The following is a 72,089-nucleotide window of genomic DNA, read 5'->3' as shown; positions in this document are numbered from 1 at the left end:
GGGCCTCCATCTTTCTACCAACGTGCTAATGAGTGTAGGATTGAGTTTGCAGCCCCCGAGCATACGAGACACATGCAAGAATCCCGCATCTTGTAAGGAATAATGAATTTTGGTGATTGGGCCTTTTGAAAAATTGTGTATAAACCCCTCCAAAACATGATCATCTGCCTATTTATATCAACAAAAAAATTCATTTAAAATATTTTAAAAAAATAAAAAACTTTAAATTTAAATTAATTAAAAATAATGAAATTTAAAATTTCGTCTTACCATTATCGCTTAAGCGGTGGAAATGTGCTTGTCGTCGAAACGAAATAAAGAGCTTGCCGTTCGTGAAAATTTAATCGAAACGAATAAAATATGAAATAATTAAAAATAAATAAAATTTTTAAATGAGTGTATCAAAAAATTTAGAACAAAACTTTAGAAAATTGAGAGAATTAAGAGAGTTGGGAGATTAGAAAGAATTTAAAGAGTTGAATTTGAGTGAAAAGAGATTAAAATTGCATGGTATTTATTGAAAAAAGAAATGACCATTTGGGGGCATTTAAATCTTTTTTATCGTTGCCATCCAACTTTCAAAAAGTCGTTGGAATTGACTGTTGGCGGAAAGTGTGTCAGTTGGGCGAGCTTTCCCTTTCTCTCTCAAGAAACGACCTATACTAATGTTACAATGTTACAATGTTACACCTATGAATTTAATAAAAGAATTTTAATGGTGGTAACACTAAACCTGGAATTTTAGTTCCAAAAAATTGAGAAGCTAAAATCCTAAAAATAAAATTAGGGAGACTAAATTCTAAATGTACAAATTTTATAGGGACTTAAAACATATTTTAACTTTAAAACTTTTACTCTATAATTCAATATAAAAAAACTAACGCGAAGTGTGGGTCAAAAACTATACTAGTATATTTTAGTTATACCATGAAATCAGAGTTTTAAAGGATAAAAGAAAAGGAACATATAACTAGATTCAATCATTTTTAATATAAAACAAAAATGGTGTGAAAAAGATAATTAAAATACAAAAAGAACAACAACAAAACATGACTATATAAATTATATAACTGTTAATACAATATTTCAACAAGGAGAACTATAAAGGGAAGAAGGTGATGAGGTGCGTGGAATGGTTCACCTGTGTAGGGTGGAGAGCCATCAGTGGTTGAGATGAAGGGTAGCAATAATGGAGAGTACCTAGGATGGAAAAATGAGCCAAGAGATGCATATGGTGGATGAATAGTAAAAGAGAGGAAGAATCCTAAACCCCATTTTGCCCTAATCTAAAAAAAAGTTCCTTGGTGGGACCCATGTGATCAAGATATTTATGCATAACAATTGTCCCTTAATCAAAAGGAAGGTTATAAAGTGACCTTCCTTGAGATGAAAAGTAGTGGTAAGGTTTTAGGAAAATCTACTTGTATTTCTTCTTACAAAAATTATGATAATTTGCAAGTATTTGGAGTTAGCTAGCATCGCAAGAATTGTAATTGTTCATAAATATTTAAAATTATGCTAAGCCGAAGGTAAAACATTAATTCAAAATTAAGCTTGCCTTAGAGGCGAAGCAACCATTTAGGATTATGTTGATGTAATAAGGTGAGCATGTTAGAACTATAAATAATATCTAATATAAAATTAGAACTGTAACCATGATCTATCATGTCAAATCATCAAGAACAAATCAAGAACAAAACTATATGCAGAAGAGTACCTGGATTCATCGATTTCTTAAAATCTACGGATCTTGGGGTTTTGATCTTCAAAATTAGCACACAAGTCATCTAGAGAAGGTGGCTTCTCTTTTATAAATATGGGATATTAGAAAAGTTACCTAGTGTGTAATTTGGGGACCATCACCCTAATATATATAACTTTGGCACATTAGTCCTAATTTCTAATAAGCCTATCATCAATTAGAAATTAGTTACTAAAGTATCTATGCATATGTAAATGGAAAAATATATAGGATTTTTCCTATGTAATTAATCACCTTTTTACTTTCATTGTTAAAATCAAGTAATTATTTAATAAGTTAATGAAATATATGAAAATACGAAATTTGGACATAAAAATTATTAAAATGTGATTTTATGCTTTATTATATAGTTTTCATGCAGAAAATGGCTTCTTTTATATTAATTTGAGCATATTATATTTTCAAGCTATAAAGTGGGCCATGCACGATTAAATTAAATAATAAAATATAAAGTTGAATTTAATAATTTATTTTAATATATTTCATTAATAAATTGGGTTTTAATTAATTAAGTAAATTGATTAATTAAAATGGTTAAATTATATTCTTTGGTCCTCTAAATTATTTACTATTGTTGGACGGGTCTAAGAGCTTTATGTTGATTACAAAACCATCCAAATGGAGGACCAAGTCAACCCAAAATTTAACTGTATCTGAATGTTCATAAATCAAATTTTGATTTAATTATACAAGGTCCTTGAAGAGTTGAAGGAATCGGAGATTTACTCGGAGATTTGCAATTGACCGAGTCCAAATCCTGATGATGTTGTGGCACTTAAATCAAGCAAAAATCAGCCATACCCCCAAAAATCATGGCCGACCACTCTTGGATGAAGTTTCAAATGATGGACACTCCTATTTTTAGCAAACTAGCTCCCTTGCCTCACCTATAAATAAGACCCCATTTCTCACTTATCCATCATCCCTCACTCATTCATCATTCTCTCCTCTCTTAACTCTCTTAGCTTTCCTTCCCCCCTCATGCCTATCATTATCTTTGCATAAGGATTTTAGCAAATTAGCCTCTTAAAGAGCCCTTGGTTGGCCACCTCGGAGAACTATCGGCAAAGGAGCAAAGTGAAGGAACGAAGGAGCCCTCATCAGTCAGAGTCTTGGGTGACAGCAAATTTAATTTGGGTTTAATCTTTCTTTTATTTAACTTAATTTAAGAATGTTTTCTATTTTTTTACTGTTCTTGTTTACAAAAATGATAGGTTAATTTTATTTAAGTTAGGATGATTGCTTTGATTAAATAATAATAATTTGATTCATGCTTATAATGTTTGTGCCTCAATCGATCATGTTTTCAATTAAAATCAAGTCTGTATTTCGTTCATACTTTATTGAAATGCACCTGAATTAGCTGAGTGATCCTAACTAGACAACAGCTAATGGACACATAATTGAAATGTGCATGCTCAATTTAGATCCTAACCCGATTAAATTGTAGGTTACATAACAACCCTAACTAGGCTATGTTATCTGCATAGTTTTTAGATTTGTGTGATTTAACTGTTTCAAACCTAACGTCCCTGTTACCTCGCACGAATACTAAGAAGCCCTTAGTAAATAAGGATTAGTAAAATGCGTATTTACTAAGTAAAGGATTTCGAAAAGACTAAGTTGGTTTCTAAACTCATGAAAGATTGAGTTGCCATGGAATGTTTTTCCGAATATTGATAAGCATGTTGATAATAATTTGAGTTTAATTAAAGTAATTTTCCTAGCTTATTTATGTTATAATTGTTGCTTATTGTGTTAATTTTGCTAAAATCTATTTCATTCATATAGTTGTATGTTAGGATAAATCACATTAGGGATCATTGCACCTAGATTAATTTTACATAATTTTAATCAATACTTCCAAATCAAATTGTGTTTCTATTTACCAAGTTGTTAATAATATTTTTATAATTGAGTGACTTAGCACGAATACAATTCCTGTGGAGACGATAACTCGATACTTACTTATTACTTGATAACAGCTATGTACACTTGCACAAACTCGAGCGTTATAACATATTTGACCCATACTTTATTTAATAATTAAAGCCCAATAAACCATAACCAAATTAGATCACTTTTAATTTGGGCTAACCTATTATGATATTAAATAATAACATGTAATTAACCTTATTATATATGTGATGTCCATATTTTTCAACAATCTCCCACTTGGACCACATATATATACTAATTACTCTATAATTACATGTAATTATATAACCTTATGAGCTCAAAATTTTACTATCATATCCAAAAGGTATTCTGAACAATCTCGTCTATTAACTATGTTAACTTAGTACTAATGCGACTTTTGTTACATATATCGTAACTAAATCCATCCCTGATCACGTATGTTAACACAACCAAATGACATAGATCAAGTATGGATGTGTAGCATGGAAATTATATGAAATATGATCTAAACATGTCTATTTCGAACTGGTCCTCCTTAAACCTTAGTGAGATCAAACCTTTCCAAAACCAGAGTGTGAATAAACCAAATAAACTTTATTTCTGTAGAAATTAAACTTAATATTCGTAAACTGAAATAACTGAAAATCTGCCTATAACATAACAGAATTTAAAAGTAAAAACTCCCACTAAAACCAAATATCCTTAAATGATATTACACCCAATAAGCAATGTGCTCATGAAAAACCTTGGGTGTAGTCCCCTAGTAAGCGGATCTACAATTATGGAGTTTTGTCCCAATATGCTTTATAGACACCTAACACTCTAAATTTTTACTTTAACAACCAAGAACTTTAAGTTTATGCGCTTTGACTTTGATGTGCTCCTGTTTTTATTGGAATAAATTACTACCAATTATTGTCACAATTTGCACCCCAGTGACAAAATTTTGCATCAATATTCTATCAAAATTGGAGTCTGTATACTTGATGATCTCTAACTTATTAGACCTCAGATATGTAAGCATGTAATCTTTTGTTCTTTGAAGATACCTTATAACCCTCTTGCCTGCTAACCAATTATTCATACCAGGGTTACTTAAATATCTGCCTAACATCCCTACAATGTACATAATGTATGGACGAATACATATTTGAGCATACATTAGACTCCCACTCTTGAGGCGTAGGGAATCTTATGCATTTCCTTAATCTCAAAATCATTCTTGGGGTATTGGTCGAGACTTAACTTATTATTGACAAGCAATATGTCATTAACATATAAAACCAAATATAGAACCTTACTCCCACTAAACTTGTGGTATATACAATTATCGACCAAATTCATCTCTAAACTAAATAAGAAAAACATTTGGTAAAATCTGTAATACTATTAACGAGTAGTCTGCTTAAGCTCATAGATGAAGTTTTTTAATTTGCAAATAATTAACTTTGTATCATTAGACACAAAGTTTTCTAGTTACACCATATAAATGTATGTTCAATGTTGCCATCGAGAAACCATTAACTTAATATTCATCTAATGCAACGTAAGGTCAAAATATTCCACAAAAGCTATTATAATCCTTTCTCTAGTGGACCTTTTTTAATGATATTCGTTTTTTAGGTTGTTGAGTTTGTTTTTCTAGAATAATTACTTCATCTTGAATAAGGAGTTGTTCAACATTGTCTTATTGAGGTTTTAGATTCACTTCTTGATCAATGATAGGTATGAGAACCTGAACATCATCAAAAGCAATAGCAGGAATTGAGTTAGAATTCAATTCCTCCTGAAAAGCAATGTCTGTAACTTTATTTCTCCTTCCAAACTCAACATCCTCAAAAAATTTTGTAGTTCTTGTCTCAAAAAAATTTCTTATTGTGAGATCATAAAACTCATAGCCCCTAGATTGCTCAAAATAACCAATAAAGTAGTTGTTCACTATTTTAGAGTCCAATTTCTTTTCATGTGACCTATAAGGCCTTACCTCAAATGGACATCCCTAAATTTGAAAGTGCTTTATACTAAGTTTTTGACATTTCCAAATCTCATAAGGTGTTTTTGCAACTGCTTTAATGGGTATTCTGTTCAGAATGTAAGTTGTTGTCTTTAGAGGCACTGGACAAATGAGCACTTTCACACTTATCATGTTTCAACCTTTCTTCCTTTTACACACAATAAGAAATAATCTCATTTAAAGTCCATTTCTCCCATTGGTAGATGCAACCAATTTTAAATTGGTTAAACTATACGGGAAGTGATGCCGAAACCATAAGAACAAGCAATTCCTCAGAAAGCTCGATCTTAAGTTAAGTCTTGAGGCAATATGAAATATCTCCATAATGTACTCCCCCATGTTTCCTTAACCCTTATACTTTATAGACATCAAAGAATTCAGAAATGATATCATCTAAACCTTATCGTTTTTAGCAAAACGTTTCTCAATTTTGTCAAGGAAACCATTAGCCTAAGTAATCTCTACAAATTGTGTGCCCCTAAAGGCTTCTGGAATGCTGTGTTTCATGATCATTAGACTCATACGATATGAACAAGCCCACCTCTCAAAATCTCTCTTAACATTAGGGGTGCTTTCCGTAGTGAGAGGTGCAGGTTGTTCTTCCTTTAATGCAAGGTCTATGTCCATACAACCAAGCATTATAAGGAAGTTTCTTTTCCATTCCTTAAAATTAGTCCCACTAAGCATGAGTATAAAATTTATATTAGCAGATATTGTAGCAACAGAAGATGAACTGCCTGAATATAAAACAAATAAAAACAAGCTCACATCAATATTAATAAGTAAACAATAAATTCAAGATAATGGCTAATCTCATCTTAAGATACCAAACACAACATTAATATCAAGTCTTTGGACAGTAATATTGATAATCGTCAAATCGTGATAAGTTTTAAATTTATAATTGACCGTACTTGAAAACTAACATTATCACGATGAAGGCAAGCGCACTTAGCGAACAGTAGTATAGTTTATAGCAAGACCGGGATGTCGAACCCACAGGAACTAAAAGTACTAGTATTAACTTTCTTTTTATTATCTAGCCTAAAATTAAGGGGATTTGTTTTAACTAAACTAATTAACTAAACCAAGAATGCACAGAAAGTAAATTGGAGAAATACTTTTAGGAAAAACTGATTGATTTGGACAATACCCAAGGGAAAATCCACCTAGACTTCACTTGTTATTTGACTCTGAATCAGAGGATTTATTCACTTGACTTGATCCGTAAAAATCCTTAAGTTATATTATTATCTCTCTCGAGACTAACAATGTCTAACCCTAGGTTGATTAATTGAAATCTCTTTCTAATTAAAACCCTTAGTGTTGCATTAACTCGATCTATGGATTCCCTTATTAGGTTTCACCCTAATCCGGCAACATTATGTCACCCTATGTCTAAGGGTGCAATCAAGTCCGCTTAATTATGCTAGATCTACTCTTAGACAGGGATTTTTGCTCCTCTGAATAAGCACATCAATACTTGAATCAATATCCTGGAATATTAAAGCAAGAATTAAGAACTCATAATTAAGAACAAGTCAAATATTTATCATATAATTCAGAAAATAATAACAAGATCCGTCTTAGGTTTCATTCCTCTTAGGTATTTAGGGGTTTTAGTTAATAAGTGTAAAAGAAAATATCTCAGAAGAATAATAATAACAAAACATAAAGAAACCCAAAAATCCCGAAGGAAATCGAAGGGAAATCTTCAGCCTTGAAGGAGAATCCAGCTTCTGAGATGGATCAATCGGCTTTCTTTGAGTAATTCCTTGCCTCCTACTTCGTGTGTGTCTTCTAGGTACCTCCTGAGGTGTTTATATAGGCTTTAGAATGCTTCAAAGCCCTCAAGAGTGGCCTTTTTCAAATATGACTAGACTTGGGCTCGATAGGGACACGCCCGTGTGACACGCCCGTGTGCAAGTGCTTTAACCCGTGTTCGAGTCTGTTGAATAAACATGGGCGTGTGGTCTACCCGTGTAAGGAAGTCCATGCCATGTCAATTTCTCACGTTGACCCATTTTCTTCGTTTTTGGCTCGTTTCTCGCTCTTTTTACTTTCCTATGCTCACCTAAGTATAAAACATGAAATTAAAGGATTACGAGCACCGAATTCACCAAATCTAAGGATAATTCATCCAAAAATATGCTAAGCATAGAATAAAAATATGTATAAATTACAGTTTATCAAATATTAACAGTAAGCAATACTCTTGTTGTAGCAATCAAACATTGACAATAAATTATGTCAAACAATTAATTAATCTTTGGACTAACTTATTGCTCACATAAAATACATTATAATTGTCACACATTTATCACCATAGATGTCGTTGAAATTCTACCAAATATTAACTTACCTTTGGATCAACGCATGAAATATAAAAACATATAATCATCTTGATATTTCAAATAAACTAATCTACACAAAAGAGGTCACTTTGGCGGCATTTTGTTTCAACTAATCTATTTAAAATATTAGACATCCTTAATTAAAACCTAAAGCCAAAATTTGAATTTATTTGTTTCAAAATATTTCACTTAATTTCATCTTTCAATCAAATTAAAAGATAATAGTATATATATATGTATATATATTTATCCCAAAACAACTTATAATGGTGTTGGTAAATATAATAAAAGTTGAATAAATTATAAACCATAAACAACTTCACATAAGATTTCAAATTTAAACCAAAATAATTTGAATAAAGGTAAACTTCATCTCAAGATATCAGAGACTGCATTAATATTTCATCTTTGGACAAAATATTAACTTGTAGGTGATATATTGGTGTAATAATCAAACATTAACAATATGAACATGTCAAACCATAAATCTTCCTTTGGGCCAATTTATTGCTCATATGTAAAACCGAATACTTGTCATATGTTTATTACTATAGTTGCACATGTAATATTATTAATTTTCATTTAGTCTGATCAATATTAACATAACTTAAGTTACATGTATACAACCTTTTATATTTTAAAACAAAATAATTTGTACAAAAAAGTCACTTTGGTGACTTATTGCTTCAATTAATTTATTTTAATATATATATATATAAACATACCAATATTCAAATTTAAAATTTACCTAATATAAACATACCAATATATAAACATACCAATATTCAAATAAAACCTTAAACATGCTATTAACAAAACTTTTACAATAAAATTAAATACTCCATTTATCCTAAAGCCGCAATAACCAAAAAAGGTCAAAGATTAAGGGTGAAAGAGCAAACGAAATATATATTCCTTAATAGCATAAAAATTAATAGCTGAATCAGCCTTTATGCGCGTTCTGTAGTCTTTTTTTTTAACAATAATAACCTTTACGACATTAATGAAAGAAGAAAAAAAAACACTAGCCAAATACATCCATAAATCAAGAGCCAAATAAATTATAGTATTTAATCTTTCATTGAATCGCATATTCAAATATTAATCAAACTTATATTTATAACATAAACTTAAAGGGTTTCTATCAATATTTTCAACACGCAAAATTGATGGAATATTTAACGAATATAAAGAACTAAAATATTTATTAATCAATACATCAAATCAATATTTAAATCCTTAAAATTTTTAAAAAAAATTGAAAACCTAAAAAATTTGACATAAATCCAAAAGAATAAACCTAAAAGTAATAGAGAATCAATTTGTTCTCAATAATTCAACATAACAAGGCTATAATACCACTTGCTAGAACTATTAATAATATCTAATATAAAATTAGAACTGTAAACCGAGATCTGTCATGTCAAATTATCAAGAACAAATCAAGAACAAAACTAGATGCGGAAGCGTACCTGAATTCATCGATTTCTTGAAAGTTATGGATCTTAGGGTTTTGATCTTCCAAACTAGAGAAGGTGACTCCCTCTATTCTAAAGATGGGATATTAGAAAATTTACCTTGTGTGTAATTTGGGGACCATAACCCTAATATATATAACTTTGACACATTAGCCCTAATTTCTAATCAGCCCATAATCAATTAGAAATTAGTTACTAGAGTATCTACACATATTTGACCCATACTTTATTTAATAATTAAAGCCCAATAAACCATAACCAAATTAGATCACTTTTAATTTAGGCTAACCTATTATGATAGTAAATAATAAGATGTGATGTCCATATTTTCCAACACAGCCACCATTGAATGAGGTCGTTTAGGATTATGCTAAGTATGCGAGGACTAATTAACATTAACAATGAATTAAAAAAAGGGTAATGAGAATATTACCTTTAGGGGTTGTTTTTTGAAGAGGGTGTGAGAGCGAGGCCTTTAGGAGCTGTACCCTTAGGAGGCTGAACCCTTATCTGAAGGGACCTTTAAGAGAATGAACCCTTAAGAGGGTGTGGAAGTTGTACCATCTGGAGTCGTACCCTTAATGAAAGGGTACCTTTAGGAGCCATATCCTTAGTGGAATGAACCCTTAATGGAAGAGTACTTTTTGGAGCCATAATCTTAAAAAGGGTGTGAATGTTTTAAAGTTGAATGATAAGTAACAAGGTATCATCTGATAACAGGTGAAATCATTGACGAGTAAACTACCAGGTATTACATAATTGAATAATGTAGCATAAGTGCAATCATTGAACTGTTAGGCTCAGGATTACACAATTTACCAATGTAGCGAGGTGCAACCCTTGACCTTATGACTCGAGTTTATGCAATATGAGATGCTCACGGAGGGTGTAACTATTGACCTTATCACCCAGGTATGTGGATGTTTGTAGAAGGTGCAACCATTGACCTTACAACCCAGGTTTGCACAATATGAGATGCTTGTGGAAGATGCAATCATTGGCCTGGCCCAAATTTATGCAATATGAGATGTTTGTGGAGGGTGCAACCATTGACCTTACGGTTAGGGTTTACGCAATATGAGATGCTGACGGAAAGTGCAACCATTGACCCTAAGGCCTGAGTTTACACAATATTATATGCATACAGAAGGTGCAACCGTTGACCTTACTACTTGGGTTTACGCAATATGAAATACTAATGGAAGCTGCAATTGTTGACTTTATAGCTTAGATTCAATTTTGTGGAGGGTGCAACTGATGACCTGAACGGCCTTCGTGAGGTTCCTCATTTCTCTTTTTATACACATATGCGAAACAAAAATGAGTTGTCAGATATGAGCTATGTATTAAGCTCTCATACAACTTGCAAAACTTGTTAAATTAAAAATTAATACAATGATTCGCATGTACATAAAAACTAACTTACCACTTGGAAAACATGTAAAATATGTGTAAACCCCTTGTGAGACCTTACCTCATGTGGGTTCAAACATGCCCTTCGTAGGTCCTCATTTCATTTTTTAGTAAAAATATAATATATGCATGGGGTGTTTAACACCCTCATGGGGTTCATACCTCACCTACACCCCTCATGGGTGTTTCATTTCAATTAATCTTTTTTTTAAATACATATAGGCATAAAGGGTTACACCTCATATAGAGAACCACTTATTGCTTTTTCTTCTTAAACCTCTTGTAGATAGGGGTGAGTGTTCACTAGAATCGAGTGAAAAAATTTCAAGTCAATTGAATTAACGAGTCCTATTTTATCATTCTAACTCGAATTAAAATTTTTTCAAATTAAGTCGAGTCAAATCGAGCGAAATTGTTCGAGTTAAATTAAAAAATTAAACATGTCAAATTAAAATCTTATTAAAATATAACTAATTCCATGTTAGAGCATATAAATTTGAAACCATATACATTTCAAAACTTTTTCAAAGCAAAAAAAAAAGAAAAAAAAGAGAGATACTTTAGTATGATAAACTTGAATCATTAATTAACTTATTTAGGTCCCAAATTTATTATTTTAGAAAATTTTTAAAATTTTAAAATTCTTTATATATTTTTTAGTTTTTTATATTTTTTTTAAAATATAAAATTTGGAATTTTTATAAATATTTAGAATTTTAAAAATTATTTTGTAATTTTTTTAGAGAGACCAATTAGCTCATTTTCAAAACTGACAAAGACGAAAAGGTTATTTATACCAATCTGTTATTCGAAATATTTGAGTTATTTGAATTGTAAAATTCAACTCTACTTGAACTCGAAACTTGAATTACTTATTTGAGTTGACTCGAATAACTCAATTAGATTAACTCAAAATTTGAATTTTTTTCAATCTTTTCAAATCAAAACGAGTCTTTCTCACTCCTACTCGTAAATACTTTTTTCATTATTTATAATATAATGCATAAATGTATGCATATAAAGTAAGTGGTGAGGGTCCTCTGCGGGGTTCCCAAAACTTGAGGGGTTCACAACCCTCGTTCTTCGTTCAAGCATTTTTTTAAAAATATATTGTTGTGGGCTGCTTTATAATTCTATTAATGCTGTTAATAAAATGTTGCATTTTAGTGTTTAAGTTTTAGTTATAAGGTGAGTTTTAGGGAGAGCTTTATACAATGCTTTTGATGGTAGTAATACGATGTGTTTTGTTGCTTAGGGAGGGATAGTAATCGTTAAGTAAAACGGGGCATTTCACGGGAACAACTATCAAGATAACAACTAACTAATTTTCAATTTGGTTGTAATGATTCCCTTAGCCCTTTAACAATGAAAGCAGTGAGGGAATCAATTATGCTTTTGATATGGAATGAAATTTTCATTGCTTCTCTTTTTGAATCTGTAACATCATTTACCTGATTCGGTCATCGAACTTGAGTAATAGGATGCTATAAAAAAATACTAAACAAATATTTTAGCAACATACCAGTTTGGCACCCAATGCCTTATCGGATAAATTCGAAGCAAATAATTGCGCCCAGTGCTATCAATAAGTTTGACACCCAGTGTCTCATCGGTATAACTGAAACACATTGGCAACCAGTGCCTCATCGACTCGTAGTCGAAGTATCCCTGAACTCTTCATATCCTATGGCATGCTAACTATATTCGACTTTACCCGAACAGTTAATAGGGTATTCATTTCATATTCCATTATCAACCAATATTTCAATTCAAATTTGTTTTCATTATGAATGTGTTTATCCAACATATATAGCAGCAATAATCATCCCAATATATATGCTCAATTTTCACATTTATATAAATACACACATTTTTCAAATATACTCAATTTAGTCTTCATAATCATCAATCAATTCAAATCAGTTCCAAAACATCTCATCATATCAGAATGCCTCACCTTAAGTTCTTACCATGCAAAAATAGTTCAATATGTAACAATTTACAAGTAGTTCGGATTATAAAAACACAAACCGTAAACTTCGAGCTATTTGTAGATAACTTTGTCTCTTCCTTTATTTTTTGAAGAATCCGGGTCGGGGTTAGCTACGGACTAAAACAACATATAGAATTATCAATATAAAACCATTTTCACATTTAATTGCTATTTTATACAACTTTTTCATTTTATTCTATTTAGCCCCTAAACCTAATATTACAATAACTTTCACATTTAACCCCAAATCTTATGCCAAATTCACTAGAGTCCTTATAAGGCTTCCTATTTATCAATTACACAATAAATTTCATAATTTATGCATTTTAGTCCCTATTGCACAAAATCATCAATTGGCTTTACAATTTAGTCCATTTTCAACTCTAAACTTAAAATCTATCAAGATATCACCAAAAGCTTCAACTATCTAACAATGACAACTTCATAATTCTTTAACAATATCGACAAATATGACATGGGTCAGCTAGCTTGAGCTACCGAGATTCTGAAAACATAAAAATTACAAGAAAATGACTAAATTAAACTAACCAATTAAGGCTTGAAGCTTTGGAAAACCTTATCATTTCGTATTCTCTCCTTCTCTTTTGCTTCGAAATTTTAAGGATGAAAAGAGAATGAATGTTTTCTCTTTCAATCCACTAAGTTTATCATCTTTTATTTTAGTTAATTAAAAATTTATTTTATTATAATTTTATAACATTTTTTTTACTATATAACACCTTATTACCGTCCACTTTAATTAGAACCATGATTTAATTGCCTTATGAATCCTTTAACTACTTTTTAATTAATGATTCGCTAACAATTTAACTTTTGACTCTTTTATGATTTAGTCCCTATACCTTAATTTATCACTAATTCAGAAAAATTACCTAACCGAAATTCAAGTCACTTCTAACATAACTTCATAAATATTTAAGAAAAATATTTACAGGTCTAGTTTATAGAAATGGGGTCCCAAAACCACAATTTTCGACACCACTAACTTCCGGGTCGTTAAAATTTTTTCATCCTCGAAATTTACTTGAAAAAAAGGTAGGAATATTGCAACTCATCGTCTCTTCCAATTCTTAAGTAGCTTCCTTGACACTGTGGCTACGCTATAAAACTTTCACGAGTGGAACACGTTTATTTCGTAATTCTTTCACCTGGTGTAACACCCCTTACCCGGCCCAGACGTTATGGCCGGATCCGACATGCCACATCGAAGCATTCAAAACATTTCCGATCTAGAAAGAAAACTTACTGAGTGTTTTAAAAGATGATTTCATTATAGGTTAAAGTGAATGGAAGCTGTGCACCAAGTAGGAAACCGGAAAAGAGGAGGTGAGTCCATCGGACTGCTTAAATACCAAACTCCCTTCGGATCCAATCCTAGACATGCAAACCGCCATTGCCATACCTTAACATCATGTATATTTCTAGGAAACCGATTTGATTAAGTCCTTTTTAGGAAAAGTGATTAATTTTGGAAAATATCTTCATTGCGGAAGCTTTGCCTGTTTTCGTGTTATTTTGAAATCAATTACTGTTTTTGAAAACGCGCCTTAAAGCTATCCAATTTCAACAGTTAAATATAAATATTGTCTATCTTAATAAAACATATAAAAACCATCAAAAATAAATAAGCGGCCTTATTACATTTAAAAGCCCAAAACCTCAAACGTAATTAAAAGGATGTCCAGTTCACCAGAAGAAAATCAAATTTTCAGAACGGGTGGCCACTCCGAATTCCCTCACAGCTCCAAGCCCACTATGGTTGGGGATTACCTGCGTGGATGAAAATAAAAGGGGTGAGTTTGGGGAAACTCAGTGTGTAAAATAACCCAACCATAGTCTAAATCAGCAGAAACAGAATAAGTTGGCTTTAGCCTACAACAGAAATTCAAAATAAAGCCCATAGGCCCATAACAGAACAGAACAGATATTACATGTTTATGCAGAAACCCAACTCAAATTCATCCATAACACCCCCGTACCAGCCTTACACCATGTGGGGAGACTACTCGACCCACCCAACCGCTACACACCACAGAAATCGCAGCGAGGCTGCCAGATATTGTGACGAAGTCACCAGATACAGATATTGTGGCAGAGCCACCAGAACATATATATGTGGTAAAGCCACCAGATCAGATAATCGTGGCATAGCCACCAGAACAGATATATGTGGTAGAGCCACCAGATCAGATAATTGTGGCATAGCCACCAGGACGCTTCCTCCATAATATAACCCATGTCCCCATGCAACAGATATATAATCATGGCATACATCATACAGAGTCAGGTCATCATGCTTTTCAGTCAAAATTAACCCTAGGGGTATAACGGTAATTTTGCACCTAGGGGTATAATAGTAATTTTCCATACATAGGGGTATTATAGTAATTTAACTGCTTTTAGGGTTTTCATGCATATCCTAACTATTTACGTACTATCAGAACACTTACCGCGCATACTTACCGAATTGGGCCCGTTGGCCCATGAACCCAATCTTTGGCCCATTAAGCCCAAATTATCAAAATGTACGAAATCGTGCGTACTGCAGTTTATTACTTTAGATTACCAAATATACAAACCCAACTATCTTACGAGCATTCGCACACTCGCAAATTCCCAAAATACCGACTTTTTGGCATTTCGGCTTTTCGAATTTTCGGCTTTTGCCAATCTAGTCTATGAGAGGGTGTTAGTTACACACCTGTTTGCGACGATATGCTGACGAGATCCACACACGAACTGCCTACAATTGGATTACTAACACCTTAATCTAACTATTCAAATACGAACTACGTATTAACCCCTTACAATATTCGGCCAACCACACCTACAGATCATAGTAGGCTTATAAGAAATCAATAAGCAACTCATTAACAAATTTTTGTCAATGTTTACCACATAATCATAATTTCACTGCAAGCTGTCTTCCTAAGCAACAGTCACTAAATCATTTATAACTGGAGCTACGAAACTCCAAATCAAGTGCCGCTAATTTTCCCTGAAAATAGACTCATATATCTTCTATCCATAAAATTTTCAGAATTTTTGGTTTGACCAATCAGTACCAGATTTTTCTTAAAGTTTCCCATGTTTCACTGTTTGACTAATCTGACCACTCTTCATTACGAATCAAATTTCTCATTGTGCAGAATTCAAAATATGTTCTAGTTTATTTCATTTGAAACTAGACTCATTAAGCTTTAATTACATAATTTATTCACCTTCTAACTCATCTCTCACAATTTATGGTGATTTTCCAAAGTCACATTACTGCTGCTGTCCCAAGCAGATTTATTACCAAATCACTCTTTCACACATAACTTGCATGCATGTTATTTAAACATGTATATCACCAGTCAATCATCACATATCTATGATTTTACTTAAGTATAATCTCCATTTCATCATTTTAAAGCACAACATGTTAGCCGATTTTTCCCTTTAACATCTAAGGCACATGCATGCTCATTTGTTTGGCTCAACTTCACCTATCTTCCGCTTTTCATCAAAAGAACATGAAACAACAACTATTTCCTTCATTTTAATTCATGACTAAATGCTCACAACACAACTAAAAACCAAAATATGCTTCAAGAGTTAAGGTAGAATCAAGAAGAACTCATGAACCTCAAAATAAAAGCAAACTACCATGAACTTACCTTCAATTTTCTTCCCCAAGTGACCGAACATTCAAGAGCTTTCTCCTCTCCTTTCTCTTCTCTAACTTTAGGCTATGATGAACAAAGATGGACAAAACTTTGTTCTTTTCACCCCTTTTTTTTAATAAAATTTTATATTTAATCCATTTAATTCTTTAATACAAAAGACATGAAATTCCCATCATGGAACATTTACCTAACCCATTATCATGGAACATTTACCTAACCCATTATCATGAAACATTTACCTAACCCATTATCATGAAACATTTTCCTAACCCATTATCATGGAACATTTACCTAACCCATTATCAATTTGTATCAATTTGTACCATAAATTATGGATATCAAGTGCACATTTTGTCTACAACAACATGATGGCTGGCCACTTCATGTAAAATGGGAGGTTTGTCATGCAAATCCTCCTATTTTGCACTCCTATTTATTTGGCCACTTCAATTTAGCCTATAGCATTTTCAAACATTTTCACATAGGTCATATTTCATAATTTCACCCCCTTTTTCTTATGGAACAAAAAAAATTAACTAAAATTGTCGGGTTCTATCTTAAGCTTGGGTCTTCTAGAGGCCCACTAACATAATTAAACCTATGCCAACATGGAGACGTGAAAAACATCGTGAATCCTATCTAACTCTGGAGGCGATTCCAACTGATAAGCCACTGGCCTACTCGCTTCAAAACCCGATAAGGCCCAATGAACCGCGAACTCAACTTGCCCTTCTTACCAAACCTTAATATCATCTTCCAAGGAGAAACCTTTAAGAAGACCATATCACCTACTGAGTACTCAATCTCCTTACGCTTCAAATCTGCATACGACTTTTGCCTATCAGATGCTTCTTTTAACCGGCCCCTAATTATTCTGACCTTATCCTCAGTATCAGCTACCAACTCTGGTACAACTAGGTGTACGACACCTTCGTCCATATAGTGCTTCATACGGTGCCATTTGAATACTCGCCTGGTAACTGTTATAGTACGCAAATTCTGCCAACGGCAAGTAATCCTCCCAACTACCTCGAAAGTCAATCACGCATCCCCTCAACAAGTCCTCCAGAATCTGAATAACCCTCTCTGACTGACCATCAGTATGGGGATGGAAAGCCGTGCTAAAATTCAATCACGTCCCCAACGCCTCATGCAACCTTTGCCAAAACCAAGATGTAAATCTGGGATCCCGATCAGAAATAATTGAAACTGGGACTCCATGAAGTCGTACAATCTTCGCCACATATAGCTTTGCTAACTTTTGAAGGGAAAAGTCAGTACGTACAGGTATGGAATGGGCTGATTTGGTCAACCTATCCACAATCACCCACACCGAGTCTTCCTTTGATGGTGTCAAAGGCAACCCACTCACAAAGTCCATGGTTACCCTCTCCCACTTCCAAAGTGGTATCTTCACCGGCTGTAACAGTCCAGAAGGTAATTGATGCTCAGCTTTCACTTGTTGGCATGTCAGACATTTTCCTACAAACTCCGTTACTTCTTGCTTAAGTCCAGGCCACCAGTACAATTCTCGCAAGTCGTGATACAACTTATTCCCTCCAAGATGCATGGCACAAGTCCCTCATGAGCTTCCTTCAATATTGTCTGCCTTAAATCAGAGTCCCTCGGAACACAAATTCTTCCTTAGAAACACAGAACTCCATCACCATTTAAACCAAACTCAGAAGTTTCCTCTTCCTTAACTTGTTGAAAACGAGCAACCAAAGACTCATCTTCCAACTGCTTTTCCTTAATCTGGTCCACCCAGGTTGGCCTTACTTGCAATTTCGCCAACAAATTGCCATCATCATACAGACTCAAACGACCAAACATTGCTCTCAAATTAGATACGGTTCTATGACTTAAAGCATCGGCTACCACATTAGCCTTGCCTGGGTGATACTCGATCGAACAGTCATAATCCTTAAGCAACTCAATCCATCTCTTTTGCCTAAGGTTCAGCTCCTTCTGAGTCAACAAATACTTAAGACTCTTGTGGTCTGTGTATATAATACACCTCTCCCCGTACAAGTAATGTCTCCAAATCTTAAGTGCAAATATCACTGCCGCCAACTCCAAATCATGAGTAGGATAGTTCCCTTCGTGAGGTTTAAGCTGTCGTGATGCATATGCAACCACCTTACCCTCCTGCATTAACACGCAGCCCAAACCCACGTGTGATGCGTCACTGTACACAGTAAAATCCTTCCCAGACTCTGGCTAAATCAACACATGTGCTTCAGTCAGAACTTTCTTCAACTTCTTAAAAGCTTCCTGCTGCTTCTCAGTCCATACAAACAGTACTCCTTTCCTTATGAGTTTTGTCAGAGGTGCTGCCATCACAGAAAAACCTTCCACAAACCTTCTGTAGTATCCTGCCAACCCTAGGAAACTTCGAATTTTCGACACCGTCCTAGGTGGCTTCCACTCCAAAATTGCTTTAATCTTTCGAGGGTCCACCTTAATCCCTTCGGCAGAGACCACATGTCCTAAGAAGGTTACCTCCCTCAACCAAAATTCACACTTGCTGAACTTCGCAAAGAGTTCCTTCTCCCTTAACACTCTAGCACTATACGGAGATGCTCATCATGTTTCGCTTCAGTTTCAGAATATACCAAGATATCATCAATGAAGATGATTATGAATCGATCCAAGAATGGTTGGAACACTCGATTCATCAGATCCATAAATGCTGCAGGAGCGTTCGTCAGTCCAAATGGCATAACCAAAAACTCGTAATGACCATACCGAGTCCTGAATGCCGTCTTATGGATATCCGCCTCCTTGACCCTTAATTGATGATATCCAAATCGAAGGTCGATCTTAGAAAATACAGAAGCTCCTCTAAGTTGGTCAAATAAATCATCAATCCTTGGCAGAGGGTATTTGTTCTTTATCGTCAGTTTGTTCAACTGGCGGTAATCGATGCATATGCGCATTGCCCCGTCCTTTTTCTTCACAAATAGCACCGGTGTTCCCCATGGAGACACACTTGGCCTAATGAAGCCCCTATCCAACAACTCTTGAATTTGAGCCTTTAACTCCATTAACTCCTTCGGTGCCATCCTATACAGTGCGATGGACACAGGCGCCGTTCCAGGCAACAAATCTATTCCAAACTCAACTTCTCGGTTCGGAGGCAATCCTGGAAGCTCCTCCGGAAAAACATCTTAGAACTCCTTTACGGTCCTAACCTTATCCACTGTCAATCCCTCCTCTTCTGACTGACTTACAAATGCCAAATAGGCCTCACAACCTTTCCGAATCCACTTTTCGGCTCTTAATGCCAACACCACATTGGACAAATAATCCCTTCGCTCACCTATCACCATAACCTCCTCATCCTTTGTGGTCCTTAACACCATTCGTTTAGCAGCACAATCCAAGGTCGCCTTATGCTTAACAAGCCAGTCCATTCCCAAAATGAGATCAAACTCTCCGAACGATAACGACATCAGATCTCTAGGGAAAATCCTACCTTGAGTTTCTAAGGGTACATCCCTATACAGTTTGTCTACCCTAACCGAGTGACCCAAAGGACTTAGCACAGATACCCCACTCACAATCTCCTCAGAGCAGTCTAAGTTGTCCATAATCCGTTCTGTGGCCTTCAACCAATATTCCGCCACATTTGGGGCTATACCAGACACGCCCCTAAAGATCTCCGCTCCGTTAGCCTGAAGTCATTCAGATATAGATCCCCGAACTCCATTGCCATACTTGCCCCGGCAACCCTTTCCAGAGCACGAAGCATTGCCTGTGACAGGGCATCATCCCCGGCACCGCGGTCATGAGACTCTACCTCTGTTGTTAGTGGTACCGGTGCATCCACCGCCGGCATATGTCTCGAAGACGAAGATCTCGCTCGAGCACTTCCTCGTCTCCGTCCACGGCCTCTTGTACTCATATCGTAGTATCTTAATTACGAATTTTTATGCATCAATTAATATTCCAGTGTTTATTACAAATGTTTTATGAATCAGACAGTAGTTTAGAGTTTGTTTTCGCAGAATCGAAGTCTAGCTACAGTTTCAGTCTTTTATCAGATTTTCCTATGGTTTCAGTATCATCCTATCTAGAGTATCCTAGCAGGATTTCAATACAGACAGATAAGTCAAAAAAATATTAAGAAGAGTTCAGAGTAATACTTACAGGCTTGGGCCGGAGATTCAGAATGCCACCTTCTAAAGATCTAAATCTTGAAAATCGCATTTTTCGCAATCTTTATAAAAATTTTTTGTTTTTAAAAATCTTTTTTTTTTGTAAACCCATTCCATAGCCAAGTTGTTGCAACCTAGGGTCTAATACCACTAAATGTAACACCCCTTACTCGGCTCAGACGTTATGGCCAGATCCGGCATGCCACATCAAAGCATTCAAAACATTTTCGATCCAGAAAGAAAACTTACTGAGTGTTTTAAAAGATGATTTCATTATAGGTTAAAGTGAATGGAAGCTGTGCACCAGGTAGGAAACCGGAAAAGAGGAGGTGAGTCCATCGGACTGCTTAAGTACCAAACTCCCTTCGGATCTAACCCTAGACATGCAAACCGCCATTGCCATACCTTAACGTCATGTATATTTCTAGGAAACCGATTTGATTAAGTCCTTTTTAGGAAAAGTGATTAATTTTGGAAAATATCTTCATTGCGGAAGCTTTGCCTGTTTTCGTGTTATTTTGAAATCAATTACTGTTTTTGAAAACGCGCCCTAAAGCTATCCAATTCCAACAGTTAAATATAAATATTACCTATCTTAATAAAACATATAAAACCATCAAAAATAAATAACCGGCCTTATTACATTTAAAAGCCCAAAACCTCAAACGTAATTAAAAGGATGTCCAGTTCACCAGAAGAAAATCAAACTTTCAGAACGAGTGGCCACTCCGAATTCCCTCACAGCTCCAAGCCCACTATGGTTGGGGATTACCTGCGTGGATGAAAATAAAAGGGGTGAGTTTGGGGAAACTCAGAGTGTAAAATAACCCAACCATAGTCTAAATCAGCAGAAACAGAATAAATTGGCCTTAGCCCAGAACAGAAATTCAGAATAAAGCCCATAGGCCCATAACAGAATAGAACATATATTACATGTTTATGCAGAAACCCAACCCAGATTCATCCATAACACCCCCGTACCAGCCTTACACCATGTGGGGAGACTACTCGACCCACCCAACCGCTACACACCACAGAAATCGCAGCGAGGCTGCCAGATATTGTGACGAAGTCACCAGATACAGATATTGTGGCAGAGCCACCAGAACAGATATATGTGGCAGAGCCACCAGATCAGATAATCGTGGCATAACCACCAGAACAGATATATGTGGTAGAGCCACCAGATCAGATAATTGTGGCATAGCCACCAGGAAGCTTCCTCCATAATATAACCCATGTCCCCATGCAACAAATATATAATCATGGCATACATCATACAGAATCAGATCGTCATGCTTTTCAGTCAAAATTAACCCTAGGGGTATAACAGTAATTTTCCATACATAAGGGTATTATAGTAATTTAACTGCTTTTAGGGTTTTCATGCATATCCTAACTATTTACGTACTATCAGAACACTTACCGCGCATACTTACCGAATTGGGTCCGTTGGCCCATGAACCCGATCTCTGGCCCATTAAGCCCAAATTATCAAAATGTACGAAATTGTGCGTACTGCAGTTTATTACTTTAGATTACCAAATATACAAACCCAACTATCTTACGAGCATTCGCACACTCGCAAATTCCCAAAATACCGACTTTTCGGTATTTCGACTTTTCGGCTTTTGCCAATCTAGTCTATGAGAGGGTGTCAGTTACACACCTGTTTGCGACGATATGCTGACGAGATCCACACACGAACTGCCTACAATTGGATTACTAACACGTTAATCTAACTATTCAAATACGAACTACGTATTAACCCCTTACAATATTCGGCCAACCACACCTACAGATCATAGTAAGCTTATAAGAAATCAATAAGCAACTCATTAACAAATTTTTGTCAATGTTTACCACATAATCATAATTTCACTGGAAGCTGTCTTCCTAAGCAACAGTCACTAAATCATTTATAACTGGAGCTACGAAACTCCAAATCAAGTGCCGTTAATTTTCCCTGAAAATAGACTCATATATCTTCTATCCATAAAATTTTTAGAATTTTTGGTTTGGCCAATCAATACCAGATTTTTCTTAAAGTTTCCCATGTTTCACTGTTTGACTAATCTGACCACTCTTCATTACGAATCAAATTTCTCATTGTACAGAATTCAAAATATGTTCTAGTTTATTTCATTTGAAACTAGACTCATTAAGCTTTAATTACATAATTTATTCACCTTCTAACTCATCTCTCACAATTTATGGTGCTTTTCCAAATTCACATTACTGCTGCTGTCCCAAGCAGATTTATTACCAAATCACTCTTTCACACATAACTTGCATGCATGTTATTTAAACATGTATATCACCAATCAATCATCACATATCTATGATTTTACTTAAGTATAATCTCCATTTCATCATTTTAAAGCACAACATGTTAGCCAATTTTTTCCTTTAACATCTAAGGGACATGCATGCTCATTTGTTTGGCTCAACTTCATCTATCTTCCATTTTTCATCAAAAGAACATGAAACAACAACCATTTCCTTCATTTTAATTCATGACCAAATGCTCACAACACAACTAAAAACCAAAATATGCTTCAAGAGTTAAGGTAGAATCAAGAAGAACTCATGAACCTCAAAACAAAAGCAAACTACCACGAACTTACCTTCAATTTTCTTCCCCAAGTGACCGAACATTCAAGAGCTTTCTCCTCTCCTTTCTCTTCTCTAACTTTAGGCTATGATGAACAAAGATGGACAAAACTTTGTTCTTTTCACCCTTTTTTTTAATAAAATTTCATATTTCATCCATTTAATTCTTTAATACAAAAGACATGAAATTCCCATCATGGAACATTTACCTAACCCATTATCATGAAACATTTACCTAACCCATTATCATGAAACATTTACCTAACCCATTATCATGGAACATTTACCTAACCCATTATCAATTTGTATCAATTTGTACCATAAATTATGGATATCAAGTGCACATTTTGTCTACAACAACATGATGGCTGGCCACTTTATGTAAAATGGGAGGTTTGTCATGCAAATCCTCCTATTTTGCACTCCTATTTATTTGGCCACTTCAATTTAGCCTATAGCATTTTCAAACATTTTCACATAGGTCCTATTTCATAATTTCACCCCCTTTTTCTTATGGAACAAAAAAATTAACTAAAATTGCCGGATTCAATCTTAAGCTTGGGCCTTCTAGAGGCCCACTAACATAATTAAACCTATGCCAACATTCACAGAATTCCCGAAAGTTGGGGCGTTACACCTGGCGAGCTAAAATTTTGACTAGTTCTTCCTTGTATGACAAGTTGGGCTGAATTTCAACTTATTCTGCCTAAATAACGTGAGTCGGATTCGATCTGTATCTCCTGAGCATCGACACGTGAAAAACCTCATGTATTTTCTGTAACTCTACCGGCAATGCCAACCAATATGCAATTGGTCCAACTCTTTCAGTGATTTCATACGGTTTGATAAATCAAGGGCTCAGCTTTCCCTTTCGACCGAATCGTAGAACTTTTTTCCACGAAGGAACATTTAAAAACTCTTTATCGTCCACTAAAAACTCAATATCCCGACGTTTTAGATCCGCATACGATTTCTATGTATCAAAAAGTTTCTTTCAATCTATCTTGGAGCACTTTAATTATATCTTTCATTTCCTGGATCAATTCTAGCCCAACAATTTTTCTTTCACACAAATCTGACCAGCAAACAAGTGTTTGACACCTACGACCATATAATGCTTTATTTGAAGCCATTTGAATGCTCGACTAGGAATTGTTATTGTACACAAATTCAACCAACAGTAAATACCGTTACCAACCTAATTGAAAATCAATTATGCAGGCTGGAAGCATATCCTCCAAAATTTGAATAAAACACTCCGATTGTTCGTCCATTTGCGGGTGAAAGGTAGTACTGAAGTTTAATCTCATACTTAAAGATTCGTGCAACTATTTCTAGATTCTCTAATTAAACTAGGGTTCTCGATCAAAGATAATTGACATAGGTATGCCGTGTAATATAAAAATTTCCCGAATGTATACTTTAGCTAGCTTCAGAAGTGACCGATTGGTTCTAACTGCAATAAAATAGGCTAATTTCATAAATCAATCAACTATCACCCAAACACCATTTCTTTTTCTCAGAGACAATAGTAACCCTGTTACAAAATCCATCGTTATACGCTCTCATTTCCATTTAGGAATCAAGATAGGCTGAAGAAATTCAGTGGGAACATGATGTTCTGCCTTAACCTGTTGATAAGTCAAACATTTAGCAAGGAACGCTACTATCTTTCATTTCATTCCAAGCCACTAATACAATTCCCATAAATTACAATACATTTTCATTCCACCAGGGTGTATAGCAAAAGGACTATCGTGAGCTTCGCGAAGTATTAGCTCTTTCAATTCAGTAACATCTGGAACACAAATTCGATTATGAAACCTCAAACAACCACTATCGTCAATGCTAAAGTTTTCTAATGAGCCACGTTGAACCATTTCTCTTTTTCTCGACAACTTGGCATCAACAAGTTGCGCCTCTCTGATTTGTTCAAAAAATACCGGCTTGATTTTCAATTCAGCCAGCAAAATACCATCACTACTAATACTAAGTTGAACGAACATCGCCTGCAACTCAACTATTGTCTTTCTGTTCAACACGTGAGCTACAACGTTCGCTTTACTAGGGTGGTAATCGATAACGCAATCATAATCTTTCAAAAGTTCAATCCAGCGATGATGTTTCAAGATCAACTCCGTTTAGGTTAGAAGGTATTTAAAACTTTTGTAATCAATACTAATATGAAACTTTTCACCATATAGATAGTGCCTTCAAATTTTTAGAGCAAAAATCACAGTAGCTAGCTCTAAATCGTGCACGGGATAGTTACATTCATGCATTTGTAGCTGAAGCATATGCAATCACTTTCTCGTGTTGTATCAAAAACAAAACCTAGACCACTCAATGAAGCATCATTATATACTACGAAGTCTTTTCCCGTTCTAAGCAAAGCTAAAACCAACACTTCAGTCAACATCTGTTTTAATTTCTCAAACCTTTCCTTGCACTATTCACTTCAAGCAAACTAAATATTCTTTTGCAACAATTTTGTCATTAACTTAGCTATTTTTGAAACCCCACTTACAAATCTTCAGTAGTAACCAGCCAATCCAAGAAAACTATGGAATTTTGACACATTTCTCAGTGTTTTCACTATAAGATAGCCTCGATCTTTTTTGGATCCACACAAATCCCATCTGCTAAAATAACAGGCCCAAGAAACACAACTTCGGGTCACCAAATCTCACATTTGCTAAGCTTTCCATACAACTAATTTTCTTCTAGAACTTGCAAAAAGATTTGGAAAAGTTGCTCATGCTCAGAATTAGATTTTGAATAAATCAAAATGTCGTCAATGAAAACTATCACAAATTGATCATATAGGGTTGGAAAATGTGATTCATGAGATCAATGAATGCCATCGGACCATTTTTCACACCAAAAGGCATCACCAACAATTCATAGTGACCATAACGTGTATAGAACATCGTTTTCGATATGTCACTATCTTTCACTTTCAACTGATAGTAACTCGATCTCAAATCAATCTTGGAAAAGATTGAAACTTCCTTCAACTAATCAAATAAATCATTAATACGAGGTATGGGGTACCAATTCTTAATCTTCATCTTATTTAGTTATCGATAGTTTATACAAAGCCGCATTTAACTGTATTTCTTTTTAACGAACAATACTGGAGCCCCCCAGGGCGATATACCAAGGTGTATAAAGTTGCGGTCTAGTAAATCTTGCAACTGAACTTTCAATTCCTTTAGCTCTGTCGATGCCATACGATAAGGGAAAACTGATACTGGAGTCGTAGCAGGGAACAACTCAATTGCAAACTCAAGTTCCCGATCTAGAGATAATCTTGGTAATTCCTTGGGAAACACATCAGGGAATTCACAAATAGTTTAAAACTTGTTGATCTGACTATCACCAACATTCCAGTTAATAACATAGGCCAGGAAAGCTTCACAGCCTTGATTAAAGAGTTTATTAGCTTGAACTTCTAAAATGATACGACTTGAACCACTTGTTCTAACACCATTTGTAACACCCCTATCCCGTATCCGTCGCCGGAATAGGTAAAGGGGCATTACCGGACTTGAAACTCATATCAGAACAGTAAAAATTTTGAATTTTTTTTTGAAATAAAAAACATTCCTTTAGATAAATACTAAAGACAACCAGGGATACAATTTAAACTTCTATAAGTACACATTTAAAAGATGCCATTTTCGCATGGCTTATATATATTAACCAAAAGATTCTTCTGCCACTGGTCTATTCTACACATGCCATAAAATAACCCAAAACATAACAGCACCAAGCAGTGGATAGTGATAGTGTAACAAGTTGCTGACGATCCCCGAGTCTGTAGCTTCCAAATGAGATCTATAAAACAGAGGAAACAAGGTAAACGAAGTAAGCATTACAATGCTTAGTAAGTTTTAAGCACTGTCAACAGATAACAATCAAATTATAACATGGTTGTTCGTATTTTTATTTCACTCTTCCTTTGGGTATATCATCCCTTTACCGAATATGCACATCTCATCATATACAATAGGCAGATAAACTTTCACATAAAAGTGAGCTCATGTAACATAGATATATTGTATAATTTCACATAACCTTTCACACTAATCCGATGCCATATAATCATAGGAATAGTCTCATAGATTACTCACGTATGCATCACATAACTACCTTATGATTTAGTTCAAATCAAGCTCACATATAAACTCGGAGTACATACCTGTTTAACCTTTCGCATTGAATATATTTATAAGAAATTCTTATTGCAAAGTCTTATAGCTTTAAACTCTACTCGGATTATCGGCGAGACCTTTAGCTCAGATGAAATCTCCAGACGAAGTCAGCGGGTCTTAACCCGGACATAGTCACCACATATAGTCATCGGGTCTTAAGTCCTGGATTTACATCACAAAGTTTCATGCATATTTATTCACATGTTACAACATTCACATCGACTATCATATTTGTAATTCATTTGCCTCATCAAATATCTAATAAAACACACCTTCCACAGTTTGTCATTTGGCCACAATATATATACACTTTCACGTTCATCACATTGGCCATTCGGCCTTATCTCATATATACACATTCACATTCATCACATAAAATTCTGAATCAAAATATAAATTTTCATATATTCACATCACAATTATCCACATATACTTCATATACCACATAAACTTTCATGTATACACTTTGTCTTGGCTGAATCTACATCTATCATTTTCCAATGAATAATTCAATTTCAAGCCATACTATCATTTCATATTCGAATACTTATAAACTTACAATTTCACAATTTTAATATCAAAGATCCATCTAACACTCATATATCATTTTATAATGTCACAAATTAGAATTCACGTATGGGTTTAATCAATAGCTTATGAGCAACTAAAACAAGTTTTATCAATGTTTACAACATAATCACATATTCTCTACAAGCTGTTTTCCTGAGCAATAGTCGTTAAATTATTTGTAACTGGAGCTACGAAACTCCAAATGATGTGCCGTTAATTTTCCATGAAAATAGACTCGTATATCTTCTATCCACAAAATTTTCAGAATTTTTGGTTTGGCTAATCAATACCAGATTTTTCTTAAATTTTTCCCTATTTTACTGCTTGACTATTCTGACTACTCTTCACTAAGAATTGAATTTCTCATTGTACAGAATTCAAAATATGTTTTCGTTTATTTTTTTTTGAAACTAGACTCATTAAGGAGTCTAAGCATATAAATCTTATCTTATAATCATTTTTTTACGATTTATAATGATTTTCCAAATACTGGACAGGGGATTTCGGAGCCATTCCGACTCTGTCTCACACAACTTTAAAAAATCTCATTATCGGCAACCCCTTTACTTACTCGATTTCTTTTATACGAAACTAGACGCATCAAGCTTTAATTACATAATCTATTCAGCCTTTAACTCAATTCCCACAATTTATGGTAATTTTTCCAAAACACACTACTGCTGCTGTCCCAAGCAGATTTATACAAATTTACTCTGTAAAGTTCTCATTCACATATTTAAAACATAATATCATATATGTCATCATTTAGAAAAGTCATTGACCTTAATATATATACTTAATTCATATTCATCCCATTTAAAAACTTAAAACTTACAAAGGAATCAAACTCAAATACTTAAGAACTTACCTCGGAATTTGTCAAACGATTACAGATCGACTATTCGGTTAGGTAGCTTTTTCTCTTATCCGAAATTGTCCCTATGTGCTCTTAAGCTTAATTGAGTAAATTAAGTACATCAACTTCATATAATTCACTTAATCAAAGCAAGAAATACAATTATCCTCACTATCTCACACATATACGTTCAGTCAATCACTACTATGTTACAAGTCAAGCCTAGCTTAGGCTAGATCGAACATATATAATCTTTTAACTCAATTTACGAATCAAGACATATTAGTTATCAAAGGTTGACCATGATACACATAGTGAGCTCCATTTTCTTTAACTCACATTCGGCACATAAAAACATACACAAAATTTTCCACACAAGCTAGTATTTTAGCAATTAATATGATACGACTTAAACCAAAAGTTTACAATAAAATTAAAAGGTACATACATAGGGTCCATATACATGTTTATTTTTAAAAACCACCTTTTAAACCCTCTAGCTCTACTTACAAAAGACTCTCATAACTAAAATCCATAAGTAAGTCATCCAATTCCACATTTCAATAAGTATTTTATACCAAATCTAATAACTAAATGTTATTAATGAGATTCATACCAAGACCGAATATTCATTAACAACCAAAGCATATATTCAACAATTTAACAATGTGTTTAACCTCCATGGCCGAATAGATCCTTTCTATTCCATTTAACTACCTTAAATTTAAAGTATTTAAATCAAGTTCATGAGTTTCTAATTTCGTTACTTCAACCATTCAAAGCCTATCTAATTTCTCAAATAGATTTCTAATACAAGAATTAAGCCAACCTACTAACCTTAACACCCACATTCGGCAAGTGACCACACACACACTCTCATAACCGAATTTCCATATTACTAAAATCCTCAATACACGTATTCCCCTTATTCAACTTCAATTTAAGCTCCCAACTCATAAAACATAAGGAATAGAAATCATCTTCTAAGTTTCCTACCTTAACCGAATGCCCAAATCACCACAAGGATCAAAATTCACACATGGGCTCAATCAAAGACCTATCCATTAACTAAAATTTCATAAAATCTCAAAGAATTTACCTAAAACTTACCTTAATTAAGCAAGTAGAAGACCGAATGCCTAGCTTCTTTTCCCCCCTTTTTTTCTTCCTTTAGTTCACGGCAAGAAGAACAAAAACATAACCAAAATTTTTTTTTCTTTCTTTTATATAAAGTAATAACCATTTAACTAAAATTTAATACATATTTTAATATATGCCATCATCATGGCCGGCCACTATTAACAAAAAAGGGTATTTGACATGCAAAACCATTATTTTCAATACATGCTTTAATAGACCCTTATAGATTAACCTATCACATTTCAAAAATGTCACACATAAGTCCTATTAACTAAATTCACATGCAATTTACTAAATTGAAGCTTAAAACTTTCACACATTCATATTCACATATAATAAACATAAAATATGACGGCTAATTATTTTTATGACTCGATTTTGTGGTCCCGAAACCACTTTTCGACTAGGGTCAAATTAGGGGTGTCACACCATTCACCTCTGTTGTGTTACCATCGAAACTATGAACCAAAAACTTCTTTTAAGACAGTCCAATATCACCCCGTGCTCAGTCAACCAATCCATACCCAAAATCAAATCAAAATAGTCGAACGACATAATCAACAAGTCGACATGAAAAGATACATTCTGAATCTCTAAAGGTTACCACCTACACATTCGATCGACTAACACTGACTACCTCAAAGGACTCTATACAACCATAGCTACTTTCGATGTCTTAGATTTTAGACTCTCTGATTTAACCAGTTTAACATTAATATAAGAATGTGAGGATCCAGGGTCTATCAAAGCGTAAACAAGTGCAAAAAATAATAGAAAAATACATACTAAAACATCGGTAGCATCGCCCTCCTCACGAGTCTGTACCACGTATGCTTGAGTTGACGCTCTGGCCTTTAACTGATGAGCAATAGCTTTGCTTCCCTTTCTTGATCCACCCCTCATAACAGAACTACCACGATTGATCCCTCAACCGCTAGTCACAGGTGCAATCCTTTGAGTAGGAACAGGAGAAACATTATCACTTCACGGGCACTCACGAGAAAAATGTTATAATGGTTCACAATGGAAACAAGCTCATGATAATTTCTAGAATTCACCTTCATGTTTTTTTCCTATAGTGCTGATAGTTTAGTACATCAAAATCTCAAGGCGGACCTCACACACTACCCACTGACACAGATTGTTGTTGATCTCGATTTCTGTCGGATATATCAAAATTAAAAGTCGATCTCCAATTACCACAAGAATCCCTAGTTCACTTTGGTAACAGATGTGTACTTGCAATCCCTGCCCGTTTTCCAGTAACTCGTGTAGTCTTAGTTTTCTTGTCGAAACCCAAAGCTTGCTCCACCATTTTTACTCACTCGACTGAATTGAAAAATTATAAAATTCGATGTGATACAAGCTGAACTCTAAGTTCATTATGTAAACCACATAGAAAATGTTTGCAACTTTTAGCTTCGGATGGTAGAAACTCTGAGGCGTATTTACTGAGTCGTAAAAACTTACATTCATAATTAGCTACGGACATTTCATCCTCTAAGTACAATTCTCCAACGCACATTTTCTAAAATTTGGCTTGAAAGAACTCCCAATCGGCTTGCTTAACAAGTAGGTGACATGTTACTATTTTCCACCACGTATATGTTTCTCCTTGTAGTAGAGAAACAACATAGATTACATATTCTCATGGGGTGCATTCAAGTTGTTGTAGAATTCATTTAGTCGATTCCAACCAAACTTCAGCAGTTGAGGGATCAACCCCTTTCAAACCTAGAAATTCAGTAGCATCTTACCTCCACAATTTCTTAATTGGGCCTCATCAAATAATAGTCACAGATAATACTGCAGGAGTAACTTCCGCCACCCTCTAGATATCATCAACTATAGCTCAAAGAATGGTCGAACCTTCTCCCTCATTATTGTCTCTATCAAACCTAGGTGGCTGAGCACCAGCTAAATCAACACTTGTTGCCACCAATTCGATCTTAATTTTGTTTTCAACGAAGTGACCGCTACTATGAATACTCTAATTTACTTCATTTCCAGATTCTCCCAACACCATTCAACTATAAAACAAAAAAAATATAATCAACATCTAAATCCCGACTCAGACTCTACTTAACTTTGGCATGTACCTATAAACTCGATTCTGAGCCCAATTTAGTCTAAGAATTTGCTAAACCTATAGCCCTAATACCACTAAATGTAACACACCCCTTACCTAGTCTGATCACCGAACTCGAGTAATAGGATGGTACAAACAAATACTAAACAATTATGATACGTGATATTCGTGACAGGTTTTAAAGATTTATGAAAGAATCATTCTTGAGACTAACTTATTATCACGATTAAGGCAAGTGGACCTATTGATCAATAGTATAGTTCAGCAAGACCGAATTATCGAACCCAAAGGAACTACGAGTACTAGTATTTACTTCCTTTTCATTATCTAGCCTAAAAATTAAGAGGTTTGGTTATCTAAACTAATTTTTAACTAAGAATGCACAGAAAGAAAAGTTAGGAAAATACTTTTGGGGAAATTCAATTGATTAAGACAATACCTACGGAAAAATCCACCTAGACTTCACTTGTTATTTAACTCTGAATCAGACGATTTATTCATTTGACTTGATCCGTAGAAATCCCTAAGTTATATTATTATCTCTCTCGAGACTAACAACGTCTAACCCTAGGTTGAATAATTGAAATCTCTTTCTAATTAACACCCTAGAATTGCATTAACTCAATCTATTGATTCCCTTATTACGTTTCACCCTAATCTGGTAAAGTCTTATCACCCTATCTCTAGGCGTGCAATCAACTCCGCTTAATTATTGCAAATTTACTTTTAGACAGGGTCTATTCCTCCTCTGAATAAGAGATTAACTTGAACCAATATCTTAGAATATCAAAACAAGAAATAAGAACACAAAATTAAGAATAAGTCAAATATTTATCATACAATTCAGATAATAATAACAAGATCCGTCTTAGGTTACATTCCCCTTAGGTATTTAGGGGGTTTAGTTTATACTTATGAAAGAAAACATCTCAAAACCATAAAGATAACAAAACATAAGAAAACCTAAAACTCCTGAAGGAACTTGAAAGGAGATCTTCAGTCTTGATGATGAATCCAGATTCTGAGATGGATCAATCGGCTTCCCTTGAGTAATTTCTTACTTCTTACTCTGCGTCCCCCTTCTAAGTGTCTCCTCAGGTGTTTAAATAGGCTTTAGAATGCTTAAGAGCCCCCAAAATTAGCCTTTTTTTAATAGGGTTATACTTGGGCTCGGCAGGGACACGCCCATGTGACATGCCCGTGTACGATTACTACAGCCCGTGGCCAAGGCTGTTGAACAGGCACGGGCGTGTAGTATACCCATGTAAGTCGTGCTTCAATCCTGCCAAGCATGTGGGTCCATTTTCTCTGTTTTAGGCCCGTTTCTCGCTCTTTTTACTCTCCTATGCTCACTTAAGTATAAAACGTGAAATTAAAGGATTAGGAGCATCGAATTCACCAATTCTAAGGAGAAACCATCCATAAATGTGCTAAGCATGGGATAAAAATATGTATAAATTACGGTTTATCAAATACCTTCACACTTAAGCATTTGTTTGTCCTCAAGCAAAAATCCTCAACTCATAATCAAAATAAATTCTTCTCAATTTATAATCCCTATCAATAATATCTCAAAATAATCCATAAGTACTCATACATTGAAAATTCAACTAAAGTTCATCAAAGTTTCAAACATTCCAAGTTGGGCATTTTATCACGAAAACATAGGTGTCTCCCCTTATCTAAGTGATTACCTTTGATCAAAATATCACAGAGTTTAACATCCTCACTAAAGATTCACTCAAATCACTCAAGGTGTTTAAGGACATCAATAAAAGCACTTATTAGTCAATTTGAAAAGTTATTACCATAGGCTTGCGTGAAAATCAAATCTCCACCACTATATATTAAGCTGATACATCAATCAAAAAGGTCTTTTTAGAGGGCTGTAACGTGGCTTTGGTTAGGGGGTGTGGTCATAAGCTGAAAGAAAATATTAGAATCGAGATTGAATTGAAAAATCACTTAACTAGAAAAATAACTCGTCATCAATTGAATACAAGTGAGCTTCTTCTCAGAATATGGAATTAACATTCAAGCTCAAAAACGACGCATTACAACTAATATGTATTGAAATACATTCATTTTTTTTAAGAACAAGTCAAATACATAGGAGAACAAATCATAGCTAAGCAATTAGTTCAAATCAAATCTTGACAAAAATAGGCATCAAATTAGGGGATTTCAACAATAATGGGTTATGGTTAATATTGAGGGTAAATTAATTAATGGTTTGTTAGGCTCAAAGGGGTTTACTAAAGGTTAATTATGAAGGTAGGCTTTTGTGGAGTGAATGGGTTAAACCTAAGTGCCTTTATCATCTTGACATATCAAATCAAATGGTGTGGTCTTGACATGCATAATCAAGCAAGTTCTAGAATAACAAATCAAAACTGACACACTCATAATGAAAGTAAGCATATAAGGAATAAAATATGCTCTAAAGGCTCAAGATCTCACAAAAAATTATGGCTTTTTGATGTTTAAACTTGTGAATTTCAACTCAAGATAATACCTAAGCTTAGGGAAACAACCTAAAAGTTTTTAATTCTTCAAATATCAACTTATCATGCTTGATTCCCTAACGTCCTAAAGTTTAAACAATCAATGTATAAATACCTATGTTTTAATTCAAGACATATCAATAAAAATCATAAATTAATCAAAATTTATTCTAATAGTGATATGAGTGATTCACGTGAGAATAAGACAAAATTCAGGGATTTCTAATGATGATATGAAAGACCCCCCACACTTAAGATGTACATTGCCCTAAATGTACAAAGAAAGATATATTGACAAAGATAGATTTATAATCATATGATAGGGAGAGAAGTGAAACTTCCTGAATGATGAATGAACTCCTTGAATTGATGTTATGGAGAATAATCGGCCAAAGCAATTATGAGAGTAAAGGAGGATACTCCAGTGGTGGTAGAGGTTGGGTTCACAAATGCTGCGCCAAAAGAATATTATATCTCTTGTTGGCTATGGTCGTGGTCGAGCAGGGCATGACAGTCGTGGAGAACCTTTCCCAGTGGAGTTTCAAGTTCCTGAGTAATAGTGACCTTTGGAGCTCTTTATAACTGTGATAGAACCAAGAACTTTTTTAAGAAATATATAAGGAAGAATAATTACTCGTAATGAAATAGCCAAAATTAAAAATTGTAAAATAATAATTATAAAACCTAATAAAAATAAGCTTAAAGAAAAATAAAAAGTAGACTTAAAACAAATTAAAAGTAACAATATAAAATAATAAATAAAAGTTTTTAAACATCTTCATCGCTAGATGGTTCACAAGGTGGGGGTGGCAATGAGATGTGGAGGTGCTGACAAATCTGCTGTAGAGTAGAGTCAATGTTATCAAAGCGCTGAAAACACTGATGCTCGAATCGAGTAAGGCGCTTAGAGATGTCAGCGTATGAAGCGTCGCATGAACTAGACGAAAGGGTGGTGGTGGCTGAGACGGTAGGTCCTCATGACGTAGAGGGACATCATAAGTAATGTCCTCTGGATCCTCCTCTTCGGTGGACTGGGCGAGGCGGTACTGAGGAGGGTAGGTGCCACGTCGTTTCTCGATCATCCTCATAATTAGCATGCTCGAGATGCCTTGTGGGGACATCTGGCCAATAAGAATGAGGGAGGATGATTGGGCTACTGTGTTGAGGAGCCCGAAGTGTCGAGCCAGTCGAGTCACATAGGGCCCAATAGAGATGACCCCTCTCTTGTACCGCTCCGTCTGGTGGCGAATGGCGAAGGCAATAAAGTAGGCGAGGTCGATGACGTGTCCATTCGCCATACTCCATAAGAAATAGGCGTCGTGGGTGGTGACGACGCTGGTGCTCTCTCGTCTCCCTGTCAGAGTATGAGCCAAGATGGCATATAAATACCTCAAGGATGAAGGAAAAGCCGATGCCTTAGAGTGGCTAGGGTCGTAGCTGGCCGAGGCAGGAACAAGGTCCCTCCAGCATTTTGAGGGGGAGTAGTGCAAGTGGCGGTGGAGGGTGTTGAGTTCATTATCGTCTATGAATTCCTCTGTGTGTAGCCCTAGTGCAATCCTGAACTTGGATACGCTCAACTGGCGCACTAGACCACCAAGGCAGAACTGGACCGTTCCAGGATCGCCGAAATTTGTCATGACGGTCTGAAGATGGAACCTCGAGCAGAGTTCCAATGTAAACTCGAGATACATCTGCTCGACAATCTCAAAGAAGAGCCTCCACGGGTCAGTCCTTAGGAGGGCTCGAACCGCGTCAGCCAATTGAATCACCTCGAGTGTGGCCCAGTCAATACAGTGGCCCACACCTAGGGGTCGACCCCTTAATATCTGATATAATTCCTCTTGGGGTCCTAAGGGAACCTGAAGGAACGGGTGCCTAATCTCTATGGTAGGACCCGAGGATGACGCTGCTCATTTCTGCTTCTTCGAGGCGGGGACAGCAGTCTTCTTACCACGTGAGGATGACATTGTACCTGCATTGAAAAATCAAAATTCAACCAATACATCCCAAAAATAGCACGGAAGCATAAAACTAAATAGGAAGACTTCATGAGACTTACGTAATGGATGAAGTAAACAAAACTACTAAAAATATCAAGTTATAGTATTATGGGAATAATGTAACGGGAATATGGATGAATGCATGTGGGTGAGCATAAATTTCATGGAACTAGGAAAAATGAAAAAGTATAGCATAATGGAGTAACTAAAATGACAAAAATTTTATAAACAAGCATGAGTATTTTAATATTCTAACTATGAATATTCATTAAAATTAGTTCAATAGAGTAGAGAAATCATGAAATAAGCAGCATATTTAGAGAAAATAAAGAGAAAAAAGTAAACAAACGCAAAAGGAATGAGCTTGGGGTGTCGAAATAGGTGTTGTAGGCGGCGCACGGGCATGGGGGAAGGGCGTGTGGAGTTACAGCGGCTAGGGTTAGGGATTTTTGGGGAGAAAGATGATGAATAGTGAGGGGTTTATATAGATTTTGGGCCACACGGCCGTGGGACACACCTGTGTGGCCTAATTTTTGCCTGTATGTTTCGCGAATTTCAAATTTGGGCACGTCTAACATTCGACCCACGCCCGTGTTCTTTGGGCGTGTGGGTGCACACGACCATGTCGAATGGCCGTGTCTTGCTTCGTTCGCTTCTCCCACGCCCGTGTAAATAGGTCCACGCCTATGTTCGTTTTGACAGTGTCGACCACGGGTGGATGGCACGGGCGTGTTGTACGCCCGTGTTACATTCTCAGTTTCAACCACAGTCTCGAGGCACAAGCGTGTCGCACGCCCGTGTTTTTTGGCAGTTTTGCCCACGGCTATGTCGCACAGCCGTGACAACTTATCGTCTCCCGTGTTGGGGAAAAATGTTGCCTTGTTTTCAAATGGCCTAATGCACGCCCGTGTGCCTAGGTCTTTTGAAAGTATGCGTTCCATGATTCGGTTAGTATGTTAGATGTTAAAAACTAAAATTTAAAGAAATTAACCTTGTTAGTGCTCGGGTTGCCTCCCGAGAAGCGCTTATTTATAGTCTAAGCTTGACTTACCTCACTTTTGCATGGTCAAGGTGGAGCGAGGAGTTTACACTCCTCATTCCTACTATAAACTTTATCAACATAAGGTTTAAGACGAGTATTGTTTACCTTAAATGTGCTGAATTTGGGATGATTTACCTCGATTGTACCATATGGGAAAATACTGAGTACTGTAAGAGGAATTTCTTCATTAGGTTCAGAAGTGGTAATGCGAGGATCTGCTGCATCTAGTAGTACTTTGTCTCCAACCATCAGTTGATTTGGTGAGGTATTGAGCTCGTTCTGGCTCTTTTTCAGCTTATTAGGTGTTCTTGATTTCTATGTCCGCCATTCATCTAGCTCCTCGATTTGTAGCCTCCGTTCTTCATAGCTAGGTCCCTTGTTGTTGTTTGAACACGGCTCGTATACATTCTTCGTAACTATTTCCTACACAGAAGGTTTCACCACGTGATCAGTACTAGTAGAATGATTTATACAACCACATTTAATTTTTGATGTGTCACTCGAATTATGAGCTTGAAGGGTGATTGTTTCGTCTCCCACACGAAGTGTGAGTTCACCTGTACCAACATCAATAATGGTTCTAGCAGTTGCTAAAAAGGGTCTTCCTAAAATTAAAGGTGCGTTTGTAGCACCCCAAACCCAGCCCAGACGTTATGGCCAGATCCGACATGCCACATCGAAGCGTTCAAAACATTTTATATTGTTGATCCAGAAAAACCTACTTAGTGTTTTAAAAGATAATTTTTCATTATAGGTTAAAGTGAATGGAAGCTGTGCACCAGGTAGGAAATCGGAAAAGAGGTGGTGAGTCCATCGGACTGCTTAAGTACCAAGCTCCCTTCGGATCCAATCCTAGACATGCATACCGCCATTGCCACACCTTAACGTCATGGATATTCCTAGGAAACCGATTTGATTAAGTCATTTTTAGGAGAAGTGATTAATTTTGGAAAATACTTTCATTGCGGAAGCTTTGCTTGTTGTCGTGTTATTTTGAAATCAATTGTTGTTTTTTTTTTTGAAAACGCGCCCTAAAGCTATCCAATTTCAACAGTTAAAATAAGTAATACCTATCTTAGTAATACATATTAAAACCATCAAAAATAATTAAGCGGCCTTATTACATTTAAAAACCCAAACCTCAACGTAAATAATAGGATGCCCAGTTCACCAGAAGAAAACCAAACTATCAGAATGGGTGGCCACTTCGAATTCCCTCACAGCTCCAAGCCCACTATGGTTGGGGATTTCCTGCGTGGATGAAAATAAAAGGGGTGAGTTTGGGGAAACTCAGTGTGTAAGGAACACCCATTCAAAGCCCAAGTCAGCTCAAGCCTATTGGGCCTAAGCCCATTCAGGTAACAGTGGTACTGGACCAGAGCCCTTTTCAGATTACAATAAACTGGGCCTTAGCCCCTTATTCAGATAACAGTATGGCCCATAGGCCCATTTCAAAATACATGCAACATCAATAACATATGCAAGCCCATTTGGGGAGAATACTCAACCCACCAACCACTACACTCCACCCATACCAGCCCTACACTCCATGTGGGGAATAGCTCTACCCACCCAGCCCAACACTCCACAGTTGCAGCCTTGCTGCTCAGTTAACAGTAAATTGAGGCAAAGCCTCCAGTACGTGGACAAGCCACTTTCAGTACTTCCTCCGTCAATATCCCAATCCTATGCATCAGATAATAACAACATGGCATGCAGTAAATAACAACAGTCAAACATGCATTTAGGTCAATTTAACCCTAGGGTTATTTCGGTAATTTATCTACTAGGGGTAAAACTGTAAATTTTTCACTTTTAAAGGTATTTCAATAATTTATCTATTTTAGGGTTTTTCATGCATATTCCTACTTTTCACGTACTAACAGAATCACGTACCAAGGGTTCTTACCGAATTGGGCCCGTTGGCCCATCATTCCAATTTTGGCCCATTAAGCCCAAAAATATCGAGGGCACAGAAATCATGCACTTTGCAGTCCAAATTTTGCAGCTTACCAAAAACATTAATCGATTTACCTCACGAGCATTCGCACACTCGCAAATCTATAAAATACTGGTTTTTGGCATTTCGGCTTTTCGACTTTTGTCGATCCAGACTAAGAAAGAGGGTGTTAGTTACACACCTGTTTGCGACGATATGCTGACGAGATCCACACACGAACCGCCTACAATTGGATTACTAACACGTTAATCTAACTATTCAAATACGAACTACGTATTAACCCCTTACAATATTCGGCTAACCACACCTACAGATCAGAGTAAGCTTATAAGAAATCAATAAGCAACTCATTAACAAATTTTTGTCAGTGTTTACCACATAATCATAATTTCACTGCAAGCTGTCTTCCTGAGCAATAGTCACTAAATCATTTATAACTAGAGCTACGAAACTCCAAATTAAGTTCTGTTAATTTTCCATGAAAATAGACTCATATATCTTCTATCCATAAAATTTTCAGAATTTTTGGTTTAGCCAATCAATACCAGATTTTTCTCAAAGTTTCCCATGTTTCACTGTTTGACTAATCTGACCACTCTTCATTACGAATCAAATTTCTCATTGTACAGAATTCAAAATATGTTCTTGTTTATTTCATTTGAAACTAGACTCATTAAGCTTTAATTACATAATTTACTAAGCTTCTAACTCATCTCCCACAATTTATGGTGATTTTCCAAAGTCACGTTACTGCTGCTGTCCCAAGCAGATTTATTACCAAATCACTCTTTCACACCTAACTTGCATGCTTGTTATTTAAACATGTATATCACCAATCAATCATCACATATGTATGATTTTACTTAAGTATAATCTCTATTTCATCATTTTAAAGCACAACATGTTAGCCGATTTTTCCCCTTAGCATCTAAGGCACATACATGTTCATTTGTTTGGCTCAACTTCACCTATCTTCCATTTTTCATCAAAAGAACATGAAACAACAACCATTTGCTTCATTTTAATTCATGACTAAATGCTCACAACACAACTAAAAACCAAAATATGCTTCAAGAGTTAAGGTAGAATCAATAAGAACTCATGAACATCAAGATAGAAGCAAACTACCATGAACTTACCTTCAATTTTCTTCCCCAAGTGACCGAACATTCAAGAGCTTTCTCCTCTCCTTTCTCTTCTCTAACTTTCGGCTATGATGAACAAAGATGGACAAAACTTTTTTCTTTTCACCCCTTTTTCTTTTAATAAAATTTCATATTTCATCCATTTAATTCTTTAATACAAAAGACATGAAATGCCCATCATGGAACATTTACCTAACCCATTATCATGGAACATTTACCTAACCCATTATCATGAAACATTTACCTAACCCATTATCATGGAACATTTACCTAACCCATTATCAATTTGTATCAATTTGTACCATAAATTATGGATATCAAGTGCACATTTTGTCTACAACAACATGATGACTGGCCACTTCATGTAAAATGGGAGGTTTGTCATGCAAATCCTCCTATTTTGCACTCCTATTTATTTGGCCACTTCAATTTAGCCTATAGCATTTTCAAACATTTTCACATAGGTTCTATTTCATAATTTCACCCCCTTTTTCTTATGGAACAAAAATTAACTAAAATTGACGGGTTCTATCTTAAGCTTGGGCCTTCTAGAGGCCCACTAACATAATTAAACCTATGCCAACATTCACAGAATTCTTGAAAATTGGGGCGTTACAGCGTTACTATCCTCTTCCATGTCTAGAACAACAAAGTCTACTGGGTATATAAATTTATCAATCTTAACAAAAACATCTTCAATGATACCCCTAGGAAATCTAATGGTTTTATCAGCCAATTGAATGCTCATCCTAGTTTGTTTGGGTTTCCCAAGACCTAGCTGTTTAAACATTTTATAAGGCATAACATTAATGCTTGCCCCTAAGTCAACTAATGCATGATGTACATCTAAACTACCAATTAAACAAGGAATCGTAAAACTCCCTGGATCCTTCAATTTGTTGGGTAGCTTATTCTGTAATATTGCTGAGCAAACTGCATTCAACTCCACATACGATGCATCATCCAACTTTCGGTTATTTGTTAAAAACTCATTTAAACACTTGACTGCGTTTGGCATCTACGAAAGGGATTCAATAAACGGTAAGTTAATATGTATTTTCTTTAAAAGTTTAAGGAATTTACCAAATTGTTCGTCTGATCGGTCTTTTCTTGTCGCATTGGGGTATGGCACACGAGGTTTATATTCTGTACTCATCAACTTTGGGTCATCTTGGCCTACCTCATTCTTACCTTTGCTTATCACCATTTCTAGCCTTGGTTTTTCAACTAACCCTTCCTCATCTTGAATGGTAATCGCGTTGAGTTGCTCCCTTGGGTTAGATTCAGTGTTGCTTGGCAGGCTACCTTGTGGTCATTCGGAAATTAACTTGGCGAGCTGTCCAATCTGAGTGTCGAGCCCCTAGATTGATGCTTGTTGATTTTTTAGTGCTGTCTCGATATTTTGAAAACGAGTTTCTGACACTGAGATGAATTTTGTTAGCATCTCCTCAAGGTTTGGTTTTTTCTCTTGTTGGTAGGGTGGTTGTTGGAAGCCTGGAGGTGGTGGTCTCTGATTCCCTTGGCCTCCCCATGAAAGTTTGGGTGCTTCCTCCAACCTGCATTGTAAGTATTGCTATAACAATTGTTTTGAGATCGAGGATTGTTACCCATGTAATTTAACTGCTCGTTCTCCATGTTGTGGCCATAAGGTGGGTAATCTAGATTGCTCATTCTACCTCCACTTGCTTCGCACTGCATTACTGGGTGAACCTGTGAAGAACTAAGAAAACCGTCAATTTTCTTATTCAAGAGTTCTACCTGATTAGAGAGCATGGTCACTGAATCGACATTATAAACGCCGACTGCTTTTGTTGGCTTTGTCCTCATGACTTGCCACTGATAGTTATTCAGTGACATCTCTTCTATAAATTCATAGGCATCTTCAGGTGCGTTATTATTGATAGTTCTGCTAGCAGCTACGTCGACCATCTTCCGAGTTGAAGGGTTCAGGCCATTGTGAAAGGTTTGAACCTGCAACTAGAGTGGTAACCCATGGTGAGGGCATCTTCTCAAGAGGTCCTTGTATCTCTCCCATGCATCGTAGAGTGTTTCTAAATCCATCTGCACAAAAGAAGAGATATCATTAAGTAATTTAGCCGTTTTAGCCGGTGGAAAATATTTTAATAAAAACTTTTCGGTCATTTGTTCCCAAGTAGTGATTGACCCCCGTGGCAACAAGTTCAACCACTGTTTAGCCTTATTCCTCAATGAAAAAGGGAATAACCGAAGGCGAATGGCATCATCAGAAACACCATTAATTTTAAATGTATCACATAGTTCCAAAAAGTTTACCAAGTGAGCGTTGAGATCTTCATCCTGTAAACCATCAAACTAAACAAATTGTTGTATCATTTGAATTATGTTAGGTTTCAGTTCAAAAGTATTGGCAGCTACAGCAGGTCTAACTATGCTTGTTTCAGTTCCTATTAAAGAAGGTTTAACATAACCATACATAGTATGCGAAGCAAGATTCTGATTAACAGCAATCGCAATAGGTAGCGAATTTTCTTGGTTTTCAGCCATCTCCTCAGTTGTGGTTGAAGTATCATCCTCATGCTCTTCCTCAGTGTATCATAAGCTTCGCCTTATTTCCCTTCGATTTCTACGAACTGTGCGATCGAGCTCACTATCAAACAATAACGGTCCTGACGGGTTTCTTCTGGTCATAAACTAGAAAAACTTGCTAGAAAAAAATAAATGAAGAATTTAGAAAATGAAACAAAAGTTCAAATTGCAATAAAAATAAAATGGCTAAAGGAATAAAAATTAAGTGTTCCTAATATCCTAGTTCCTCGACAACGGCGCCAGAAACTTGATACGTGATATTCGTGATAGGATTTAAAGATTTATGAAAGAATTGTTCTTGAGACTAACTTATTATCACGATTAAGGCAAGTGTACCTATCGAATAGTAGTATAGTTCAGCAAGACCGAATTTTCGAACCCAAAGGAACTACAAGTACTAGTATTTACTTCCTTTTTATTATCTAGCCTAAAAATTAAGAGGTTTGGTTATCTAAACTAATTTTTAACTAAGAATGCACAGAAAGAAAAGTTGGGAAAATACTTTTGGGGAAATTCGATTGATTAAGACAATACCTAAGGAAAAATCCACCTAGACTTCACTTGTTATTTAACTCTGAATCAGACGATTTATTTATTTGACTTGATCCGTAGAAATCACTGAGTTATATTATTATCTCTCTCGAGACTAATAACATCTAACCCTAGGTTAAAAATTGAAATCTCTTTCTAATTAACACCCTAGAATTGCATTAACTCGATCTATGGATTCCTTTATTAGGTTTCACCCTAATCTGGCAAAATCTTATCACCCTATCTCTAGGCGTGCGATCAAATCCGCTTAATTATGACAAATTTACTCTTAGACAGGGTCTATTCCTCCTCTGAATAAGAGCTTAACTTGAATCAATATCCTGGAATATCAAAACAAGAATTAAGAACACATAATTAAGAACAAGTCAAATGTTTATCATACAATTCAGATAATAATAACAATATCCGTCTTATGTTTCATTCCCCTTAGGTATTTAGGGGATTTAGTTCATACTTATGAAAGAAAAAATCTTAAAAGCATAAAGATAGCAAAACATAAGAAAACCCAAAACTCCTGAAGGAACTTGAAGGGAGATCTTCAGTCTTGATGATGAATCCGGCTTCTGAGATGGACCAATCGGCTTCCCTTGAGTAATTCCTTACTTCCTACTCTGCATCCCCCTTTTAAGTGCCTCCTCATGTGTTTAAATAGGCTTTAGAATGCCTAAGAGCCCCAAAAATTGGCCTTTTTCGAATAGGGTTATACTTGGGCTCGGCAGGGACACGCCCGTGTGCGATTACTCCAGCCCGTGGCCAAGGCTGTTGAACAGGCACGGGCATGTAGTATACCCATGTAAGTCGTGCTTCAATCCTGCCAAGAGACACGGCCGTGTGACACGCCCATGTGAGAAATTCCAGGCCGTGTTGATTTCCCACGTGGGTCCATTTTCTCCGTTTTCGGCCCGTTTCTCGCTCTTTTTACTCTCCTATGCTCACTTAAGTATAAAACATGAAATTAAAGGATTAAGAGCATCGAATTCACCAATTCTAAGGAGAAACAATCCATAAATGTGCTAAGCATGGGATAAAAATATGTATAAATTACAATTTATCAAATTACAAGCAAATTATAGTTTGAAATCTCAGTTTATTATCAACATATCGTATATATAATCAAGTTTAACATGCAGTTCAATCAATTTTAGGTTAATATGGAGATTACGAAAGCTTAAAACCAACTTGGTATCAAACAATGATCATTTTGAAACAAAAAAAAATTAGGAAAAATATATAAACAAGAGTCATATGGTTCTATCCTTTGATCGTGTGGAAATGCTAAGGCCGTGTGGGATGAGACACACAGTCATGTAGGCGAGTCGTGCAACAAACTGATGCCATGTAGGGTTGGAGTCACACGACCGTGCAAAAAATTATGTACACTCACCAAGGTCGTGTGGGTCAAAAGTGAAAATATTCAAAAATATGTCACACGACCGTGTTGTTGGGCCGTATAACAGACTATGGCCATGTGCACAAAAAATTAACCAAAACCTACAAGCCACACGGCCGTGTTGTTGGGCCGTGTAACAAACTGTGGCCATGTCATATGTCGTGTAAGGCACACAACCATATGCCAGGCCGCGTGCATCTGAAAAGTACTTTCCAAAATAAGCTATTCAACCTTAACTCACTTATGCCACAAGCAACACATTATACCAATTCTTAACCATTTCAAAAGCATTAACTTTAAACCAAAAACATTATTTTAAACAATCAACCTAAGTGTCTAACCAATATGCCATAATTCGCACTTGAATCAACAATTCAAAACTAACCAAAAGACCATATTCAACCATACCAATATGCCTTCGATGACACCTCAAAATAACAAGCCAAACATGCATGCATTCAACCATTCAAACCATTTTACAATTGGTTTCATATTAAACTTATAACTTAATCACTAGAACTACCAAATAACTTCAAGCATACATAACTTATAAATCACATGATACACCTATTCCTTGGCATATCTACTAATCACCATCTAAGCAAGTAAATATTTAAATCAACTACTCATCAAGAATGATATTTTCATGATTATTGTTATCACACACATATACATATAAATAATTCTCAAAATGCCACAAGAATCTCAAAATAAAACATTAATGCCCAAATGACACTTTAGGTACATGCCGTGACCAAAATTTAAAACATCACCAACGGTTGAGTCCGGGATTGTCACTGAATGCTGAGTCGACTATTGAATCGTAATGTACCTAACCTGCGCACGGAGAACAAAATCGTACGCTAAGTATAACTCAGTGGGTCAAACATAAAAGAAAAACATAATACATTTAAAAATACTAAAGTTAATATTAGATGATGCTATACAATTACCATGTCAAATATGCAAATTCCTATATTCATTGTTTACTTCAAATAAATTTTACTAATGTTAAAACATGGCAAGTCTACTTCACAAATCATTTGATATCTCAATTCATATGATGATACATTCCATTTCAATTTCCAAATCCATAATTTCAAATGAACATTTCTATCAATGTTCCAAACCATTTCACATTTGAGTACTCCATTTCTCATTCCATTTTCATTTCTCGTTTATTTTCCATTTCAATATCAAGTACCTTATTTTTATAATTTATTTCCCTATTAACACGACTTGGACTCAAATAGATACACGAATCCAACCAATGCACCAGTTTGGCACCTAATGTCTCATTGGATAAATCTGAAGCAAATAGTTGCGCCCAGCACTACCAATAAGTTTGACACCCATTGTCTCATCGATATAACTGAAGCAAATTGGACTCAGTGCCTAATCGACTCGTAGTTGAAATAACCCTAAACTCTTCTTATCCTATGGCATACCAACTATATTCGACTTTGCTCAAACATTTAATAGGATATTCATTTCATATTTCATTATAAACCAATATCTCAATTCAAATTTATTTTCATAATGAATGCATTTATCCAACATATATAGCAACAATAATCATCCTAATATATATACTCAATTTTCACATTTATATAAATACACATATTTTTCAAATATACTTAATTTAGTCATCATAATCATCAATCAATTCAGTTTAGTTTCAAAACATCTCATCATATCAGAATGCCTCACCTTAAGTTCTTACCATGCAACAACAATTCAATATACATCAATTTACAAGTAGTTTTGATTATAGAAACACAAATTGTAAACTCCAAGCTATTCGTCGACGACTTTGTCTTTTCTTTTCTTTTTTGAGGAATCTGAGTCAACGTTAGCTAAAGATTAAAACAAAATATAAAATTATCAATACATAACTATTTTCACATTCAATTGTTATTTCATACAACTTTTTTATTTTATTCAATTTAGTCCCTGAAATCGGGACTATCATAACTTTCACATTTAACCCCAAATCTTATGTCGAATTCATTGGAGTCCTTATAGGACTTCCTATTTCTCAATTACACCAAAATTTAATAATTTATGCATTTTAGTCCTTATTGTACAAAATCATCAATTAGCTTTACAATTCTCGGTCTTTCGACCAGATCCCCCTAAAAACCGTACGTGCGGGTCTCCCCGCATGCGGCTTACGCCATTCAAGGTGGCCCAGCCCAGCATTCATTCACAAATCCTGTAGTGAAATTGAGACTGCTCGACCTCGGAAGCGAATTCGCGTTTAGGTAGCCCTTTTTGTCGTACCGTTAACTCTATCTATTCATTAAATTGACTTTATTACATTTTTTATATAGGTTCAGTCCCTCTTTTTCCAAGAATTAATGCACTTCCCTTTACTTCATAGGGCCTTCTATAATAGGGGAATAATTTATGCATTTTAGTCCTTATTGCACAAAATCATCATTTGGCTTTACAATTTAATCATTTTTCAACTCCAAACTTCAAATCCATCAAGATATCACCAAAAGCTTCAACTATCTAATAATGACAGCATCATAATCTTTTAACAGTATTGAAAAATATGACATGGGTCAACTAGCTTGAGCTACTGGGATTTCGAAAAGATAAAAATTACAAGAAAAAGACTAAATTGAGCTAACCAATTAAAGTTTGAAGCTTTGGAAACCCTTTTTGTTTCATCTTCTCCCTTTCTCTTTTGCTTCAAAATTTTAAAGATGAAAAGAGAATGAATGTTTTCTCTTTCAATCCACTAAGTTTATCATCTTTTATTTTAGTTAATTAAAATTTTATTTTATTATAATTCTCATAACATTTTTTACTATATAATACCTTATTACCGTCCATTTAATTAGAACCATGGTTTAATTTCCTTATGAGTCCCTTAACTAAGTTCTACTTAATGATTCACTAACAATTTAACTTTTGATACTTTTGTAATTTAGTCCCTGTACCTTAATTTATCATTAATTCAACAAAATTACCTAACCAAAATTCAATTCACTTCTAACATAACTCTATAAATATTTAACAAAAATATTTAGAGGTTCAGTTTACGAAAATGGGGTCCTGAAACCATCCTTTCTGACACCACTAACTTTTGAGTGATTACACAATCTCTCTTTTTTTCTTTTCTCTCAACTCATTCTTAATTTGTTGGACAAATTATATATATAATACATGCATAAGGGTAAAGTTCAATCCTCGTGGGGTTCATTATAAATCCCTTTGTGGGAGATGCATTTCATATTCATATATATAAATATAAAATCTATGTACATTTATACATACAAAGGCATGCTTAGGCGATGGAACACCTCTCGTGAGTGTTCTTCATTTAATTTTTTAAACAAATATAGATACATGTATATGGGGGTTACACCCAATAGGAAACTTCTCGTGGATCCACTTTATCATTTAAAAAATAAATAAATACATAGAAGCAAATAAAAGTTTTCATGGGTCAGGTTGAGCCAAGTTCGGGTCAGGCCTAAGCATGATATTAACAAACTTTATACTTACCTAAGCTTGGCCCGACCCAAAATATGGATTTAAAATTTTAGTCAAGATTGTCCAAATTTGTAAATAGCTAACCCAAACTCATTTTAAACCCACCCACATTTTTAAAATATATATATTCATGTTATTTTTAATTTAATATTTAATGATTTTATATATTTTATATTTTTTAAAATTTATATTTAGTTATCTTCACATTTTAATGTTTACATTATAGTAATATTATATATTACTATAGATTTAATTTGTGTTATAAATTACACAATATAAAAAATAACATAATATAAAACATTACAAACTTAAAAGCGGGTCGAGCCTTAAATATTCAAGCCCAAGCCCAACTCATTTTTTAAACGGACCTATTTTTTTCCGAAGTCTATATTTCGAGTCTAACATTTTTATCCAACCCTTCCAAATTTTAGATAGGTCTTCGGGCTTGAACAGATAGCCCAACCCATGAAAAGGTCTACAAGTGAGGGGTTTGCACCTTTCCTGGTTGTTATCTCTTTTCCTTTTCATTTTATTTTGTAATATATGTGTGTGAATGAATACAAATGACTAGAGGGGAGGTTCATGCCTCAAAAATGCCGAGGGGTTCACAAGCCTTTTTTTTTCTCATAACATTAGCTATTAAAACCCCATCAAATGGGTTTTGCCAAGAACACAGATAAATCATATTTTGGTTCAAGGTATTAGATGTTAGTATCAAATAAATGAGAAGGAAAATAAATTGACTTGTTTCATATATAAAATTACCATGAATTGACAAAAGTGATTTCAATGGCCATTGGGAGTGTTCTAATTGGGAGAAATTGTATCAATCCATGCTGACCACACCAATTATTAATACATCATTTTAAAAATGAAAGCTTATAAGGAGGAGAATGTGGGGGTTGGAACGGTTTACCCATGTACAATGGAGAACTATCAAAGGTTGGGATGAAAGGAAGAAGTAATGGAGAGCTCCCTAGGTGGAAGAAGCTTAGAGATGTGTAAGGTGACTGAAGAGTGGAAAAGACGAAGGACTAAAACAAATCCTTCTTTGCCCTAATCCTAAGAAGTGTATATAAAAGGACATGATTAAGATACTTATACATAATTGTTAAGTGATATTTTCTCGTCTGTTATTCATGGAAGTATTCTGGTATTTATACATGTTGTCACAAATGTTATTACAGCTCATGATAGGACCCCCACTATTTTGTCTTGACTCCACTACCTCTAGGCCTGACATTCTCTATCTTTAATACTGATATTCTCTATGGACTTCAGGCCTGCTGGACACATGTCTACGGAGCACGGGGTCTTTTTTGTTCCTAGGGCTGACAATCTAAGCAGGCTTCGTACCTACTAGACATGTGTTTGAGTGACTGCGCGCTCCTTGGGTATAGGTGAACTAAGACTATGGCGAGTTGGATCCACGAGCTTGTCCTTTATACAAGCTCATTGGGTATATACAAACTAAGACTGTAGCGAGCTGGGTCCACGAGCTTACCTCGTGAGCTGGGCTCCCGAACTCACCTTGTTGTCCTCTCACCATTCGTCTTGCACCCAATCTTTTGGTGGGACCTACTCGGGTATGGGTTAATGATATAGATCCTATTAGGAGAGGCAGTACTAGCAATTACCATAGCAGAAGCCCCAGTAGGATCTTCTCTCCTTTTTCAATGGTATTCCAATCTCCTACTATTCATCTCTTCCTTACTGCTGACCACCACTCTAGTAGCTCTCGTCCCAGTCCTACGCTTTTTGTATGCTACTAGAAGTCTAGATCATAGGCCCAAAGCATCTTCTATCTCTTCAGAAGTGCTAAGTGTTCCCTCGGAGTCACTTCTAGAAGCCTTAGTTGTGCCTGCACCACCAACAACCCTAACATTAGTGGGAGCAGTTAACAAATTAATAAGTGCAACCCTTTCTACCCATGAGAAGGCCATCATTCATAGGTGAGGTTTTATCCCACAATAGCTGTAGAAATAGTTCGTGGGCTCCTCTCGAAGACCGGTCAGAATTTTCCCAACTCACCATTGTTAATAGTGTTATAAATTCTATGTGACCATGACTAATTTTGAGCAACTGCCCCTAAGGCTTCGACAACCTCCTTGCTATCATTTGGCCTGTACCCGTTAGGGCTATGACCTTCCAAGCAGTACAAAAACACATTCCTCACAATAATGAGGTCCTCAATGATCAAGGCACTCCCTGTGCGAAGCCTTTCCAGTTAAGCTTTCCCACAGTCTATCCCTATGGCCCACTTGAACAAAGACATGTCCTGGCTTGGTGTAGACCATTCCATGGGAAAATCAAATTGGTCCGCGACCTTACACCTTACCCTAATGTACTTCTCCCACTTTAACTATACCTTAGAGCATCAGTTCGTAATTATCGTCTCGCATTGTTTGTGAAGAGAAAAAAAAGAAAGCCCAGCCAATCCCCCCAAATCTAAGCCTTCAGCAAGTACAGACTCTGGAAAACTGCAAGCTCTAGCACTTCGTTTCATCATTGATAGTTGATGAAGTATGCCACCACGATCCACCAAGAGAACTCGCAAAGTTTTCTGTGAGCAATCTGCTACTCACGCAGAAGACTGCAAAAAAACGAACGAATGGGTAAGTGAAACCCAACTTCCGAAGCATGTAAGGGAAGCAGGAAATAGTCTTCACCCATATCGCTAAGACGGTGCACCCCCTCAGGAATGGAGAACTTGTATACAAAATGAGCAATTTTAATTCCCTACACACGTAAGCTTTGTCTCGTCTCTTCACCATTTTAGTGCAAATAACAAGTTTACCTTTGACGGGGGCCTTGGAAGCACATTCCTGTGGTAGGCAATGGGGCAATAATCAATCATCGGCTCCTCTTATTCTATGCATATTCGACGAAGGAAAGAAAAGAAAAAAGTAAAGAATTTTTTCTTTTTTTTACCTTGAGAAAGATCTTCATATGATTCTGATTTCAAGATTAAGCAAGCATAAACCTTAGAGCTCCAGAAAACCCCTCTTTTCAAAAAAATCCTCCCTGCATCTTGATGGTTCGAATAGCTAAAAAATTTCAACAGTTAGATATGCAAAAGTATGACCCATCCAAACACGTGGTGAAGTACATATCAGATTTTAATGATCAACGCGTATCCCGTATCCCGTAAGCCACAATAAATGTGAAACGATAGTCCTAAGCAGCGCCACTTTATAACACTCCTTAGGCCCACTAAGGGGGGCTATTGTTATACAGTATTATCACTAACCTGAGTCCTAGACAAGATCTAGATCTTCATCCCATGACCCAGATAAGTCCCACCAGAAGATTGGGTGCAAGACAAATCGCGAGAGGACAACAAAGTGAGTTCGCAGGCACAGCCCGTGAGGCAAGCTTGCAGACCCAACTCGCCACAATATTAGTTCACATATACCCAAGGAGCTTGTAGAAAGGACAAGCTCACAAATCCAGCTCGCCACAGTCTTAGTTTGCCTATACTCAATGAGCGCGCAGTCACTCGGACACATGTCCAGTAGGTACGGAGCCCGCTCAAATCGTCAGCCCCAAGAACAAAAAGGACCGCGTGCTCCATAGACATCTGCCCAACAAGCCTGAAGTCTGCTGAGAATGTCAGTATTAGGTACAGAGAATGTCAGGGCTAGAGGTAATTGAGTCAAGACAAAATAGTGGGGTCCTAGTAGTGGGGTCCTATCATGAGCTATAATAATATTTGTGACACACATGTCCAACAGGTATAGGTCCCACTCAAATCGCTAGCCCCAAGAACAAAAAGGACCACGTGCTCTGTAGACATGTGTCCAACAGGCCTAGAGTCCGCTGAGAATGTCAGTATTAGGGACAGAGAATGTTAGGGCTAAAGGTAGTGGAGTTAAGACAAAATAATGGGGTCCTACTAGTGGGGTCCTATTATGAGCTGTAATAATATCTGTGACAACATGTATAAATACCTAAATACTTCCACGAATAGCTCACTAGAAAAATATTACTTAATAATAATAACATATTTTTTGTGTCAAATTATATATAAGGGTTAATTACATTAGATATCCTTAAACTATAATCCAAATTTTAACTTATTTCTTAAAATTCAAAATATTTTAATTAAGTCTTCAAAATATTGGTATTGTATCAACCATGTCCTTCTAACATGGGCAGCAATTCAAAGCCAATGACCATCGCATAAAATGCATTCTATGGAGGTCTATCAATTAGATGAGGATCATTTGACCCATGAGAGTTGGCCTAATTCAAAGAACTGTTGGAGAAGCCTACCCATTTAAAGCCTAGGTGGCCCAATGATGTGGATATATAAAGTTAAACTACATTTGTAAATAGGGAAAATAATATTAGAATATTGAGTAAAATAATATCTTTTAAGATTAGATATGATTTGATTATGTAAATCTTGTAAATCCCTTAATTTTAGGGATAGGATTCATCTCGTTCATCGATGTAAAGTTAGTTAGATCGTTGGATTTGGGGGAGCTCAACTATAAATAAAGAGCCTTCCTATCAATTATAAATCATCCATTGTATCATGTATTCTTTGAGAGTGAATATAATTGAGAGAATTTACTCAAACACCTTTTATTCATTGTTTTTTGTAGCTATTCTGTTCTTTGAGCACTCTTTTGGCTTTGTGTTGCTTCTACTATATAAATTGGTGCCTTAGAGGAATTCTGCGAGAATCCCACTTTGTTGGGAGTTAGGTTAACTTAGGCACATTTGAAACAAAGAAATCGCTTAAGGCCATACGGATTGCAAGAATAAAGTTCTAGCCTAGTGATAGTTGATATCAGAGCTTTGGTTGTGAAGGCACCTATAAGATGTCAAAAAAAGTTGCTGATCAAATTGAGCTAATAGAAACCCGTTGGAGGGCCAAAAAAATAAGCTGTTCAAGGGACATGTTGTTAGCTTTAGAGGAATAAGTGGTCAATCTCGAAAAGTCCACAGGTGATGTAAAGGACAATATCAACATATTCGAGGGACGCACTATGGAGTTGGACTCGAAGGAATAGCAACTCAAAGAAGTGGTGTTAAAGTCTCTTAGTTCTAATGTGGAAGAGATGCAAGGGGTACTCAATTCTATTTTAGGTAAGTTGACGAAGAGAGATGCTCTCGAAGCTATGGCAATGCCTTTGAAGGAGGAAAGGATGGCCACAATACTTCCATGTTGTGAGCATCAAAGATGATGATGCTAAGGTAAGTATTGTTGCTCGATATTTTAGTGACTTTGCTCATTTATCATGGAGGCGTAAGTTCAAAGGTGCAAAGCGTAGTCAGTCTATGATTGGAACTTGGGAGGAATTTTAGAATGAGTTCAAGGAGCAGTTTTACCCTCAATATGCCAAGAAGGAGGCTCAATCTAAGTAACGTCGGTTCTCACAGCGAGGCACAATTCGGGAATATGTAAAAGAGTTTAGAAAATTGATGCTTCAGATCCAATTTGAGTGAGGATGAAGCATTCTTCTATTTTATGGATTGGTTGAATTTATGGTTTAAACAGGATTTGAAACGTCGAGAGGTCCAAGAACTGTCATGATTGTAACTAAGTATTTGATCGAGTTTGTTCCGATAAAATACAAGTTTGAGTTTTCCAAGCCCAATGGAAAGGGCAATGGTGGGGGAGGCCATGAAGAAGATGAGAAAGGGCATACTGATAATGGAAACGGCAGTAGTAGCGACTGTGGTAATGGGAAACCACAAAATAGGAAGTAGATACCCAACAACCCGAAAGAGAAAATGAGCAAGATAAAATGTCACATTTGTCAAAGACCACATATGGTAAAATAATATCCAAATATATCTGTGTTTTTGACTTTTAGAAAGAATGATGAGCCAAAAGAAGCGCCCATGAAGTTTGGTTCGATCGTGAGTAGAGCCGAAGGCAATAGGGCCAAAGAGAAGAAACCAATAAAATTCTTCTCCTGTAGTGATCCGCATTAGATGCAAAACTATCCAGAGCAAGTTAAGCCATCCGCGGCCTATAAGGAAAGGAAGTGGTGCCTAATAAGAGGAAGGCCTCGAAACTTAATTCAATGGTACTCACTTTTACAAAGAGGAATAGCAGTGAGGTAAGGTTGATATTTGTGGACATCAATATTGCAGGCCAGCAAAGGACTGCTCTTATTTATATGAAAGCATCAAACTTATTCATATCAGAAAAATTTGAGAAAAAACTTGGTCTCTCGATTAAAAAATCGAATAATAAGATCAAGATGGTAAATTCTGATGAGGCCCCAAATGTGGGAGTAGCTCAAGGCGTGGAGCTACAAATCAATGAAAAGAAGGCCAATGAAGTATTTAATATAATCCTTTTAGATTATTACGATTTTGTGTTTGGCTTAAACCTCCTTGACAGGATTAAGGCAATTCTTTTTCTGATCAAATTCAATCTTTGATGGTCTGTTATCATGAATCATTGTGTCGGTGAATTGAGATATGAAGTTTGGGAACAAGGTGTTTTCGTCAATCCAACTAGTCGAGGATGTTTCGTATGGGAGGAACATTGTCTCGATAGAACGGAATCTTACGAAAGCCCCTTCAGAAATGCTAATGAAGCATGAAACTAATATGAAGCCTGTTAAGATATCAGTGGAGCTACCACTTATGGGAAAGGTGGGTTGTTCATCAAACTTTGTGAAAGTGGTAGTTTTTTACATTCTAACTTGTTATCTTGGCAAAAACATAGAAGCCCTTTCAAAGTTTTGAAGTGAGAAGGCTGGGGGGGTTGTAGGTAAGCCAAAGCCTAGTTGTGAGAATCAAGAGGATTCTAGTCGAGGCAAGTTAGAATGTGGGCAAGTGAGAGTAATATCTTCTTGCCAATGAGATGTATCAACCAGTGGAACGAATCAAGCTAAGAAGCGACAGAAGCCGAGGCAAAAGTTCCGAGAGGCGGGACAACCTGATAGTGAGACTGGTCGGGAAAAACCTAAGACATTGAGAAAGTGTTGAGGCAAATCAAGTTAGTGTCATTTCAAGAGTGCAACGAGGGCATTCTGAGAATGGGTAGGGGAGAATGTCATGGACCGTAGTTGAAAGCCCGTGACCATCGCACAAAATGTATCTCATTGAGGTCTATTAGTTAGATGGGGATCATTTGACCCACGAGAGTTGGCCCGATTCAAAGAACTGTTGGAGAAGCCTATCCATTTGAAGCCTGGATGACCCAATGATGCGAATATAGAAAGTTAAGCTACCTTAGTAAATAAGAAAAATAATCTTAGAAGATTAAGTAGAATAATATCTTGTAAGATTAGATATGATTTGATTATGTAAATTTTGTAAATCCTTTGATCGTTGAGATAGGCTACATCTCATCCGTCGATACAAAGTTAGCTAGACTGTTGGATCTGGGAGAGCTCAACTATAAATAGAGAGCCTCCTCCTCAGTTGTAAATCATTCATTGTATCATGTATTCTTTGAGAGTGAATACAATTGAGAGCATTTACTCAAACACCTCTCGTGCATTGTTTTGTGTGATTATTATGTTCTTTGAGCACTCTTTTGGCTTTGTGTTGCTTCCGCTATATAAATTGGTGCCTTGGAGGATTTCTGCTAGAATCCTCACTTTGTTAGGAGTTAAGCTGATTTAGGCGCATTTGAAACGAAGGAATCGCCTAAGGTCACACAGATTGTAAAACTGAAGTACTAGCCCCATGACACTTCTGCCAACCTAACCTTTAGTTGACGCATTAAATGCCAGCTTAAATCTGACTTGAGGTATATTTAAAACATATGGATCAAATAGTAAAGACGTATATACTTATTGTATAGAGAAATTGGACTTGGTGTATTAAAAATATTTTTTAATTAAATTTAAATTGAATGAATTACTTTAATTTTTTGAAAAAAAAAAAGAAAAAGAAAGCGCGCAACTTCTAGAACTAATTAGAGAATTAAGTTGAAAGAATTACTTTAATTAAATTTTGAATTGCTAGTATTTGTAGAATTATAAAGCATTTATAATATTGGCTGAGGTTGGCAAGGGAGTAGCCAAAGGGTTAGAGGCTTGATCATCTTCTTAAATGTTGTAATTGCCTTTTTTGGCCTTATTGAGATTAATAATTTATTTTAATCTCTTTTAGCTTTTTAATTAAATGGAAAGGTTGCACTTTTGCCCATTCAAGTTCCTAACTCACTTGGGAATTAATAAAATATGGAATGATCTTAAAATTTTAAAATTAATGATACAAAAGCCGAACGATATAATTTATATTTGAAGTAAATTCAAGGAGAAGTACCTATAAAATGTTAGTTAGAAATCAAACATTCAACTCCAAATGTTTTTTAAAAGAACCAAAACCTAAGAATGAATCGCTCATGAATTTTATAAAATCACAACTGATTAAAAATACAAACAATACAGCTTTAACAAAAGCAATCTGCAAATATTCTTATGATGATCATAAAAATTAACTTCTCAGGGTCACGACAAGGTTCCAAATCTGTTTCGATTTTTAACAACCTGACAGCGCTGACTATACAGGGCACCGAAGCCAAGAACTGCTGCCTTGAAGCCGGCCAGGCGGCCAGAGAGAATCCTTGGCATGAACCTGCAAACAATCACTACAATGAACCAAAGAAGTAATGCCAAGTGAAGCTTTGATAATATAATGTGAAACATTCCAATACATGAGCAACTTTTCACAATTATGCATTGGCCATGTTCATCATACAGAATGGAGTACTTAAATTAAAATGAAAGCTTCAACTCGTGTATAACCATATTATCCCGATTCGAGATGAATATCAAATACAAGCAAGCATGCAGCATGCGTATACTCTAATTTTCTGAATTTTTTTTCATATATTTTGGAGAATCATCTCTCTCATATCCATGACCAAAAATGAGAATGAAAGTCTTGTGAACATGGTATATGCAGAACCCTACATATTTATATCTTTCAAGGGTATATATAATGCACAGCACATCATTGAAAATTGATTTAATCACAACCTTCCCCAAGGTTAAAAAGAAAAAAAAACTACTCATATGTACATCATCTCATATCCTTGTTTTCTGAAATCTGCTTCAAAAAAAATGTAGGCAATTATGTTTATAATGGCATTTACGAAGAGACACCTCTTTATGAACGCAATTGTTGCAGTGATCATCAACCATCATGTATGGAGGATGGTCTACTGTAAAGCTTATGCAGGTTCACGAGCACAAGTAGCCCATAGTGAACTCAAAGCTCGAAGACGTTCAAAGTATTCTCCCAAAGCAAGTAAGCCTCTAGCTGTTTGGCGAGTCGTTAGTATCCGAGACATCTGCTGCAGTGTTTCCTGCCTAATGTGGTCTGCCTGCAAAAGGAATTAGCAGAGTGTCAGATATGGATTTATGACTGAACACAGGTATATTAATTCTTTTTCCAAGTTTTCTATATATTTGGTCCCTTGAAAAGTTATATGCTGATACCCGAGACCAAATATGTGTTGAGTATGAGCATTTAAAAAAAAAATCAAAAGTCCGGACAATATAATATACAACAGTAAACACGTTGACCAATTTCAAACTTCCCTAGTTTGGGACCTTTAGATCTGGAAATCCCTAGTTCGTTTAAAATAAGTCACTCATCATTTGTCAATTGGGTGGGTGGGGTTGGTTTCTGGGTTGAATTAGGTCTGAGTCCAAATTGGAGTCAAGTTTTCGGTTTTGGGTTAGAATTGACTAATCTACTATCACAGTAGTGGGTGCAGCATATTTAAATGCAAATAAAACTAGCATGACTAAAAACCATTGAGCAAGCCATTATAATTTCACTTCAAATGCATGGATCAAATAACCATGTTAGTGTTCGCATTTGATATGGATGTTTTCAAGTGCCTAGAGGATTATATTCCTATATCTATGCATCCAATATGGGTGTCGGATGCAAGTACTTCAACAAAACTGAAAAACTGGCACATGGGACCATGCAATTGGTACCTGGTTCACAAAGCTGACTAAAGCTTCTACCTTCTCCATTGCAGTAGTCACCTGAGAACTGTAACTGCCTTCGCCGAGTTGACCGTCTGCCACCGTAACTGACACAATTTCCCGGAGTTTCTCCATGCCTTGTGAAAGCGCATCTTCTGCTTGCTGACATGATTGTTTGAGGTTACAAACTTCAAAGAATTGTTGTTCGGTCAAGGAATCAAGCTGAGGCAAGAGCACCTGTAAATTGACATAACAAGCAAATATTATTTGACATTTTGCAATAGAACTTGGACCAGAATTGCGATTAAATTTTCAAGAAATATATGATGCTTTGACTCAAGTGTGAGTGTCGGATCTAGATATGCATGCAACATGAATATATTAAATCTTTTTCCAAACTTTCCATGTATTTGTGCTTGGAGGATCATATCCACATAAGTGTATCCAAAGTCCAAACATGTGTTGCATAGAATGTCAGGCATGAATACTTCAAAAAAGATATGAAGAGTTGAGCAACATAGCAAAAAATCATGTCTTCCAAGCATGGATCAACAATTTTCTCAATGATGAATCATGTGAAGGGAAAGACCAAACAAAACCAGTATTAGGGTTATAATTGGCCAAGTTCAGTGTTTGTGCCAAGAAACTAAATACTATGTTCCTCGGACTCGGGTGTGGAATACGGGTATATGCATGACAATAGTATGTTCAATATTTCACAATGTTTTATGTAGAGGTGTCTTAGAGAGTTCTACCACCATAGTCATTTCCGGATAGGCATCAGACAGGGGTGCTGGATGCAGGTACTCAAGAAAAAATGAAAAGTCGGAGCAAGAGGAAAAGACCAAGCAGAATCCATATTAGGTTTCAATTGGCTAATTTATGTTTCTCGGCCTCGGGTGTGTTTGGATATGGATACAGATACATGTAAGAAAATAGTATCTTCAATTTCTTTAAGTTTTTCATGTATTTAGAGAATTCTTAGAGGGTTATAACCTCCCAACCTGTTTTCGAATAGGCTTTATACAAGAGTATTAAACACAGATGCTTGAGGAAAATGAAAAGTCTGAGCAATGTAGACACTATCTACAGGTAATTAAACTAAGTATGAATCACCTTAAGAAGTTCTGAAGGGCGAAACCCTCCAATCCATGAGAAAAATTGCTCAGCTGATGTTTTCCACATGCCCGACATGACATAGAAAACATCAGACTTCGCAGCAGTTGATTTCATGCGAAAAAGTTCAGAATAATGCTTCATGCCAGTTTCCACAAGCATTTGAAGATCTGTGTCACTTATTTCGGCATTCAAAGCAGTCCTTAGTCCACATATCTGTTTGCTTTGTTCGTCCATCCAACGTGCATATTCTGTCTCAAATGCAGCAATCCCTGCAAAATCCCCAAAATGAAGAAATCATTGAAAACATCAAAGAAGAAAAATTAACTGTAAATGGGAAGAACAATGGTACCATAGAGAGCTATTACAGAAATATCACATTCAACACATCAGAGAAGCCTTATATTATACCAACATATTTCGGGGTGGTTTGACAGTTTCAAAGCTGCTGTCACTATCAACTACATTAAAGTGCTATATGTTACTTAGATTCGGATGTCAATGTCAGACTGGTATGTTTTATTTTTTCAAGGTTTTCATGTATTTAGAGAGTCCTTGGAGGACTATATCTCTAGTAGACATGAGCAACAAAGAAGGGTTTGAGACACAGATACTTTACAAGAAATAAAAAATCAAAGCAGCATAAGAAGTGCCTTCATATAAACAAAAAAAGAATGTAGTTTAGTTTTAAAAAATGAAATAGCTTACTTTTTGATAGCTTATCCAATAAGCTATGTAATCTTCAAGTACATGTGAATATAGCAAAAGATAGGTAGACCCTGTGAACTTGACCTCGAGTATAAATAATCTAAGTTTGAAGTCAAGCCTGGGAATCAAGCTTGTTTTTACTAGGTAAGCGAGCTCAAGCTAGTCAGCTCGAACAGCTTGATCTGCATCAAGCTTAAGCTGAGTTTTGAACTTCAAATTTTGAGTTGAGCTCAAACTTCCAACAGCTTGACTTTGGCTGAGCTTGCTTACACCCCTAATTGAGAAAATGCTCCAATAAATTTTGTTTAAAAAAGTTTTTAAGGGGCAGGATGAGAGAGTTCCTTTCCAAGTAATTGGTAGTTAATAATTTTCAAATACCAAATTCATACTTTATTTTCTTTAGTACACTAATCTGAAGGTGAAACATAAATATAACTACATAATATAAAGGCAAAACATCAACGGTTAGTCTCAAAGTACAAGCATTTATATAGTTTGAAATGTTAGATACAGAAACAACTTATGTTGGAACGACTTTTTATTTTTCTTGAAAGTATTCGTGTTCATATCCATGACCAACGTATAGTCAAACATAGATATGGAGATATTCTCCTCAAAGGACCCTCCAAGTACATGGAGAAATTTAAGAAATAACTGAACACACCATATCGAAAACATATCCATATCCGACAATCACACCCGACTCCAACTATAACATATGAAACAACTAAAAGATGTTATAGCTCAAAAGTGACAATAATAACTGCCATTGTTTTGACAAACAAACCTGATTTTACTGGTGCAGAGAATCCAAGATTACCACCTACTAACCCACCACACATATAAACACCCTGCAATAAAAGATTTTACTGCTTAAAATGGCATTAAACATTTTTAAAATGAAAAAGAAAAGAATTTATATTAGAATCATTCAAAACCTGTTGCTTCATTTGTACAAGCTCCTGCTCCAATTGAAGCAACTTTAGACGACTATTTTCTAACTGTTGAACATAAGCCTGAAATGCAATGCTATGAAATTAATTAAAACGAATGCACATGCTGTCTTCTGGGTTATCTGTTGCAATTCATGACCATATTTTATCTTACCTTTTTCCGTAATCGGCTTTTACGAGCTGCCTCACGGTTTTGCGCAAGCCGTCTTTGTATCTATAGATATTAACAGTAAAATCCACAAACATAGTAAACCCTTAATTTAAGGTAAACAAATGATCAACAAAAAAAAATTAGACACATAGGCTCATAGCAGCTAAATAAACTGATTTGGAAAGAAAATAAGAAAATTGTTTCGAACAGAACTATATCAGAATAAGATTATATGATTTCTATAATTATGGACAAAAATAATGGTGTGCACGCATGCTTTTTCTTCCTTACATTAAACCAATTATTTTCACTGTTCCTAAATCAATTTACCTCATTAATTTTCTTGATTTTAGCAGGAAAGATGAGATTAATTGCTCCAAAAGATGTTGATCCTTCTGCAGTTTGCTCAAGTGAAATTAGATTCTCTAGTGCTACTATATTGAAGGATTTTAGTCATCTAAATGATGATCACTAATCTGGGCTTAATCCAACTATGTTAGTTAGACTTGGGTGAGAGTGTCAGAAAAGGGTTTATGTCCAAGACGAATATGTTCAATCTATCCCATAGCTATGTCCAGATAATGCATCAAACATGAATACTTCAAGGAAAATAAAAGTAAAGCAACATAGTTTCAACATCATACAGCAGATCCAGGACAATATTTGCATCCATTAAACCAAGAAAAGAAATATAAAATCAGCACTATGTACAATTCAAACTTACCTTATCAATACGTTTAGTTGCCTCTTGATCATACTTGTTTGAAGGTGCAAGCATTTCATGGGAAGCAGTTTCAGACTGGAAAAAATTCAAATAATAAAGGTTAAACAGCACCAAAATCAGATAAACTTTTTTTTTAACGACTAAGCTAAGAAATAATAAATCTGAAATTCATACCTCGTTTGATATTTTGTTATCCATTTCAGCAATCATTGATACAGATGCATGCAGATTGCTATTAGCATTAAAACTTTCTCCCCACATGCCAATCTGTTGGATAGGGTCATAGATATCCATCCGTCTTGAAGGAACAAATTGAGATTCCATGCTTCTTGACTCGAAAATGGAGGCAGCTTTTGCATAAGTTGAACTGGAAAAAGGAGTCTGAAAGGAACAACACATGGATATGTATGAGCTTTATTACTCCATGAGTATGAAGAACAGGTATAATAGAAAACATTTGGTAAGCAACAGAGAAGAGGATCATAAACTTTAATCAATAAGCCTTTCACAATACTAAAATTGACAAAGATGCAACAGAAATGAAAGGAATCAGTGGAAAACTTTTATATATTGATTTGTTAGGCAATCAAATCAGCCTCAGTGACCTCTCAAATCCACCATGAAAGTTTAGAAAAAGAATTAAAGAAACCAATAACAGTGAACTTGTTCTACCATGGAACTCGAACAAACATGGAATTAAAGAATTTTGATCTGCTAACTACCAAAAAAAAGAACTATTTAAATCTAAAAAATTGATCTTACAGTTTCAACTTCAGAAGAATCATTTAAAAGCTCCTATAACCCTTCAACAATCATCAACCTTGTAACTCTTGAAGCAACTAATCTTATTACCTTGTAACTATTTCCTGTCTGCAATAGTGCATCCACATATATAGGTTTTTTTGTTCTTTTTTCTCTTTTCTCCCTTTGAAATCCACATATATAGGTTTTTTTGTTCTTTTTTCTCTTTTCTCCCTTTGACTTACTATTGTTATTCAAATGCTATGGTACCCAGCTTTAGAGATAAATGTTGAATACGGGTAAGCATACAATATGAGTATAGGTAATGTCTAAATAAGTGCCGGATATGAGTAGTTTGGAGAAAATGAGGAGTATGAGACTGAGAAACACAATTCAGAAGTAAAGTTCCCAATCCCTTTGATAAATAACCTTTAAAGTTTCCATTCGCTAGTAACTTGATAATAACCATTCAAGTTACTTGACACTGTGAAACTGCAGTTAGCCCCTTCCATATGAACACTATAGAAGCTTAGCTATTAAGGATGATAAATCTATGGTGACATTGGCATCGACAAGAAATGAATAGTGAAAAAACGATGAACAACGATATCCCCTCTTTAACTTTCCAAGCTCATAGAGTTTATAGTCCCATCGAAGGGCAACCAATGAATCACAATCAACTTCAATTTAGTGGTTTCTAAGAAAATATGGTTTATTTGTATCCAAGTGTATGAAAAAGATTGAAAACCCAATCATGACATCCTTATTTTCATATCATTATCCTCCATCCAACTCAGTCGTATGCTGTCAACTCTTGCCATTGTTGGAGGTCACTGTTGAACTTACCTCTTATTTTCATGGTGGACCTATTGTTGCTCGGACCTGGATATATTTGATACGAGTAGCGTTTCAATAATTTTTTTTCTTCAAAATTTTCATATATTTAGAGGATTCTTTAAAGATCAATCCTTAATCAAACATTAGTCAAATAAGGGTATTGGACGCAAATACTTCAAAAAAAAAAATCACGATCAACATAGGCTATTCCTACTACAATAACAAGATATTCCTCCATATGATCTTTCCTAATATGAACAAAGAGCTTCTTCTGCTATAGATGAAGTTAAGATAAACCAAAAGGATAAAGCTATTGCATATGAATCTGGATGAAAATGATTTGAAAACATCTAATTGAGACATTCAATAACAACAAAAAAAAAGAAGATCAAAGTCTCAAATAACTATGATAATAATAATCACAATCAATATTTATTCAATCTGTTTTCCCCTCTGAATGAAATTCAAACCAATTCAAAATTAATAAAAGGAAAAAAGAGGGCTACCCAATAACATGGTTCAACTGAAAATCCATTTTCTGAGCTCCAAAACAGAATTTTTTTTCCAATACTTTATTAATCCATCTTGCGAGAAAAACAACAGAAGATAACTCAAATTACAAAAACTACAAAAAAAAAATAGAGATATAGGTATAGAAAGGAAGAAGCTTTGTTTTAATTCAAATAAGTTGGTATGCTTCGCATTGATTTTCCCCAGCTTTTCCGGAAACCAAACAATTAAAAAGACAAAAAAACAAACCAACCTTTTGTTAAAAGAGTCGTTAGAACAAGTTTCCCGCTAAAATTTGAGGTCCAAAAACAGCAAAAAAGAAAACAAATTCCTTTCAAAAACCATAAGGAAATAGCTTCTTCTTCTTCTCTGCGAAACCCCTAAGCTTGTGTCGTATAATGCCCCAACACCAATCCTTCTGGGAACCCCAATCGCCCTTCACACTGATCGCATCTTTTCCCCTTTATTTTATTTTATTGTATTACTACAATCAGGATAATAACGTAATGCGAGCTGAAGAAACTCGACCTTCACTTAAAATTTTAATATTCAAAAAATATATTTTTTAAAATTGGATTTGATCGATTCTGTTTCACACAATCTTCATCTTTTTACTGTGATTATTCGTATTCAAAAATTAAAAATTATTTATTGAATTTAACTTAATAATTTAAAGTCCTTAAATAAAAAATAAAAAAATGGAACAATTGCACGTTTTTGCACTACAACATTTAACTTTTATATATTCTGTGGTTACTATTAGTATTTTTTAAATGATTACTTGTTAGATTTGTCTTCGTAATATCGTAATCCACAGTGAGTTGAACAGCACATTACCCATTAGCCATTATTTTAGAGGTTTTCAGAAAAATACAAAATGTTTTTTATTTTTATTTAAAAAATGGTCATCTTTCCACTAGCTCTGTTTATTTTATACCCGACTCAACTTTCTTCCTTTAATCCACGCGCATTGATTTCCTGCGTGTTCCTCACGTCAGTTTCCGGCGTAAAATTTTGTCCCTTCTCCTGTTTCTTCCCTTCCACTTCACGCTCTTAACCAGCGCTTGAATCTCACTCTCTCCTTTTTCAAAAAATATTATTTAGTTTAATTAGACGTTTGGTGAACCTAATTAATCATTAAATGATGACCCTTCCTTACATATTTGCTCTAATTGCCCCACCCCTTCACAACTTGTTAGAGACAATGCTGATCTCAACACTTCAAGCCTGTCTCACACTCTCTCTCTCTCGCTCTCTCTCTCTCTCTCCATGATATTCCCCTAACCAAAACCTAAAACTAAATCTCTACATCCTAACTTCATATAAATTTTATAAAAGTAAATTCTTCTTTTTTAATTGGTTAATTTTATTTTTTTGTACTTTTTAAAATTTAAAATTTTAGTTTTGATGCATACAGTTGTAAAATTAGTTTATTTTATCCAATTAGATCATTTTAAGTATCTAGTATATTTTTTAAATTATGAAATTTTAATATTGACGTAAATTAATTTATTAACTAATTCTTTAGTGAGTAATATGTAAAAATAACAAGTTAATATGTTATTACATATGATAACATATTTTTTTTAAGTAAAGTTGATATTCCAATTAATAAAGTGGTAGGAAAAAAAACTGACACAACAATAAAGAAAGACTAAAAAGAAGCAGAAACGACAAAAATAAACCACTACAGAAGCTAACTAATCAAAAGTAAAAACCAACAAAGCAAACCAACACAAACCCAGCCACAGAAAGAGAAAACCACCAGCAGAAAACAAGAGGAATATCAGCCAAAAGCTTTCCAGAGAAAAACCCCATTAGAAGCACAAAACAGAGATCAGGAAAATCGACTTTGAAACCCAGCAAAGGAGATTCCGCGAACCTTCTCCAATCTTCAAAGTCTACTCACATCTCAAACCCAAAGGAAGAAAGCAGAGCGGTCCATCTCAGCCAAATCTGCAACAGAGGAAGGAGCCTCCTCAACCCAAAAACAGGGAGATACCCGATGTCGTCCCTCCACCACTAAAGCATGCGCCGCTCTATTTATTTTTCTGGAGACAAACTGGTAAGACACTTTCTCAAAAAACCTCTCAAGAGAACGAATATTCTGTGAAATTGGGCTGAGAATAGATCTATCTATTTTGTTTGATGTCAGTTTCTTGATGACAGTAAGAGAGTCACCTTCTAGGATGAGATTTCTGAAACCTATATCTAGCGCAAAATAAAGAGCCCGTTCACATGCTCTCGTCTCAGCTACAAAAGCATCTGCCACATCCGCTATCGGGTACGTACAAGCACCTAAAATCTGCCCTTCCTCATCTCTAGCTAAAACTGCTGAAATAGAAGTCTTAGAATTTTCTAGAAATGATGCGTCAAAATTCAGTTTAATAAAACCAGAAATAGGAGGCTGCCATAGAAGAGTCCTATGCGTAACAGATGGAAAACTGAAAACTTGACTAAAATTTGAAACTTGGGCAAAGCTTTGAACAAGTCTCACAACTTCATAGAAAGCGAAATTAAGACCTTCATTCACCAGTCTATTCCTCCTGTGCCAAAGAACCCACAATGAGATAGATATAAGCTTCTTAGTATTCCCATTACCTGTAAGAAAGAAACTAACAAATTGTGAACTTCCATCTGAAGAGTCTATTCTGGTGACCAGAGGGAGACAAAGAGACACTCTACAGAACCATAATCGATGGTGCAAGTTCTCCGAAGCCTCCTTGCACAAAGGACAAGCAGAATCAACTCGAAGTCTCCTTTTAACCAGATTGGAAAGATGGGGCACGTAGTCTTTTAGAGAACGCCAAAGATGAATTTTGATCTTTGCAGGGATTTAAAGATCCCAGATAGATGGATAGATGAATAGAGCTTTTTGTCAATATCAGTTGTAACCAAAATGTTTTCTGCATGTTGAGGTTCTTTTGTAATTAGCGTTCGGTACCCACTTTTCACCGAATACTCCCCTGAAGGATCATGACGCCAGACAAGTGAGTCTGGTAAACAGCTCGAAGCAAGAGGAATGTGGAAAATACGTCGAGCCTGAAAGTCATCACAGAAATTTAGAATTAGCTCCTTGTTCCAGGTACTAGTGTCACGGACTTAGAGTTTTCCCACGCGATCCGTGCGGCCTTAGGCAGTTTCTCTGCTCAAAACGCCTAAGTCAGCCTAACTTGTAACAAAAAAAGATTCAGCAGCAAAAACACCCAAGTCAACTTCACTCGCAACAATAAAGGATTCAATAGAATTCCCTTAAGATTTTCACGAAGAACAACAGAAGAACGAAGTAAGAACGAGCCTTAAAAGATGAACAAAAGCAAGAACACTTGAGAGAAAAGTTTGAGTGAATACTCTCAAAATTCTTATTAATAACTCAATGAATATACAATGAGAAAAGAGGTCTCTATTTATAGTTGAGCCTCACAGCATATCAATAGCTATAATTAAAAGTTGAATACAATTAGAACTCTAAGCTTACATAACCAGCTATATACAAATAGAACTCTAAGATTCCATAATTATATCTTCTAGAACACTTCTCATTTCTATCAGGCTCTTGAGATGGGCTTTTAATCTCTCCAATCACCGGGCCAGTTTGGTTGGGCCAGTTTGGTTGGGCTAAATGACCTCCCTCGAACACGATGGATCGCACCAGTTTGTCATGGTTGCGAGCACCGACGCGCAACCCATGACATTCTCCCCCACTTGTTCTAGCGACGCCCTCGTCGCATCCTCCTTATGGAACTGGTCAATCTTCCCTTGGAACTGCCACAATGCCTCAGCAGGTTCTCAACTTGCTTCGCTATCAGGAAGTCCCTTCCATCGAACTAAGTACTCATACTGTGGTCAGTGGTACTTTCGTCTAATTACCCGATCTGCCTCAATGTTTTCTACTTCACGATCATATGAGACTTTTACCCCCATCGGTGCTCGTTCGGACTTGCCTCGATTCGGATCTTCTTGATCCTCATGAAACGGCTTAAGCATGCTTACATGGAAGACTGGGTGTACTTTAAGTTTTGGTGGCAACTCCAGCTTGTAGGCCACCTTGCCCACTCTCTTCACAACTTTAAACGGCCCTTCATACCTTCGCACAAGACCCTTGTGCAAACCAGTATACCGTAAAATCAAGTGTAGTTTAGCAAGGACTGAGTCACCCACTTGAAATTATACATCCCTTCGGTTCTGATCGGCCCACTTCTTGCTACGCTTACTTGCCTTGTGTAAACAAGCTCTAGCCAAGTCATTCTTCTCTTGCCAATCTTTTGCGAATCTATAGGCTGCCGGATTTGGTCCTGTGTAATGGGTCACAACAGCGTTGGGTGTGAGTGGCTGTTGACCCGTCACTATTTCAAATAGACTTTGATTCGTGGTCCCACTTTGCTGCAAGTTATATGAAAATTGGGCCACATCCAGCAACTTTGGCCAATTCCTTTGTGTGGCACTCACATAGTGCCGAAGATACGTCTCCAACAGTGCATTTACTCGTTCAGTTTGCCCATCGGTTTGTGGATGCATGCTCGTGGAGAAGTTCAAATCTGAGCCCATTGACTTGAACAACTCCGTCTAGAACCGACCAGTAAATCGACCATCTCGATCGCTGATAATAGATAGTGGCACTCCCCAATATTTCACCACGTGTCTAAGGAATAACCGAGCTGCTTCCTCAGCAGGGCACTCTTTGGTCGCCGGAATAAAAGTTGCATACTTTGAAAACCTGTCCACCACAACAAGAATACTAGCAAACCCGTCAGACTTAGGCAAACCAATGATAAAATCCATGGATAAACTCTCCCATGGCCTTTCTGGGACTGGCAGGGGTTGAAGCAAGCCGGCTGGAGTCTTTAACTCAACCTTGTCTTGTTGGCACACTAGACAAGTTTTCACATAGGTTTCCACATCAGCACCCATGTGAGGCCAATAATAGCGATCCTCCAAAAGGGCCAAAGTGCGATGCATCCCTGGATGGCCTGCCCATTTCGAGTCATGACATTCCTTCATGACTTCCTTACGGAGTTTCCCATAATGGGGCACATAGAGGCGGTGTCCATGAGTGTATACTAGCTCCTCATCAAGCCAAAATCTTCTTGTTTTTCCCTCATTGGCAAGCTCAATCAAATTTTTGGCCGTAGGATCATGGGACAATCCCTCTCGAATGCGTTCCAACAAAGAGCCATCAGGTTGACTGATTGCTGTGAATTCCATCTTTCGACTAAGTGCATCAGCAACATTGTTGGCACTTCCTAGTTTATATTCCATTGTGAAATCAAACTCTGCTAGTAAAACCTGCCAACGAGCCTGCTTGGGAGACAACTTTTTCTGGGTTAGAAAGTAACTATTGGCAACATTGTCGGTAAGGACCACGAACCTGGAACCTAATAAATAATGTCTCCATGTGCTCAAGCAGTGTACTACCGCAGTCATCTCTTTCTCTTGGACCGTATATCTACGTTCCGTCTCGTTAAGCTTTCGACTCTCGAAAGCAATTGGGTATCCATCTTGCATCAGCACTCCCCCAATAGCATAATTTGATGCATCTGTACGTACCTCGTAAGGCTTCGTAAAATCCGGCAAGACAAGTACGGGCTCCCTCGTCATTTCTTGCTTCAATTGGTTGAAGGCCTTCTCACATTCTGGATTCCAATCCCATACTTTCCCCTTCTTCAACATGTCCGTCAAGGGAGTGGTAATTTTGGAGTAGCCTTCGACAAAGCGGCGATAGTAATTTGCCAATCCAAGGAAAGATCTCAACTCTGTTACCTTGGTTGGAGGCTCCCACTCTGAAATGGCTCGAATCTTATTTTTATCCATTCGGATCTTACCGCCTCCCACAATGTGGCCTAAGAATGACACCTCTTGTTGGGCAAATGAGTATTTCTCCTCATTGACGAACAGCTCATTTTCCCTCAAAGTCTGGAACACCTCCCTCAAGTGTCTTACGTGCTCTTCAAGCGACTTGCTATAGACCACAATATCGTCAAGGTAAACAACCACAAAACGATCAAGAAAGGGTTGAAGTACCTTATTCATTAGGGTGCAGAATGTAGCTGGGGCATTCGTGAGTCCAAAAGGCATCACAAGGAACTCATACGAACCGTACCGTGTCACACAAGCTGTCTTTGGTTCGTCCCCCTCGACTATCCGAACTTGATGATACCCCGATCTCAAATCTAACTTGGTAAACCATCTTGCACTACCAAGCTGGTCGAACAAATCTGCGATAAGAGGAATAGGATACCTATTCTTCACGGTGATCTTGTTTAGAGCTCGATAATCGATGCACATTCTTAAGGACCCATCGTGCTTCTTTTGGAACAACACTGGCGCACCATATGGGGATTTAGATGGTCTAATGAATCTCGCATCCAAAAGTTCCTTCAATTGTTTCCGTAACTCTTCTAATTCTGGCGGAGACATACGATAGGGGGCCCTTGCTGGCGGCACCACATTGGATACTAACTCGATTTTGTGGTCCACCTCCCTCTTGGGTGGCAAACTTTTTGGCAACTGAGCAGGCATTACATCTCGAAATGATTGTAGCAATTGTCCCACTTCTTTCGGGGTCTCACTAACAGACTCAGCGGTCTCTTCGATCTTCAAGGTGGCTAAATATGAGACTTCATTTCTCCGTACACCTTTAGCAAACTGAATTGCTGATAGTGTTTTTCCCTCAAAGCTTCTCTTCCTTGTCACTTTCACCATGCATTGATGTTTCGCATCTGAAATCACCATGTAGTTGCTCGAAAGGGCAATAAGAGCTTTAACCTGATCAAGGAAGCTTAGTCCCACCACAAAATCATAGTCATCAAGTGGTATTACCTTAATGGATACCTTCCCTGACCAATTGCCAAGCTGAAGATCCACTCCATTTGCAACCCCCTTGATTGGAATACTTTCCGAGTTCACTGTTTTGATCCAACCCCGTTCATTATCTATCTTGAGGCCTAGTTTACAAGCAGCCTCCTCAGACATGAATAAATCAGAAGCGCCTGTGTCGACGAGCGCATTCAATTTTCTACCGGCCACAATGATGTCTACAAACATCAAACCATGGCTCATTCTATCTTCGACACCCCCTAGTATCGATCCAAGGTTGTTATCCTCCACATCGGACTCCCCATTTGCTTCCATAGCCTTGAGAGCGGCCTTCTTTGGACAGTCCTTGATCATATGTGGACCCTCACAGTGGAAGCACCTTATAGGCCCACTCTTTCTCTTGTCCCAAGGTTTCTTACCATCGCCGTTCCTACTGGGCCTTTCTTTATCTCCCCCACTATTACCCTTTAATCTGGGTTTAGAAGAATTGGAATTGTCTTTCCTCCCACCAAATTCAGTAAGTGATTCTGCTACTGACATAGCCTTGGTGAGCTCTTGAACTCCTCGGCGCTGCAACTCTTGCTTCGCCCACGGTTTTAATCCGTCCATAAAGGAAAAGAATGCCTCTTTCTCCCCCATATCTGAGATTTGGAGCATAAGCTCGCTAAACTCCT

At 36.1% G+C, this 72,089-nt stretch overlaps 1 protein-coding gene and 1 non-coding gene across 7 annotated transcripts; one reads left to right on the top strand and one right to left on the bottom strand.

The window, feature by feature from the left end:
- Window positions 1-42,906: 42,906 nt before the first annotated feature.
- On the top strand, window positions 42,907-43,013 carry LOC121209067 (small nucleolar RNA R71). Its single transcript, XR_005904184.1, has one exon. It is a non-coding gene; the product is annotated as a small nucleolar RNA R71 (small nucleolar RNA).
- A 14,164-nt stretch (window positions 43,014-57,177) lies between these two features.
- LOC107897516 (transcription factor TGA4) lies at window positions 57,178-65,310 on the bottom strand. 6 transcript variants are annotated; one of them, XR_001684169.2, is made up of 10 exons: window positions 64,853-65,139; window positions 62,686-62,892; window positions 62,512-62,586; window positions 61,791-61,850; window positions 61,622-61,699; window positions 61,471-61,534; window positions 59,976-60,247; window positions 58,869-59,096; window positions 58,023-58,243; window positions 57,178-57,492 (listed from the first exon to the last, which is right to left on the bottom strand). XR_001684169.2 is itself a non-coding variant. In XM_016822999.2 (9 exons), exons 2-9 carry the CDS (start codon window positions 62,833-62,835, stop codon window positions 58,091-58,093), a joined length of 1,080 nt encoding a protein of 359 aa, XP_016678488.1. In that variant the 5' UTR covers window positions 62,836-62,892; window positions 64,853-65,310; the 3' UTR covers window positions 57,717-58,090. The 6 variants fall into 6 exon arrangements, 5 of the variants coding, with proteins under 5 accessions (XP_016678488.1, XP_016678490.1, XP_040934722.1 ...); XM_016822999.2 differs by lacking the exon at window positions 57,178-57,492 and having other exon boundaries at window positions 57,717-58,243; window positions 64,853-65,310; XM_016823001.2 differs by lacking the exons at window positions 57,178-57,492; window positions 64,853-65,139 and adding an exon at window positions 64,596-64,775 and having other exon boundaries at window positions 57,717-58,243.
- Between the last annotated feature and the right edge of the window lie 6,779 nt (window positions 65,311-72,089).

The sequence above is a fragment of the Gossypium hirsutum genome, chromosome A10 (genome assembly GCF_007990345.1).
Source record: "Gossypium hirsutum isolate 1008001.06 chromosome A10, Gossypium_hirsutum_v2.1, whole genome shotgun sequence".
NCBI classification, from domain to species: domain Eukaryota; kingdom Viridiplantae; phylum Streptophyta; class Magnoliopsida; order Malvales; family Malvaceae; genus Gossypium; species Gossypium hirsutum.
This window is presented reverse-complemented; position numbering and strand designations above follow the sequence as displayed.

Coding starts and splice junctions, on each gene's coding strand:
- LOC107897516 (XM_016822999.2), bottom strand. CDS start 62,835: ATGGAATCTCAATTTGTTCCTTCAAGACGGATGGATATCTATGACCCT. Junction 61,535..61,621: donor TTGTACAAATGAAGCAACAG/GTTTTGAATGAT, acceptor CTTTTATTGCAG/GGTGTTTATATGTGTGGTGG. Junction 59,097..59,975: donor GCCCTTCAGAACTTCTTAAG/GTGATTCATACT, acceptor GTCAATTTACAG/GTGCTCTTGCCTCAGCTTGA.